The 60,948-nt window shown below is 39.6% G+C and overlaps 1 protein-coding gene across 2 annotated transcripts; it reads left to right on the top strand.

Annotated features, from left to right (window-relative positions):
* The first annotated feature begins 247 nt into the window (after nt 1-247).
* Nucleotides 248-36,771, top strand: rab18a (RAB18A, member RAS oncogene family). Of its 2 annotated transcripts, XM_041184176.1 has the most exons (8): nt 248-401; nt 6,856-6,911; nt 11,238-11,299; nt 29,648-29,720; nt 29,920-30,038; nt 32,920-32,986; nt 33,433-33,652; nt 34,374-36,771. In XM_041184176.1, exons 1-7 carry the CDS (start codon nt 334-336, stop codon nt 33,606-33,608), a joined length of 621 nt encoding a protein of 206 aa, XP_041040110.1. In that variant the 5' UTR covers nt 248-333; the 3' UTR covers nt 33,609-33,652; nt 34,374-36,771. The 2 variants fall into 2 exon arrangements, with proteins under 2 accessions (XP_041040110.1, XP_041040109.1); XM_041184175.1 differs by having other exon boundaries at nt 33,433-36,771.
* Nucleotides 36,772-60,948: the final 24,177 nt, after the last annotated feature.

Below are 60,948 nucleotides of genomic sequence, written 5' to 3'. Positions count from 1 at the left end.
ATGGGATGAGCGGCACGTAACCAACCATCGGTGTGTGGACTGGTAGGTATATATATATATGTATATATATTTATATGGACTGGTAGGTGTATGTCGATCAGGGTTGTGGATGAGAACCATATGATTGGTTAGAATATGTGTCAATCATTGTTCAGTAACGCTACGTCATGTTACATAAGGGGCGTGCCCCCCCCCTCCCGTTGTGGACGGGGGAAGTGTGGATCGTGTCGTAAATTGTGAGGTTTTGTTTGTCTGGAGGGGGGTATCGTAAATTAAGGGGCGGGGGAGATCAGTTTGGAGGCGGGTTTTGCGACGCGGGGCAGTGTGAGCGCCATGGAGGAGGACATCCTGACCACCCTGAAGATCTTAATAATCGGTGAGAGCGGCGTCGGCAAGTCCAGGTGAGGCAGCACCGAGTTCCTGCTGGCTCCGGGCGGGCAGGTCCTGGACTTTGCTTCCTGAGGCCGCACTGGATGTTTATCTCTATCTGGATGTAGGCCCCGGCCCTCCTGACGCAGCACCACAGCATCCTGTATTGGCCCATGGGTTTGAAAATGTCACCGCTTCTGTTGTTTCTCTTTGAACAACAGTAATGGCAACGGTACAGTTTTTGCAGTGCAGAGACCGGCTTATTTCGCTCACAATGCAGAGCGATGACAGTGCTCATATCTCCAAAACTCTATTAAATCCAACCCTAATAATTCTAACCCCTTAATCTTTATTTTATTCCAATCTTAAATCCCAAAATTATTCTCTAACCCTAACAGTGCTGACAATTTCTATACCTTCAAACCTGTACATTTAACTCCTTAACAACCCTCATCTTAATCTACCCAACCCTAACAGCACTAACAGCCCCTATATCTCCAAACCCCTACACTTAACTCGTGTCCAAATCTAGCTACGTAAACAGCAGCGCTAATAACCCTAACCCCTAATCCTAATCTGCCCTAATCCTAAATCCATCTGTTTCAGATGAAGTTACATTGTTTCATAGTTTGCCATTGTGAGATTTGAACCCTTGATCTTGAGGTTACAAGCCCAGTACCATAACCACTTGGCTATTTAGGCCAAACTCTAATCCTAAATCGATATTGGCGGCTGAACTGGCGAGGAGTGATGGTTACCTGATGACACTAAACTGGGGGTGGCTGTGTGGGGAGCTGCTTCAACGAATGACACTGCACTGACTTCAGGGGGTGGGGTTATCCAGTAATCAAGAGTAAAGTTTATTATAGTCTTATTTTGAACTGTCCTAGTGAACTATTTGGGTTTTTATTCCTACATTGAGCATGTGGTAGGATTACCATGCTTTGAATGTTTATAGAGATGTGCTTAAGAATTTTGATGTGGATTTTATTTGTTTAATTGTTGCCTTTCAGGTCACTGAATTGTAATTTAATGCAGATGCTTCACCCCATTGATGTACAATCACAAAAACTATTGTACTGATAATTAAATCTCTTATATGATATATAAAATAAAAAAAGAAAATGCTGGCAAAATTCAGGTCTGGAACCATCTGTGGAGAGAGAAAGAATGTTAACGTTTCGAGTACTTATGACTCTGAGTCTGAAGAGTCATACGAACTCGAAATGTTAAATGTTAACTCTGTTTCTCTGTCCACAGATGCTGCCAGACCTGCTGAGTTTTACCATCGTTTTGTTTTTATTTCAGATTTCCAGCATCCACAGTTTTTACCTTTCATTCTGCAGAGCACAAACAATAACAGACCTGGCATTTCAAATATGCAGTTGAAAGAAAAAAACATTTTATTTGTAAGGATATTTTACACTCTTTGCCTGTCAATTCGGATGTTTAATTCCTCAATTGGAATCACTTGAGCCATAAAGGCCCCATTTTATAGAGGCACAAACAATAACTGCCAAATGATAATCAAGGGCATCTCCTCATGTCCTTTGCATATGTTTGTGTTGCTGCCTGCTCATGTCAGGTGATAATTTCTCTTTACACAAAAAGTTACTGTGTACCAATTCTTTTGAGCTGTTGAACGTATATTCTATCGCAGAACATAATTTTGTACATCCCTAATTTTGGTCTGGTGCTGTTTGCTGCTTACACTAGCTAACTTGAAGATTTTGCCAATCACATGGATCTACTGCTATTTTTGGACTTAGTGACTTGTGAAGTAACATTATGGAAGAAGAAAATAAAATTTTCTAAATGCAGTTTTTAGTTTAAAGATCCCATTATATAAAAAAAATCTGAAGTGTGCATTGGTCCACTGGAGAATGAAACTGTGGAATTGATAATGGAAACGATGAAATGAACAAGTATTTTGTATCTGTTTTCATAGTAGAAGCCACAAATAAATCTCAAGATTAATAGAAAAGCAGGGGGCAAAAGGGAGCAATCACGACCACTGGAGAAAACGTACTAGGAAAACTAATGGGACTAAAAACTAACAGGTCCCCTGGACAGATGGCCTGCATCCTAGGGTCTTAAAATAATTAGTTGCAGAGATAATGGATGCATTGGTTGTAATCTTCCAAAATTCCCTGGATTCCAGAAAGGTCCTAGCAGGCTGGAAAATCACAAATGTAACACCACTATTGAAGAAAGGAGGGAGAAAGAAAGCAGGAACCTATAGGCCATTTAGCCTAATGGCTTAATATCTGTCATTGGGAAAATGTTAGAATCAATTATTAAGGAGGTAGTAGCAGGATATTCAGAAAATCATAATGCAATCTGGCAGAGTCAACAGTTTTATGAAGGCGAAATCATGTTTTACAAGTTTGTTAGTTCTTTGAGATGTAACATGCAGGGTGGATAAAGGGGAGCCAAAAGGCATTCAGTAAGGTGCCACATAAAAGATTACTGCACAAGATAGCTCATGGTGTTGGGGTTTAAAGATTAGCATAGGTAGAGAATTAGCTAACAAACACGAAACAAAGTTGGGATAAATTGATTATTTTCAGGTTGGCAAACTGTAATGGAGTGCTCCAGGGATCAGTGCTGGGCCCTCAACTGTTTACAATCTATATTAATGATTTAGCTGAAGGGACAGACTGTTTTCTAGCCAAATTTGCTGCTGATTATATAGGTAGAAAAGCAAGTTGTGAGGAGGATACAAAGAGTCTGCAAAGGGATATGGATTAAATGAGTAGGCAAGCATTTGGCAGATGGAGTATACTGTGGGAGAATGTGAGGTTATCGACTTTGGCAGAAAGAATAAACGGTAGAATATTATTTAAATAGACTGCAGCATGCTACAGTGCAGAGGAATTGGAGTATCCTTATACGTGAATCACAAAAAGTTAGCAGGCAGACAGCAAGTAATTAGGAAGGCAAATTGAATGCTGGCCTCTACTGCAGAGGAGATGGAGTATGAAAGTAAGGAAGTCTTGCTACAGCTGTACAGCATATTGGTGAGAATGCACCTAGAATACTGTGTGCAGTTTTGGTCTCCTTACTTAAGATTGGATATACTTCCATTAGTAGCATTTCAGAGAAGGTTCATTAGATGGATTCCTGGGATGAAGGGGTTATTTTATGAAGAAAGTTTGAACAGGTTGGGCCTTTGTTTATTGGAGTTTAAAAGAATGAGAGATGAGTTTATTGAAACATAAGATTCTGAGGGGGCTTGACCGGGTAGATCTTGACAGAATGTTTCCGCTCATGGGGGAAGCTAGAACTAGGAGGTACTGTTTAAAAGTAGGCCTCTCATTTAAGACTGGGATTAGGGGAATGTTTTTCACTTCAACATTTAGCCTTTAGAATTCTCTTCCCTAGTGAGCAATGGGGCTGAGTCATCAAATATATTCAAGGCTGAGTTAGACAGATTTTTGATCTACAAGGGAGTTGAGAGTTATGGGGGACAGGTAGGAACGTGGATTTAAGGCCACAATCGGATCAACCATGATCTTATTGAATGGCAGAACAGGCTCGATTTGCCAAATGGCCTATTCCACCTCTTTCTTAGGATATTATTGATAATGTGTCATGCTAGGGTTGCAAAACTAGGGTCAAGGGAGGCAGTGGTGAAATGGAGTTGGATTTTTTTTTAGTGGATGTTTTTGTTCCACATATATTAAAGGTTTAATGCAACAATAACACAAATGAATGAAAATGGCCACAAAAGATAAATAATTGCCCTCGGTCTGTATGAAAGTCAGATCAAAGAATGCCCTCCAAAAATGTCTCTTAGGGCCTGAAATGCTGAGATCTAAAATATTAGGAATTAACCATTGGAAAGTTGTTGCCACAGAAGAGCTCATTTGCTCTCCCAGGGAATCAGTTGTTGGTATTTTCCATCTCTGCTGCTCCAACATCGATATGTGCACATGTAAGGATCATTTACACAGGCCTGAGGGATGATCCTGAAATAAGGCATTGAATTAACTCCACCTGGAATAGTGTGGTCACTGTATTACAGAGGGCATTCTAGTTTTGGAGGATTCAACAGACACCAAGCTGGACTGCTATTAATGATTAAGCATGTATGATAGGAGGAGAGACTTAAGGAAGTTGGGAATGGCTACACTGCCGAGGGTTCAATGGTCTGTGTGATGTAGATGTCCTAACATTGCAAATTGTTGGGATGTGGTGGGGTAGGTGTAAGGAAACATGAGCCAAGTCCAGAAAAGAGAAGGTAGAAACGTTAAATGTAACAGTAATATAAAACCTTTAGAAGTTCATCAATTTGCATCAATCATTTTTATCTTCAGAATCTTGGGAGGTTGAAATTTTTCTAGTTAAATTACTTTTATTAAATTCCTTTCCAATATTTTTAATGAGGCTTGAATCTGCACTTGGGGACATAAGCTATTTAGTCTTGTGAGCCTGTTCTGCCTTTCAGTGAGATCATGGCTGATCTGTGACCTAATTCGCTGTGCCCGCATTTGCCTCATAACCCTTAAATCTTTAGTTAACAAAACAACCTGCTGCTCTGACTTAAAATTATATAGGATCAACTTCTACCACTTCCTAACTTGCTGCAAGGTCCTGCTGTAATTTTCAGACTAAGCCCCAGTCTTAGTCTTCACAATCTCCACCCTATCTGTTCCTCTTAATATCTTGAAACCTTCAATCAAATCACTTTTTAACCTTCTAAATTCCAGGGAATACAACCTGAATTTGCATAATATTGGAGTGCAGGTATCATTCTGGTAACTCTATGCTGCACTCCCTCCTATGCCAATCTGTGGCATCCAGAACTGCTAGCAGTACTCCTAGTATTTGTATAGCTGAAGCATAGCTTTTACCCTCTAGTTTTTTAGATATAAAGGCCATTAGTCTTTGGATTATTTCTTGTACATGTTCATGATATTTTAATGATCTATGTACCTGGAATCTCCAAGCCTTTATGGAGCTCCAAACTTAATTGGGTAGTTTAATACCTTTATTTATGCACGTATTTATGACTTAAGTTACAAGAACAAGTATGTGCAAAAGTCACATCATTGGTTAGGCTACCATTTGTAATACATTGTCAATCCTTTTTCAGTGCTGCTTACTAAACTGTATGTACCACCCACGTATTGTCAGATGGAAGATACCTTGTTTTACATAAGAAATAGGAACAGGAGTAAACCATAAGGCCCCTTGGGCCTGCTCCAGCATTCAACATGATAATAGCTGATCTTCTACCTCAACTCCACTCTCCTGTTTTCTCCCCATATTCTCTGAGAAAGCAAAAAATCTGTCCATCTTGATCTTGAATATACTTAATGATGGAGTATCCACAACTCTCTGGGGTAGAGAATTCCAAAGATTGCCAACTCTTTGAGCGAAAATATTTCTCATCAATGATCATCATCTTATCCTGAGACTTTGCCCCTGTGTTCATGATTCCCCAGCTGGGGGAACAGCCTCTGTGTCTAGAATGTGAGGAGGAACAGCACCTTCTCTTCTGGTTAGGCACTTTACAGCCTTCTGGATTCAACACAGTTCAACAACTTCAAACCATTTGATCTGTCTTCCATTTTTATTTTTTTTTCTCCCCAAGTGCCAATCTGTATCTTGTTGTCATGTTTTTGCTTTCTGGCAGCACTGACCTTTGTTCTGCTATTAACACCTACTCTGCTCCAATTTTTTGTTTCTTCACTATTATTACTGCTCCTTTTGCCTTTGGTTCCATGACAGCTTTGCCATTTAATCTCCCGCACCACTCTAACCTGTCCCTAACCTCTTTTCCTTCACCTCCCCCTCCCCTCTTTTTCAACAGCATAAAACCCAGTCACATTCCTGCCTCTCTTCAGTTCTGAAGAAGATTCATATTGGACTTGAAATGTTAACTTTCTTTCTCCACAGATGCTGCCAGACCTGCAGAGTTTTCCAGCACTTTGTTTATTTCAGATGTTCAGCATTGGAGTATTTTGCTTTTATTAACCTCTGTGTCCATGCTGTGAAACCCCTTCAGAATGTTGTATATGTTTTAATGAGATCACTTCTTATTCTTTTAAACTCCAGGGAATATAGGCCCAATTTACTCAGCCTCTCATCACAGCAAAACTCTTTCGTCCTGCGAGCCAATCTAGTGAACCTGCAAATATATCCTTCCTTAAATATGGAAACCAAAACTATACAGAGTTCTCAGTTTGTTTTCACCAAAGCGCTATACAATTGTAGCAAGACTTCCTTATTCCTTATTCTTATTCTTGTACTCCAGTCTTCTTACAATAAATGTCATAACAGTACCATGATATTATTGTTTTCATTAAACTAAGAAAGAAAATCTTCATATTAAATCATAGCAATTATATTAATGAAATTACTCATTTTACTGACCATTTTTGCTGAAATGAGCTTCCAATAGTTGACCTTGCCTTTGAATCCTTTGTAAAATCTTTTGAGCTTTGTTCCATGACTTGACATTTCTCTTAATATTTTCAGTTTGCTACTACGGTTTACAGATGATACCTTTGACCCAGAGCTTGCTGCAACAATTGGTAAGTTTCTCCTGTTGGAGATTAACAATATTAGATTGTCTTTGTGAACAATATTATTGAAATCCTTGTGCTCCCAAAATGTATTTGAGCTCACGGAGAAAGCCCTTTAATGAAGTTGCCCACATAAATAAGTTTTTAGTAAAACTTCAATGAAGTTATCTTATATGAAGGTGACTGCTGCTGAGGTTTTGCCATTTTATTGTATAATTATTTCTAATTGCTTAGTGTTCCTTTGTACTGATCTAGCTGCAGTCAGTGCTGGAGAAATGGAATACCTCTCCACTTTTGGCACACTGTATTAGTTTTGTGCTTTCCCAGCTACTAAATAGGTTGAGTGCAGAATAAAGCTCCAACTATTTGCTAGACTGAGGGAAAAAAAACCCTACCACGTGCATTTCCAGAACCAGCTGTCTTTAGAACTTTGCTGGCACTGATGGAAAATATTATTCAATGTATGGTTAGTTTGGCCATGTGGACAAATGTCCACTAAAACCTGTGTCAACTTGTCAAAATTATCGTGGAATCATAAGCACAGAAGGAGACCATTCAGAACATTGTGCCTGTGCAGGCATGAGCTATTTAATTAGTCTTGCTCCCTCCCTCTTTCCCCATATCCTTGCAAATGTTTCCTTATCAAGATTTATCCAATTCCCTTTTGAAAGTTACTGTTGAATCTGCTTCCACCACCCTTTCACACACTCGATTCCAGATCATAGAAATCTGTTGTCTGTTGGTTCTTTTGCCAATTCAGCTCCTTTATTATTTGGTCAAAATCCAGAAATTTTCCTGTCTAATGCCACTGTGGAAAGACCATTGCAACAAGGAATCCTGTGCTTCAAGGAGAAGACCTACCACCATGTTAGGACAATTAACATGAGTGATATAGGGGGCATGGGCCAGCATTGCTTACATCCACAGAATGCATCAATCTTGCTAGGCTCTCTTATTGTGAATGCTGAACTTTGAAAGATAATTATGTTTTAAAATATCACCTTTTAAATGAAGGTGAAACACAACATTCTGAAGTCTTGACAAGCCCCTCAGCTCGAAGACTTGCCCATGTCATCTGATTACCATGGAGAGAGAAACTCAAACAGAAACCCATTGAAGTGTCAAGTGACACTGTTTAAAGATGTTAAAACTATCTCACAGAAAAAGGACAACTGATGTGTAAAGCGTGGAGAGACAAAAAATCTGCTGAGGAGCAGAGGGAACTGTTTTGTATTAACAACCAAACAGGATGTTTGTGAGAGTTTGCTTTCTGTTCAGAAGAAAGGAAACAGAACAGACAGCTCTTGAAGGTTCAAGTAACGGAGTGTCACCACGGTGTGCCATGCAGGTGGCAATCTGATAAGAAAAACTCATTTGAGTAGAGCGATTGTCAAAGGACACTGGATGTTTCAATCTGGCATGGTGGGAAGAAGTGAACCTGCTGAAGAGCTGGGAGTGATTTTTGGGACAGTTCCTTTATTGCTGTACATCTGCCAGAAACATGGCACCCACTGAAAGGGTTTTGTAAGACATGTCTTTGTTGTGAAAGTACCTTTTCATGATGAATTAGTTGCCTGTTAATTAATGTTTGATCTATAATGATTTTAGTTCGTTACAGTAAAAAGTGAAATGTTTCCCTATGGTTCTTCCCATCAGTCACAGGGAAATCCATCTCTTTTTAAAAGTTATCTCTCTTTATGGGGATCCTAACACTCTTTGTAAATTCCTAATCATTGCTTAAAATTACCTCCATGCCCTTGTGTCAGCAAACTTCAACAATGTCCTCTAGGTTTTATGTTTCATATCTCATCCATCTCTTTTGAATCTGATCTTTAGCGTATTATCCTACTGCCTGACTGTTTTTTCCTCTACCATCAAATTCCTGCACTCTAGTTCAGTTTTTAAATACTTCTTGTTACATCTCTCACCATCTTCAAAACCTACCATTATATCTCCACTCACCCTCTCCCATCTGCTCCCAACTTTCACTTGGCATGCATTTTCCACCCTTCCCCCTCCATTCTGTCAAGCTCATGTTGTGAAACACTTTTAAATGCATGTTACTACAGCATAGAGTCGCATCACTCCTGCTTTGAAAATGAGTTATTGAATTGCCTTGAAACTAACAGTACAGCCGCACACTAAGACTGGTAAATGAAGCAACAAACCTCAAGCACAACTGATCCCGTGCCAACCCCATCCTTTCATGGCTGGAACTTTGACCCACACTGAAGGAATTAATTTCTCTCTGGCTTCAGGAGTCATAAGTGAAAAAAGTCTGCAATCTCATCCCACTTCAGAGTATGCGTGAGTCCATAGTACTTGTGGTTTATTTTTGAATAACACTGTCAATCTCATTCAGACAATAAAGATTGCTGATAGGGTAAGCAAAAAAATTACAGCAGTACAATTTGGATGCTATTCTAATTTTGTGGTTCAAGTGCTTTGTTAAGTAGAGTCTTTTTTTAAACAGCCCAATTTAGATAAAGATTTAATGTTGAAAAATTCCATGATGTTCCATTTTCAGCTTCTGGCTTCCCAGATGTCTCGAGCACAGCAAAATAGCAATATGTTTCCAAATAAGCTTCATGTCCGGAGCACTGGTCCATCAGATCATTCTGGCCTGATAATTCTATGTAGTACCTACCTTTCATTTGAGCTAATCCTCCCCCTGCCGGAAACTGGGCCAACTCTCGCTTGAAGAAATTCAGTGCATTGGGGCCCGCGACAGCCTGCTCCAGAGGTCCACTATTCTGTGCGAAAAGATCCATCTCCTGGCATCTCGAACTGTGCCAACTGTTGCAAGGACATTGGCATCTACAATGAAGCACAGGCGGTCAGATTCAGTGATAGTAACAGCCAATACCTGGCTGCACTGCTTTGCAGATATGCTATAGTGCTCGTGAGAATGCTGCTATGGAAAAACAGAAGACAACCAATACCACCACTTCAGCAGCTGTCAAACAAGGGCTGCTGCGTCACCAAACTTTTGGCTGCACTTTGGCTTTCCTCTGTTTATTTTTTCCTGTTGCATCTTGGCCCCTTCTGCTATGACAAAGATTGCTCATGGGGTGAGCTACTTTTTTCATTGTTCCAAAACTTTTCATAGTTTGTTCCATTAATTTGAAATTCTTATTTAATTGTTCCTATCTCTAAACTTCAAGCACAATTTTTGCTCCCATTACTAGTATCCATTTGGCACTTATTATCATAGGCCTAGGGTGCAGATTTAACAAAATGGTCTCAGGAAATTGGGTGCAGGTAGCGCATTCTTTTATATCTACTTCCAATCATTTGGATGTAAACTGCTTCAACCTGAAAAATGTAGGCTGCAGGTACTTATTCCATATTGAGAAATGTGAGACAACTAAACTCTAAATGTGAGAGTACATGAAAGCAGAGAAATTATAAGTGATTTATTTGTGGAAGTGGATAATTAAAATAATTTACAAAATGCACAAGAGAATTTTCTCAGCAACTTCTTCCTAAATATCTATATTGGGAAGACAGAAGCCAACGTCTTCGATCCCTGCTGCAAATTCCATTCCCTAGCCACTAACTTCACCCCTTTCCCTGCCTGTTTCATCTCTGTAATATCATCAGACCCCAATCCTCCCTTGGCTCAACTGCTAAGGCCCCCATCCACCCCTTTGTTACTTCTAGACTTGATTATTCCAGTGCTACTGCCCGTGTCCAAACCAGGTTTTATTTACCTATCATCCATATGCTTGCTAACCTGCAGTGGCTCCCAGTTGAGCAATTCCTCAACTTTGAAATTTTCTCCCTTATTTTAATTCGCTTCATGCCTCGCTTCTCCCTATCCTGTAACTCCCTCCAGACCTACAACCCTCAGATCTTTGCCTCAAATTCTGGGCTCTTGTGCATCCTCAATTTTAATAATTCCAACATTGGTGTCATGCCTTCAGCTGCTGAGACTGTAGCCTCTGGAATTCTCTCCCTAAATTTCTCAGCCTTTCTACCACTTTCTCCTTTACTCGTTTAAGACACTCCTCAACCTAAACTCTGGAAATTTACTTAACCAATGGAAATTTGTAGGACTATGGGGAAGGAGTAGGGGAATGGTACTAATTGGTATCTCTTTCGGGCAATTATGATGGTCTGAATGGCCTCCTGAGCTGTAAGCTGCCAGGATTCTATTCAGTTCAGTTTGTTCAGTATTTTTATATGCTTGGGCTGGAAAGATGGGAAAATAATTCAGAAGAGACGGTGATTGATCATGAATCCAATTGGCCATCTAAATTGGGCGGTTGTTTCAGAATTCCTCCTGAAGGTTTGCAGATTAAGAATTTATACACATATGTTTTTTCTTTGCAGGTGTTGATTTTAAAGTGAAAACGATTGCAGTTGATGGAAATAAAGCAAAACTTGCAATATGGGTGAGTAAAAGAATTGAATAAGAGATGTCTTCTGATTGCACAGTTTGAATACAGATTGACATCTAAAGGAGGAATCATAGGGCTGGATAAAATGATGCTATTGAATTTGTATGAACTTGTGTATGAAGGCATGACTGCGAATTCGTCATTAATACCCACAGTATGCCCTATGAATGCCAGAACTCCTGGTTTCAGGAGTTAACTCAGTAAATATACTAGGTAACTTTTTTTCCTTCATTCAGGCTGCTCGATCCTTTAACAACCCTTTTGATGTTCAATCATGACTTCTGTAGTCTCTTTTTATAATGGTCCTATTTCGTTCATTTTTATATACTTTGTATGGATCAAACTTTGATCCGTGGCTCCATCTGCCCCCTCGCAATGATGTAAGAGGTAAAATGACACTATTTCAAGGAGAATTGGGGGGTTATTCGTGGTGCCCAGACTACTATGTAACCTTCAATCAGGATTACACAAAAAGATTATCTGGCCATTGTCACGTTGCTGTTTGAAAGAGTTTGCTGTGCACAAGTTGACTGCCACAAGTCTGTCTTTCTTTAAGTTCTGGTTAACTTCCTATGAGGAAATTGACCTCAGCTCTGTTCAGTTCTGGCTGGCCCGTTAGTATAGCTGAGTTCCATCCTGGGACTGGTCTCAATGCAGTAACCTGAATGCTTCCCCCCTATTGTGTCTCCAGACACCTTTCATTTGCTTCTCCAATCTGGTTGTTCCTGTATTAACTATTGTGTGGTGTCATTAGTAATCCCGAGATTACTAACATTGAGATCCTGTTTTTTGGTCTTTGCCCTAACCCTGGAATTGCTTTTACAGGAGCCTGAATTCTGTTTTGCCCTACACCATTGAATCTGACATGGCTTTCACCTGGTTTCCTCTCTCTCTTGCCCTCTACACTTTTACTTTCACTTACATCCCTTATCTTCATACATCTGAGGCAACATGCTCTTTTGGATTTATGTTGGCAGTTACAGAAGTACTCCCTTTGCTATTATATGTCTCACTTCCATTTTATTCCTCTACTGTCTTTCACTGGCCAATTTTCCGTGGAGCCAGGAATTTGCTTTGATCTAAATATGAAACAATTGTTTTATATACTGTTAAGCTTATTTGTCAAAATTTTACATAGTATTTACAGCACATAAATAGGCCACTTGGCCCAACAGGCATTCGTTGGTGTTTATGCGCCACCCTCACCCCCCTTCATCTAACCCATATCAACATATCCTTTTATTCATTTTCCTTTGTTTATCTAACTTTCCTAAATTGTAACATAATAAAAGCTGAATACTGTGGATGCTGCAAATCTGAAATAAAAATAGGAAGTGCTGGAAAAACTCAGCAGATCTGGCAGGATCTGTGGAGAGAGAAACGAGAGTTAATGTTTTGAGTCCAATTTGACTCTTTGGAGTTTTTCCAACAATTTCTGTTTTTCTATCCCTTAAATACAACTATGGCAAGCGCCTCAACTACTCCATGTGGCAGAGACTTCCACATTCTAACCACTCAAGGTGAAGAAGTTTCTCCTTAATCACCAGTAAATCCAGTAGTGATTTATCTTACATTAATGGCCCCTAGTTCTTGTCTCCCCACAAGTGGAATCATCATCTCTACACCTAAGCTGTCAAACCCTTTCATAGTCTTAAAAATCTTCTACCAAGACATCCCTCAGTCTTCTACTTTCAAGAGAAAGGAGCTCCAGCCTGTTGAAACTTTCCCAATAGGTATAATCTCTTAGTTTTAGCATCATTCTAGTAAATACTATTTGCACCTTTACCACTGTTTCCATATAATTTTTATAATGTGGAGACCAGAACTGTTCACATGTATGGTTTAACCAAGGTTTCTATACAAGTTTAATGTAACTTCTTTGCTTTTCAGTTCTATGCCTCTGAAATGAACCCGAGCCCTTTGCTTTCTTAATGACTTGATTCACCTGCATCACTTTTTGGTGTAACTGGACCCCTCGGATTCTTCTGTTCCGCAAACCCATTTAAGCACTTGGGGAATTAAGCCATTATGGTATTCAGCATTCCCTTACTTCTGCTTTTGTTTCAATGGATGATCTGTTTTTAATATTTAAACCCCCTATTTTGTATGTACCTGTTGGGTGACCACCTGTTGGACCATATATTTCCAAAGCCCTTCTCCCAATTATGTGAGGCAGTGTCTTCTGAAATTTGTCATATTTAGTAACTTGTCCGGTCACTTGTAAACTTTAATGGAGAGCAGTCCAAACAATTGTGATGTACTCTTGAGGGCCATGCTAAACTTTAGACAAAACAAAATCAAGCCGCTGCACCAGCTGTTTATTGGTGCCGAAACCACACTCAAGTGCACTCAAAATATATAAAACTTAAAATGTGTTTCGGCCCATTACCCTTAACTTAATTTCGGTGCCTTGTGCAAGTGCTTTCAACTCCATGCTTGAAAGAAAACGATTGCCCAGTAATTTGAATTAAAGAAAGCATTTATGAATATTTTCAATTCAAATTAATTACAGTTGTGTGCTAGTCACTGACTAAGACAAGTGTAAGAATTTGAAAATAACTGTAATAGACTGTAGGAGAGAGGCACTCTGATGGATATGCAGAGTAAGGATTGCACAGACACAGGGCAGAATTTTGTGTTCTGCTGCGTGGTGAGGATGGGCGGTGGGGACCGTGCCACCTTCCTCCCTCTACCCCAATCAAGACCATGGCAAGAAGGTCCCTGATTGCCCCCCCCCCCCCGGCTTCCAGTTGAGGCCCTTGAGGCAATTAATGCCCACAAGGGCTCCAAGCCGTCACCTCTGGTATTAATTAATTCAGCAGCGGGTGGGCTGTTCACCATGCAGGGAGCAATGCAAGCAAACCTTGGTGGTTCTGGGGGCAGCGGATGTTCTTTGTTCAAAGGTACAGTGCCTAATCGAGGGACCTGGCATCAGGAAGGGGGTGAGAGAGCCCCCCCACCCCCCCACTCTTACTGTCGACACCTCCCTTCACCATCTTGGCAACTCCCACTTTTCTGACCATCACTCATCTGTGCCTGGGTCCCCTCTCAATTCGAAGGATTGGGCAGATGTGGTACTAGCAGCAGCCACAGCTTCCCCAGTGTTTAGAGGGGCTGCCTGCATTGCTTGGCGGGTGGGACTTCTGCCCCTGGGGTCCTTGATCTTAGGGAAGGCCCACTGCTGGCTTGTCAAGTGCCTGAGTGGCACAAGGTGCGGTGAATCTTCCCAAAAAGAGGCAAAATGGGGGTTTAATCAACTCTCAAGCTGGCAGCAGAGACCCCCGTCACTGCCACAAGATTCCGCCCATAATGACTAACCAGAAATAACTTCCAATTAAGAAAACATATGGACTGCAACGGTTCAAGAAAGCAGCTCACTGCAACCTTCTCAAGGGCAATTAGGGATGGCCAGTGATGCCCACATCCCATAAATGAACAAAAGAAAATGTTGCTACACTGCATACCGTAAATGCTACAATTGCCTGAATTTTTGCGGCCCATTACCCTTAACTTAATTTCGGTGCCTTGTGCAAGTGCTTTCAACTCCATGCTTGAAAGAAAACGATTGCCCAGTAATTTGAATTAAAGAAAGCATTTATGAATATTCTCAATTCAAATTAATTACAGTTGTGTGCTTTGCACACAAAGACCTAGTGATTTCTGTGGAAATGGGCATTTCCACTTTTTCCCCATAGCAGTTTGAATCTGGCACCAAATCTTGGTGTGCAGCAGCAGTGATGTCAGCAGGTAGGCAGCCAATCAAATTTGAAGCATTCACACAAAGCAAGCCAGGAAACTAAAAGCACTTAAAATCTTCAATTTTTCTTTTAATTTTAAGATAGAAAAATAAATGTGACTTAAAGTTTTCTTTTTTGAAGGTGTGTGGAATTTTTAATCATGGTTTGACATTCCATAAATATAAAATCAGCTTTTCAGGGCCAGTAATTATAAAGTTGGTTTGCCGTTTAAAAATCCAGTTACGCTTCAATCAACTTACTAACTTTTTCCAGGGTTTTTCAGAACTATACTAATAAAGTTAGAGTTGAAGCTCTCGTTGATTCAAGATTGTACGGAAGATAGCAGTGTTTGTTAGTCTCTACACCACCCCCCATGGAGGAGCGTAGACTTGCTGATAGCAACTTCAGGATTTGTTTGAGCAACCATCTAAACTGCAGGGACTTGAATTTTCTGACTGTTGTGTCTCTGATCCTTCAGCATTCTTCCAACGCTAATTCTTTAGTGTGTGTCTGCCATTTTCTTTTACAACATTCTTCACATTCCTAACAAATAATTAGAATTAGAATTAATCATTAGGAATGAACCTGGGGATTACCTACATGAAAACTGCATTTAACATGATTATAAAAGGGGAGATCCTGACTGACCAACCTTCTTGAATTTGATGGTGCCCCTATTGCTACGCCACTTAAGGTCAAATATTACTAGTCCTGCTATTTTGGATCACCACTTACAAGTACCTCAGCCAGTTCAGGAGCAAATACTTACCATAAACCATGGGAAATATTTCTGGATCTGGGGCTTTCCCTGTCTGCTTTAAGTCCAGTAAAAAAGGAGTATTCTTTCAAATTACTTAAAAATAATAATTTATGACTATTGCAACACCTGATATAGATTAACCTAGATCAAAATTGAATTACTAAAATTCCAGAGAGATTGCCTTGGATTCAGTAGTAGCTTGATCATCCTAACAGTGCATCAGGGAAAGTAGCCCAACTAGGATTTTTTTACATAATACATGTGCCAGAAAGTATTTGCCTTGTCTATGTGCTCGTAATAATTAATATTGTGAACTGATTGGATACCCTGTATGGTAAGGAGAGCATCCACTTCATCTGAGTCTGTAATTCAGTAATATGAACTCTTGATGACTCCAGCTGTTTTAGTCTTTTCCTCCAGAGTTTTTTAGGAGGCCAAGGCTTTCAATTTCTTTCTGGAGATGTAATATTGCCTCTAATAACTATCTTGGCTACATCTCATAGGAGAGTTGGCTAAAGTCCCTTCTTGTGGTTATTCTCCAAGAACATGGCAATTTGATTTGTAACGTGAAACAAGAATCTGGTCATCCAACAGGGAGCTGTTGAAGCATGACTTAAGCTCTCTGGCAGAACACCTATAGAAAGGGTAAAGGGCACAGTATTCTGATCAGACAATTGACCCAGTTTCACATCTTGGATTACGACAATCTGGGAAAAGTGGATGGACTGGGAGTGGGAGTGGTTGATTCGGAAGCACGGGTAAGGACTGACTCAAAAATAAAGATTGTCAGATTATACATATAAGTACAAAGCTTGCATCTGGCCAGCTATGTTAAAGGTCTTGTGCCTTTTGCAAAGGGCACATTATACTGATTAGTAAATTATCTACTGAAAGATTGAAGTTGTAATTAAAATCTCTTGCAGGTACAGGGGCTAATGCCAGAAAGGAAAAAAAATCTCTGCTAAAAGTTTAATGTTTGAGCATAAGTACTAGCTGCATGATTGATTGTTTAGTTTTTCTGGGCAGATTGCATAAGCCTTTTTCAGGCAATGCCCTCCCAGGGGAATTACCCCTTATGAACTATAAGTGGTAACTCTACATGTATTTAAAATTGATAAATAATAGCATAGGCAAGATTTAAAATAACCCATCAGTTGCTATTAGAAACTGAAGTTAACTGCAGACACTTAATGGTTTTGCCCAGTTTGAAATATTTCTGGAGCATTTGGAATTGTGATTAAATGTTGGCAATGTATGGAGATTTTGAAAATTAACTTTTATTAGTAGTAGGAATGTCAATAACAGCAACTTGCTACTTTTCATGGAGACAATGCCACTTTCTTTAGAACTTATTCACAAAAGCGGGCACAATCCCCAGCTCCATGGATCTGTATCGGATATTGGTTGCACCTCTTCCAACTTGCTCACTGGATTTAAGCTCGCCAGAAAATTGTGGTGTAAATTCAGGGAGCACGATGGTTTAACATATGGCACTCATTGCCAATATCACCATTGCCATGGATTCTGGGTCCTTGTTTTCAACACTTGCATGGATATGCCTAAATCTGTTCTGAGATTTTGATAAAAAGAGGTGTTTTCAATTTCATTGATCAACAGAAGTTAGGATGCCATTGTTTGACATGACACTATTAATTTTTCCTCTCTGAAGAAATATTTTGCCTGTGCGTACAACATGGAAAAAATCATCATTCCAAAGATTTATTTTGTTGGATATAACTATCACTAAATGTGTAGCTGAATGCATGATTGGTTTTCCTCTTTTTATGCCAATTTTCCCCTTCCCTTATGTTCTCTGAAGGTATTGACTATTTAACATATCGTTCCACTAATACCTCACCCTTAAGCCAGGTTCAACGTAGTTCAGTCGTGAACTTTACATGTTAAACTGTAGAATTTTAATGCTCAATGTGGTCTGTTATGAAGCCTGAAATCACTTCTGTATGTAAACTTGAAATTCTAAGCTTAATCAACCGAAACAGCAATTTTCTATAATTCATGAAGTCTTTTTGGCACAAATTGTAACTTTTTCTTGTCTTGAACTTTTGCTGATGTCTTTATTGAGTTAGACAAGCCCATACAAAATCATTTGTGTTCAGCAGTAAAAATTCACATCTGTAAATGCTGTATGCCATGAATGCAAAAAAAAAAGGTGGTTGTTGATCTATCTGCTGCAAAATATATTCTTGAAATAGCAAGATGTGGAAATCATTTATACCATTACGGTACAGTTCAGGTTGAGTGTACATAGCATGAATAGTAATATTTCATTATCTAACATCAATAACTGCTCAGCTGAGTATTGAAATTAAAAGCCTCTCAAATTGTCATGCATAATTTTATGTTGGACTCTTTAATGGCATCTAAAGAGCTGCATCAGTTATGGTAATAAATAATAGGCAGGATTTTTTTGTTTGGCGGGTGTCCGCAATCAATTGGTCTGGGAGCGGCCGTTGACTGCAGTTGGGCCCCAATCATGATTTCATGCTGGCTGGCCAATTAACAGCCAGCCATTGTGAAAGGCGTGCTGAAATGCTCAGCACTGCTGGGGTGGGAGTGTGAGGAGGGCAAGCGCTAAAGTTGGTGTGGGGGACCGCGGAATGAAAGCTCCATGAAGACAGAGAGCTGCCTCAGGGAGCTGAAGAATCCAAAAGCAATAAAAAAAATGTTTTAAAATGCTGGAAAAAAAAAACGTCCGCATCTCAGAATCAGTCCCCTTATTTTTTTTTATTCATTCACAGGATGTGGGCTTCGCTGGCTGGGCCAGCGTTTATTGCCCTTCACCAGTTGCCTTTTGAGAAGGTGGCGGTGAGCTTCTGCACATATGGATGATGAATTCTGTCCAAACATTTTTATTTTTTTTCTCATTAATACCGGAAACCTCATCCCTCCCTTGGATGAGGCTTCTTCAAAAAGGCAAATGCCGCCTGGATGATTCGCCCACCCGCCAACTGTAACGTTGGACGGGCAACGAAAAATCTCCATCATTTACAGTATTAATGGCCTTAATAGGCCTCTTAATTGTCGGCTGGCGTTCCCGCCAACCGAAATATCACGGAAGTGCGCGATGACATCAGGCCGCTTGCCTGACGTCATCACACATTATTTCATGCTCAAGTGGGTCGGGTGCACGCTTGCACGCCAAGCGAAAAATTGTGCCCGTTGACTCTGAAAACTAGTTATTTCAGTGTTTTACAATATTGCGAATTATTTCTGTGGCTTCACATTGCAGCATCTGAAATGTATTTTTAAAAAAAAAGTCTTGGGGTGAATAAGCAATTCTAGACACTGTCTGATATAAAAGCCGTTGAATAAAAATTGATAAGTGGAAGTAATTTTTGAAATTTAATGTGTCCGAGTTATAATTTTTTAAACTCAGTTATAAAGATTAAACATTATATGTATGTGTGATATTTAAATATTGAACAAGCTTAATATCTGGCAGGATATTGGAACTTAACATGAACAGGAAAAAACAATTACACTGAAATGATGTTCTGTTTGTTTTTGACAGCTTGATTAGAATTTGCTTTTAATTATGAACGTCATGTAATAAAATTATCATGTCAGGAAGTTACTCCAAGCTGGATGTTGACTTTGCTCATGAGTTCTGTTGCTTACATCTCCTGAATCTTAATGTTTTCCTTGTCCAGTTTCTTGTTTTTGTTCATGCTTTAAAACTTGGATCGCGTTTCTGTCATGTATGGACCCCCCCACACAATCTAACCTTGGTGTTCTAAGGCCTGTTGCTGCCATTCTGTGCCTTATTGGCGATTGCAAGGATGATAATACTTCATGATGGCTAATAATTCTGTTTATTGAGTGACAGTTTAATTGATCTTGTGCTTCATCTTGGTATTTGATTTTGGTAGATATTGATGCACCTCTGGTGCCTATTTTACCTGCTCTTGGCCTTTTCCATCTCTTGCTTGGAGCACATCGCCAAAGTTGGCAAAATCAACAACCATGGCAAGGTAATAATACAAAACAGAATATATTAAAAAACTTTTGGATTTGGCTACTGCATGTGAAAGAACAGGGAGCTCTGCAGCAATTCCTGGTCCTCCTCTTGTTCTAAAAATAATACGTGTGAAGGAGTATGCAGTCAGTGTAGTACTTCTTTTGAAGCCAGTCACTGTTGCAATGTAGGAAAACGCAGCAGCCAATTTACACAAGGTCCATCAAACAGCAGTGTGACAGTGACCAGAAAATCAGATGTTTTTCAAGTGATATTATTATATTCAGAATCACAGGGATTTGAGGGATAAATGTTGAGGAACACTGGGAGAACACCCCTGCCCTTCTTTAAATAGCACAATGGAATCTCTTATATCCATCTGAGAGGGAAGACTGAGCTTCTGTTTAACATCTCATTCAAATAGTGTAGCACACTCAGTACTGCACTGAGATATCAGACTACAGTAATTTATGCGAGCAAGTTATTCAAACAAAAGTGTGTGGCTTTGTTTTTACAGAGAGGTAAAGTTCAAAAAGACTTTGTCAGGCCATGGTTGTTTACGGTTTTTGATGCCCAATTATAGGAAGGATACCACAAAAAAAAATGGGTAGGTCTGAGCCAAAGATGATACAGAAGGGGACTTGTATCTGTGCAGAGAGTTTCTTTTGTTTTCTATACAGCTGATGAGATTAAGTGGGTAACCGTTCCAGTGTTTCCAACATTATGAATGGTTCTGATTAGGATTTGAAGGTTGAAGCAAAATAAATAATTTAAAATCAATAGTTGCTTGCTCACTGATGTTTGATTTGGGATTCATCCATGAGCTAAATTCCAGAGACGAAGGAAGAGAAGTCTGTCTTTGGCATCAAGACATTTAACCAAGTGTGGCATCAAGGAGCCCTAGTAAAACTGAAGTCAATGAGGATCTGGGAAAGACTCAAGTGGCTGGAATCTTACCCAGCACACAGGAAGATGGTTGCTGAAGGCCAATCATTTCAATCCCCAGACCACGCTACAGGAGTGCCTCAAGGCAGTGTCCTAGGCCCAACCATCTTCAGCTGCTTCCTCTGTGACCTTCCCTCCATCATAAGGTCAGAAGTGGAGTGGTTCACTGACGATTGCAGTTTAACCTAATTTGTAATTCATCAGATAATGAAGCAGTTCATGCCCATATACTGTAAGATTTGGACAATGTCCAGACTTGGACTGAAAAGTGAAATGTAACATTTATGCCACCAGACAATGATGTCCAAAAAGGGAGACTTGGACACTTCTTGACATTCAATATCAGTACCAATTGCTAAGTCTCCCACCTTCAACATCCTGGGGAGTCACTATTGACCAGAAATTCAACTGGACCAACTACATAAATGCTATAGCTATTAAATTGGGTCAGGGACTAAATATTCTGCAATAATTTGGCTCATCACCTGACCCTCCAAAACCTCTGTCCACCTACAAGGTGCAAATCAGGAGTGTGATAGTACATTCTCCACTTCTCTGGATGGGCAGCTGAAACAAAGTTCAAAGAGTTCATCATCCAGGTCAAAGCAGGTCACTTAATAGGCACCCGGTCCATTAGCTTAAATATCCACACTGTCCACCAATGGCTGTGGTTGTGGCATCTGCAGGATGCACCGTAGCCAAGGCATCTCCACCGGCACCTCCTGAACCTAGGACCAACATCACCTAGAAGGACAAGGCAAAAGGTGCATGAGAATCAGTGTGCTTGCACACAAGCAGGGGAGAAACCTCATCCTGAGTGAGACACAGCCAGAGTGAGTGTGGGTTTTGGCAATTTGGTGAACAGTGGGAAATTGGTGCAGAGGGGAAGAGGTGCTCTTTGCATATTTTCTTTGCTATCCAACCTCTTAAATCTTCAGAGAATGGTCTTACCCTGCTGCAGCAATAGAGGCTACAAGGGAGAGAAATGACTGGTAAGTAGTAGGTAAGGTAGGGTAAGTATTTGCTACTTTTATGGCTTATATTTTAAGGTCTTTTGTGGTTTATAGTTTGTATGTTCTGTAGTAATGAGGATTAGGAAAGAAGGGCCCCAGAGTAATTGATTTAAAAGGTTTAATTTAAAGGGATAAGTCATGGCAGGAGAGCTCAAAGCCATGGTGTGCTGCTCGTGCTCCATGTGGGAAGCCGGGAACATTTCCAGTGCCCAGGACCAGCATGTGTGCAGGAAGTGTGTCCAGCTGCAGCTCCTGGAAGCTCGGGTTTCAGAGCTGGAGTGGCAGCTGGGGACACAGGAGCATTCGTGAGTCTGAGAGCATTGTGGATAGCACGTTTAGAGAGGTGGTCACACTGCAGCTGAAGGGACTTGAGAAAGGAAGGGAATGGGTGACTACCAAGCAGTCCCAGAGAAACAGGCAGGTAGTTCATGAGTCCCCTGGGGTCCTGCTCGCAAATTGGTATTCCATTTTGGAGGTTGATGAGGGCGCTGGTTCCTCCAGGGATTGCAGACAGAGCCAAGCTTCTGGCACCACAAGCAGCCTGTCTGTACAGAAGGGGAGGAAGAGCAATAGTAATAGGTGATTCTATAGTCATGGGAATAGATAGGCGCTACTGTGGCCATCGATGTGACTCCAGGATGGTGTGTTGCCTCCCTGGTGCCAGGGTCCGGGATGTCACTGAACAACTGCAGGGCATCCTGAAGGGGGAAGGTGATAAGGCAGAGGTCATGGTATATATTGGTACCAATGACATAGGTAGAAAGAGGGATGAGGTCTTGCATTAAGAATTCAGGGAGTTAGGCAGTAGACTGAAAAGCAGCACCTTTCAGGTTGTAATCTCTGGATTACTCCCAGTGCTACATTCTAGCGAGCACAGAAATAGGAGAATAGCGCAGATGAATATGTGGCTTAAGATTTGGTGCAGGAGGGAAGGTTTTAGAATCCTGGATCACTGGGACCATTTCTGGGGAAGATGGGACCTGTACAAGTGAGGCAATCTACATCTGAACCAGAGCGGGACTAACCTTCTTGCCGGCAGGTTTGCTAGTGGTGTTGGGAGGAATTTAAACTAATTCGGCAGGGGGAGGGGACACAATGTTAGCAGAATAGGGACACGTCATAATACAGTAAAACAATCAAGTCAGAGGGAGTACAGCTGCATTAAGTTTCAAGGGAGTAAGGCAAAGCTGGATGGCCTCTAATGCCAGGAGTATTACAGGTAAAATGGATGAGTTAAGGATGAGGATTGATATGTGGAATTGTGATATAGTAGCCATCGCCGAGACGTGGTTGAGGGAGGGGCAGGATTGGCAGCTCAACATTCCGGGATATAGAATCTTCAGGCGAGACAGGAGAGAGTGTAAAAGAGGAGGAGGCATTGCATTATTAGTTAAGGAGTCAGTTACTGCAGTTAAGGAGAGATGATACCTTGGAGGGGGCATTGAATGAAGCTTTGTGGGTAGAGCTTTGGAGTAAAAAAGGGGCAGCCACATTATTAGGTGATTGTTATAGACCCCCCAGATAGACAGTGGGAAATTGAGGAGCAAAAATGAGCACAGTTTGCGGAGGTGTGTAAAAACAATAACAATCGGGTAATTATATTAGGTGATTTCAACTTTCCCAACATTAATTGGGATAGACATAGTGTTAAGGGCTTGGATGGAGTGGGTTTCTTGAAATGTGTACAGGAGAACTTTTTAGGTCAATACTTAGAGGGCCCAACAAGGGACGGCACAGTGCTGGACCTAATTCTGGGGAATGAAGCCGGACAGGTGGCTGAGATGTTGGTGGGCGAGCATTTTAATGATAGCGACCACAACGTGGTACAATTTAAGCTTGTTATGGACAAAGAAATCAATAAGTTGCAAAAAAATGTTTTGGATTGGGGGAGAACAGATTTTAGTAAAATAAGGCAGGATCTGGCCAAGGTAGACAGGGAACAGCTACTTGTGGGGAAATCTACAGAAGAGCAATGGGGGGGGGGGGGCGTTCAAAAAGGAAATAGGGAGGGTACACACTCAATATGTTCCCTCTAGGGTGATGGGAAGAAGTAACAAGCCCAGAGAACCATGGATGACTAGAGATATTCAGGTTATGATGAGAAGGAAGATACAAGGGGAGCAAATCAGCGGAGGCATTAGTGGAGTACAGAAAGTGCAGGGTGGAACTTAAGAAAGCAATTAGGAGAGCAAAGAGGGGATATGAGAAAAATCTGGCTGCTGAAAGGGAAAATCCCAAGATATTCTATAAGTATATCAATGGGCAGAGGATAACCAGGGAAAGAGAAGGGACCAAGGGGGCAATCTATGGGTGGAGCCAGAGGACATCAGTAGAGTGTTGAACGAATACTTCACATCCGTCTTCACCCAAGAGAATGAGGATGAATGCATGGAACTCGGGGAGCGAGACTGTGAGGTTCTTGAGCAAATTGATATAGGGAGTGACAAGGTATTGGGGGTGTTGGCAGGCTTAAAAGTGGACAAAGCTTTCGGTCAGGATGATTTGTGTCCCAGACTGCTAAGGGAGGCAAGGAAGGACGTCGCAGGGGCTCTGACCCAAATTTTTAATTCCTCTCTGGCCACAGGGTGGTGCCAGAGGACTGGAGAACAGCTAATGTGGTTCCGCTATTTAAGCAGGGTTGTAGAGATAAACCAGGGAACTACAAACCAGTGAGTCTCACGTTAGTGGTAGGGAAACTGTTGGAGAAAATTCTGAAGGAGACAATCTATCTCCACTTGGAGAGGCAAGGTTTGATCAGGGATAGTCAACATGGCTTTGTCAGACAGAGGTCATGCCTAACAAATTTGATTGATTTTTTGAGGAGGTGACCAGGTGTGTAGATGAGGGTACTGCAGTTGATGTAGTTTATATGGATTTCAGCAAAGCCTTTGACAAGGGAGACTTATAAAGAGGGCAAATGCACATGGGATACAGGGTAATTTGATAAGGTGGATTGAAAATTGGCTTTGTTGTAGGAGGCAGGGTGATGACAGAAGGCTGCTTTACTGATTGGCTTCCAATGTCCAGTGGTGTACCACAGTGATCTGCTGGGTCCCTTATTATTCGTAATTTATATAAACAACATAGATGACTTTGTTGGGGGTAGGATTAATAAGTTTGCGGATGACACATGATTGGCCGGGTGGTTAACAGTGAGTTGAGTGTCTTGGGCTACAGGAAGATATAGATGGGATAGTCAAATGGGCAGATAAGTGTCAGATGGAATTTAACCCTGAAAAGTGTGGGGTGATACACTTTGGAAGGAGTAATTTGACAAGGAAGTATTCAATGAATGGCATGTCACTAGGAAGTTCTGAGGAACAAAGGGACCTTGGCGTGTGTATCCATAGATCTCTGAAGGCAGAGGGGTATGTTAGTGGGGTGGTGAAAAAGGCATATGAGACACTTGCCTTTATCAATCGAGGCATAGATTACAAAAGTAGGGAGGTCATGTTGGAGTTGTATAGAACCTTGGTGAGGCCACAGCTGGAGTACTATGTGCAGTTCTGGTCACCACATTATGGGAAGGATATGATTGCAGAGGAGATTCATCAGGATGTGGCCTGGGATGAAACATTTAAGTTATGAAGAGAGGTTGGATAGATTTGAGTTGTTTTCGTTGGAGCAGAGAAGACTGAGGGGCGACCTGATCAAGGTGTACAAGATTGAGGGGCAAGGACAGGGTGGAAAGGGAGCAGCTGTTCCCCTTAGTTGAAGTGTTCCCCTGGGTCAGTCACGAGGGGACACAAGTTCAAAGTGATGGGCAGGAGGTTTAGGGGGGAAATGTGAAGAAAAACTTTTTTACCCAGAGGGTCGTGACTATCTGGAATGCGCTGCCTGGGAGGATGGTGGAGGCGGGTTGCCTCACATCCTTTAAAAAGTACCTGGATGAGCACTTGGCACGTCATAACATTCAAAGCTATGGGTCAAGTGCTGGTAAATGGGATTAGGTAGATAGGTCAGGTGTTTCTCACGTGTCGGTGCTCACTCGATGGGCCAAAGGGCCTCTTCTGCACTGAGCGATTCTGAGAACGCTACATATTTCACCTTGAGATTATGTTGCGATTCTTCAGTTGCTGGAAATTCTTACCTTACAGCATTGTGGAAGTATCTTGACCACACTAACTGCAGCTTTTCAAAAAAAAGTTAATCAATACCACCTCATGAGCATCTGGGGAATTGGGGGGTGGGGCAATAAATGATGGACTTGTCAGTGATGCCTACATACTGAAATTTTTTGCTTAAAGAGAAATATTAAGTAGCATGAGAAGCAAAAACAAGAATATGTTTAGACAAGGTGGCTCAGGTAGCAAAAAACACTAGAACAGACTTAATAGGCCTGTTTTATGACAGGACTACTTCAAGTCCTGTGACTTATGAAAGTCACATAAAAGTCTTTTATGTATCATGGCTAAGCACTAAATAAATTGCTTTGATCCTTAAATAATATTATTCTTCGGGAATGCCTACTCTTGAAGCAGATTGGGCTGCAGGCCCTAAATGGTATTCACTCTAGTGCTAATAATAAATTTGGGGTGGGGGTTGTGGGGAGCTACGTCATGCCAGTTGGTGGCTCACATATTTATCAACTCTTTAAAATTTGTGATTGTTACAGTCAATTTGGATTTAAACTATTAGGACCTGATGGTTTGTCTACCTTGAGTTTGAGTGGCTTTATTTTTATCCATTTTCTGTGAATAATTCTACTGGCTCTCATGCTACCAAAATTGTAATTATCATTATATCTGCGAAACTGAGGCAAAGTATTTATTTCACTGCCATTCCATCAGTCGACAGTGTAGCTGGTTTGTTAATTTCTTAGTAGCCCAACACATTAACATGTGTATAAAAAAATATATTTTTACTGCCCTTCTTTGTTTATTAAGAGCAGGAAAAGACCAACTGTGACAAACAATATGGAATGTTTTGCATCCTAGAGAACTTTTTGAATTTTGTAATATAATTTTACTTCTGCAATGAACAGCAAAGTTTTTTTTCTGTTTTTCCACCCAAGCAGAACTTAGTTCATTCTGAAGATGGTGCGGTGAAAGGGAGTTTGGTAAAGAACATAAGTGTGGGAATGAGGCAAAATCTTTCAGTACAAAGTGGCTACATTTTTATTTTGCCTTGTCTACTGCAGTCACCTCAAATGAAGTTTTCAGAATGTGAACCCCAATTAAATCCTTTCTTTGCCCTTGGTGATTTTAAAACATGTACTGAGCTGGGAACCTGTTGACATTGGTAATTAGATCCAATGGACTACTGATTACCATCTGTACCGGTTTACTGTGCCAAGTGAGTGATATCTGAGCAGGGAAAATTTAGTGCAAACCCAGCATTCGACTCTGTGCTAGGGTGCCTCCTGATTAGGATTCAGTACAGACCCGGAAACAGGCCTGCTGAAGCTTCAGTGCAGGTGTTCACTGATGCCAAAAGGGCTTTCAACTGCTTGTAAAACCTAAAATGGTAGGTCTCTATAAGAATGCGGTAAAACAAACCTATAATACAAAAAACTTCTTGCCAGGTAAGAGATTTGCATTACCTGAGATTAAGGTGCTACTATATATTGGAGAAATTTCCCAAAATTTTTAATCATCCAAATAAACTACTAGATTTATTTGTTTTAACTAAAAAGTTCATCTTAGTCAACATAAGTTTAGGGAGACGATTGAAACAGTTAACTTGTGCCAAAAGCCATGCTTGTTAAATCTTCAGATAACAGAATTCTGGCTTTTGAACTGTTGTTAATAATATACGCTTGGATAGATTTGAAAGTGATCAAGCAAACCACATATATTATAAAAGAAACAGTAATCTTTCACTGCCATGGAGTTGCCATATTGGGTGGTGTTTGCCCTTCTGCTTGCACAAGTATTCATGTCTTCTATGAATATTGCAAATTCTGGATAGAGTTGCTGATTTCAACTTGAAGGTTGAGGGCTGCTTAGAATTAAGGGCATATGTATTAGCTTAGCTGTAATGATTTCCCTGCTACTAAGAATGTCATATTGTTTATAAATCTTTTCATGCTCTGGAACCAGTTATGTTACATATGGATCACTATCAGGACTCTGCTGTGCCCAGAATTGAAGGAGTTCAGAAAAACCTGTCCCACCCATCCTCTTAGTTTAATTGCTTCTGTATCCTTCAAGTAAAATTCTTGGACCAGCGCAACTTCACATTTCATTCTAGATGATTTAGACAAACTTTTGGATTGTTCACTGTGCAATTAATCTCCTTAACATTCCATGAGATCATTTTTAAAAAATTTGTCATCTTACCAATGTAACTCATTTTATAAGATCATTCTGGCACTACAATCTGGCATGTTTAGAATTATGCTACTGGCTACTTGGGTGCGTTTAATCTTCAGGAATAGTTTAAGAATTCTGAAGCTTGAGAAGTTTGTTATCCAAAGAATCCAAAGACTTTGGCTACTGTTATTTTTAGCCACAGGGGGGCGCTTACAGCCAAATTATGGGATTTGTTCCTCTGGTATTTGGCAAGCTGAAATCCTCATGCTATCATAGCCATATCAAGTGGAATTTGCTGGGCTTTACAACACTGGATATTATCTATGATAAATGAGATGCTCTTCGCAGTTGGTGAGGCATACACAATTTGTTTAGCATAGGCACACTTAAGTGCTTAATCAAATGTTACTTGCCAGGACTTTCCACATTATATCTGGTATCATTTTTTATCCATTTTAGACCATGCCATTGAATGCAGAAAAAATTCCCATTTCAACACTACCCTGAAATGGTTTTGCAAAACCAATGTATTAACTTTCTAGGTTTTTTTAGGTTCTGTTATCAGTAGTATGCTGTTTAAAAATAAAATGCATCTGGTTGGCACAGTAGCATTCGAAATTGGCATTCCCCTCTTGAAAATTTTAAAATTTATGGGGTGAAACAGACTTGCTGGTTATTTTTTTATTATTCTTTCATGGGATGTGGCTGTCAGTGGCTGGGCCAGTATTTATTGTCCCTCTATAACTGCCCTTGAGAAGGTGGTGGTGAGCCGCCACCTTGAACCGCTGCAGACCCTGTGGCATAGGTACACCTACAGTGCTGTTAGGGAGGGAGTTCCAGGATTTTGATCCAGTGGCAGCGAAGGAATGGCAATATATTTCCAAGTCAGGATGGTGTGTGGCTTGGAGGGAAACTTGCAGGTGGTGGATTTCCCATGTGCCTGCTGCCTTTGTCCTTCTTGGTGGTAGAGGCCACAGGTTTGGAAGATGCTGTTGAAGGAGCTTTGATGAGTTTCTACAGTGCGTCTTGTGTATACTGCTGCACTGTGCATCTGCGGTGGAGGGAGTGAATGTTGAAGATGATGACTAGGGAGCAGTTGTTCAAGCATGGCAAATAATGTATTCAAAACAATATCACAAAACTTATTTTGGTTTATTGTTTTTATATAAAATATAAAATGAAGTGAGCAAGACTGATTTTCTGTCTCAGATAAATTTCCCTGTAGTTAATAATTCTAACTACCAGAAGTGTGCTGTTCAACACTTTGATCTGCCTACAGTCTTAATTTGGATCTGCAATTTTAAAAATGTATGATTTCAAACATCAAGTATTTATTTCTGACTTCATTTCTAGTTTACTGGTGACAACTGTTATTTCATGTAAATTCAGTTTCGTGGGTGAAAGATGAAGATTAGATGTTTCTCTTTTACAGAAAATAGGGTGGTGAACACCTAAAATCAATTTGTTTCACCCTTGCTGAAAAATCCAGCTGTAAACTTCACTAATTTTTAATCTGCTTCAGCCAAATACTAATACAGTAAACTAACCATGAAAGATGACAAGACAGCTAGACAAGTACTCACTTTCTCACTTTTCTCTTTCCTCTATCCCCACACCCCACTGCCTGTCAATAAATTTCATTATTCTTTGATTTCAGGATACTGCTGGCCAGGAACGGTTCAGGACCTTGACCCCCAGTTACTATCGAGGGGCACAAGGTGTCATACTAGGTAAAATTAGTTTACAACTTCTAAAGTCTGATTGCATGCAGTACTGCTTTACAATTTCTTAGCAAAATAATCTTTCTACCCATAAAGCAACTTTATTCATCAGGTACCAAAAACGTTGCAGTCCTGTTAACATCTATTTTAATGCTGCTTTGTCTCCAAGCTACCTGCATTTATAAATTTGGAAGTGCTTCTTTTTCAGTGTATGATGTGACCAGAAGAGAGACCTTTGTAAAATTAGAAAATTGGCTGAATGAGCTGGAGACATATTGCACAAGAAATGATATCGTGAAAATGTTAGTTGGAAACAAAATTGATAAAGTAAGTGATGCAATTTAGATGTCTGCTGAATTATCTTTGTTTTTAATCTAATATACCACATAATGTTGACCCTCTCCAAAATATCACTTATTTGTAAGCTTTTTTTGAAATACCCTTTCCAGTGGTAAAGTTGGGACTGCCTGTTCTCAGCCCTTAATATCTTCAGGCACTTTAGTAGCAATAGCAGTAGAGTACTTATATTTAAATTGGGTTAGAAATAATTTTAATTATCAGTTGTTTCAGCACGCCTATCCATATCATGTTTTTACCAGTATGCTGCAAGGCTAAGCCAGTAGATGGAGCAATGTACAGCATTCAATGTAGAGAAGAAGAAAATTAGAAAGTAAGACATTTTGTCTTTGCAAGTTGGAATTGGCTGTCAGAAGATTTTCCATAGCCCAGACTAACCTGGTAGCTGGGTGATGGACTGCAGTTGAGGACTTTTTATGTATTTGTGTACATACAGCATTTTAAAGTTTCTTTCCAATGATGCTGAATCAGACCCTATGTAATAGTTACTTGTACTACTGGTCAGTTTGTCATGAGGTAAATGAATCTGTGAAAACCAGGATGGCAGTACCTTGCTATTATATAATATGTTTTTGAACTCTACACCGATTTAAAAATATTTTGTGTTGCCTTAATAGTTTTAAAAATATTACTACTTTCACAATACAAGTAAGCAGAAATATGACAAATTCATTTAAACAAATAGGCAAGGCAAGAGCTTTATTGACAACCTCATAATAACAAGAAACAGCGCAAATCCCAATTTTCCCAATGGCAAGTTTACGAAAACTGCATTGTAACACATCCTGCACCATGAAAGAAATCTTCAGGATGATCAGGACACAATGCAAAAAATATGAAATGAACCAAACTTTAATCATATCCCAGTATTAGCATCTGAATGGAAATGCTATAAGAGGATGAGCAGACATTGTACTTCAAAAGGAAAATAAACAGGAACAGTCAGGAATTCGCTTCCATTTCTTGCCAATCCTGTTAATAGTTGTTACGCACTAGGACACCAGCATAATTACCGTGTTACCATGGTTTTACTAATCTTGTATCTTGCTAGTCCTTTGTGACACATCCATGTTGTCTTTCAAGGTTATTGGTTGCACCCTGATCGCATTGTTTTCCTATCAGATTCTTTGTTTCAACTGCCTGCTAATGAATTGTCTTAATTACATTGAAGTTCATTTTTAAATGCAACATATTGGTTTCCGTCTTTGATGAAAATTAGTGTAATTGAATCACCAAAAAGACAATATTGCTTCATTTTCGTTATTCTATCAGATGATAAAACCATTGTAATGTTCTTTACTCCAGCATTCACATCAGCTTAATTTTAAACTTAACCCTAAAATCTCTTCATTATTGAAAAAATGCTCATTGGTACTCTGAAATATGCTACTGTTGGTTCATATAAACTATGAATTGAGTTGCTCCCATAAAATTCTAGATGGCAGTTTAATGTTGTCTCTAATTTGAAAAGCCTAATAGATGCTTCTCTAGTCTTGAAATAAAATTTAAAACACTAGAAATACACAGCAACAGCATCGACAGGAAAGATCGGCTAACATTTTGAATAACAACTCTTTGTTTCCAATGTTTTCTGCTCTTGTACCAGCATTTCATTTTTATTTAATTTAGTAGATCTGTACCTGTATAATTTTTCTTACAGGCTACTACAATAGGTGCACAGGTTTATAAAAGAACTTTTTGTGTTGATAGCCCAAAGGTTTCCATCTGACTACTTCATAGCTGAAAGGCTAATCCATTGATTTTGTTATTGTGGTGCATCTTTCAACACAGTAGTGATCTCGGGGATCTTTACAATGACATTTTTCAAAGAAAATGTGTTATTGCTACCGTTTTGAAACAGTAGGGGTGTCAGTGTTTTCAAGATCAACATAAAAACCATAAGATTAGAAAGATAAATGCTTCTGCTTGAGATCTTCCATGCAAACTCTTGTGATTACTCTTCAGACACATGCCCATCAGAAGGTTTTGAGAAGTGTGACTTGCCTCAGATTCAGTAGAATATTGCTTCACAATATATGAACCATGCATAACAATCATTGACACTTCAGTTTCTTCCAGTGAGAATCTTCAGGATTATTTTGCGCTTTAACCTTTTTCCAAGCTTGTCCTAGCACACTGAATTAGGCACATGTCTTGAAATTACACTTTTAGAATATCAGCTTAGTATGTATGAAATTCCTTTGAAATATTTTGCGATGCTAACCCATTGACTCATCAAAATAGCAAAGGACGTTTGTATGAGTGCATGCAGTGTTTGTATGCTAACATCCACTGAGGCTGATTTCAAGTCCTGTCTTTCTAAACCAGTATCCCAGTGGCATCTCCCGAAAGTGTTCATTCTCTCTGGAGTAATGAGGAGCACCTGAGGATAACAAGAAATTTGTACTCAATGTGATCAGGTGATCCTTCCCTAATGCAATGTATGCGTAAAAGTTCTCATTCTGGGCTATGCTGTTGGTTATCCTATAGCCATTGGTAATCATTATGAATAATGGTCAATATTTCTGATCATTGTATTGCCCAGAGTGAGAATTGTTCAGCTGTGGCCCATTAAAAATGCTGTACTCAGGACCCTAACTATGACTACATGCAAAATTAGATTGCACCTCCTACACCTGCTTTAAGACCCTCCTTTGGGCTCAGTATCCCTGTTGAGATGTTATAAACTTACAAATACCTATGTCACCCTGACACGAATTAGAAAGTTATTTCAGCACAACCAAATTTAGTTAACCCCCCCCCCCCACCCCCCCATCCCTAAGCCCATTGATGAAAAATGAATGTTTTAGCAAAGATATTTATGAAGCTGATGCTTTTGGTTTTATTGAAGGAAAACCGTGAAGTAGATCGGAATGAAGGGCTGAAGTTTGCAAGAAAACATTCTATGTTATTTATAGGTAAGTGGACAAAAGTAACTCCTGAATTTCTTTTTTGAATTGGGGGGAAAAGAGGAAAAGAAATAATTTGACAACCATGCCAGAAAAAAAAAAAATTAATGCTGAAAATCAACTAAAAATGCAAATCTGCTAGAAATGTGCAGCAGGCCAGTTGGTATCTGATGAGGTGGATTTAGTTGACTCTTCATTGTTGGGGCGTTGCTAGACCTGTTGTATATTTCCACCTATGTTGCATTATTGTTTTGTGTATGATGTATTTATTTCGGTTAAGTAGCATATCACCTGTTGAATATAGTTAGTTATTTTTACTTGCAATTCATCAGTTACAGCACATTATTGTGCATTTACGCTTGTAGTTTTCTTCACATTTTAAAAATGTTAGTTACTGAACACTTCAAAAGCACAGCAAGTGTGCTCTAAATCTTTGTAAAATGTTTATTTTGCAGAATCAAGTGCAAAAACACGTGATGGTGTGCAGTGTGCATTTGAAGAACTCGTTGAAAAAATTATTCAGACACCTGGCTTGTGGGAAAGTGAGAGTCAGAATAGTAGACTTAGGTTATCTGACTCACCTGATGCCAACAGTGGAGGTTCCTGTGGTGGATATTGCTCCATGCTGTAAACTGTAAGACTTTGGAGTCATTTCTTGCCAATTTTAAACAATTGGTGAGCTATTTGTATAAATTCTAAGAGTTGACATTGCAGTTTGCACACTTTGTTCAAATCATGTAAAACAATCCCCAATAACTTGCCCAAGGCCAGATTAGTTGTAGACATGCAGAACCTTGCAATCCAGGGTCAATGTTCATAAAACATTTTGCTTGTAATGTCAAACCTTCTTGTAATTTGAAACAGTTACATATCAAAACTCTCTGCAACAGTTTTCATCAGTGAGGGTCAGGGTTCGTGTGTACATGTTCATATGGTCTTGTTTCATCTAGTAACAAACCACCCATTGTGGACTTGAGATATTTTCTTCCTTTGCTTTGTTCATATTTTTTCACACTTCAGTGCCGAACCTCCCATTACTGTCTTTCCCCAACCCCCAAACTCAGAAATATTTCATATGGTTTGCAAATTTTGGAGTATATGTGGTATGTGTTGGGAACACTTGATGTTAAAATGCTTCAATATAACTGAATTTTCACTACTGTTAGTCTAGCTGAATAAACATCATATAAATGCAGTAAGCTTGTATCAGATGTTAACATAATATGCTTTCATTCATAAACTAGTGTTCAAAATTGTTCTAGTGAAATCTTGCTGAGATTTTTTTACAGCAGTTGAATTTTTTTAAACTATCACTTCCCAGTTATGCTAAGCAGATGTACCCCAATACACAGACACAAATTGTAACTCTTAAGATGAAACTGTATGATTTTTACAGCCTCCAAGCTATAACACGACGAAGATCAGAACTATTATAAGGCCCTATCTGCGATAACCAAAAGATGCAAAATTTGGAAAGATTTCTTGGAAATATTTATGAATCTAACCTTTTCAGTTAACTAAATGCTGAACAGCACTTGTACTTTTAACCTTAAACTTCAATGTATGTGAATGTCCATTCAGTTTTTTTGTACATTTAAGACTGCATTATTAAGAAGGCACATTATGGAAGACACTTTGTAAGTATTGTACAAAGAAACTACAATCTTTTCTTTAAAATGGTGATTCCAAAATCATTAAACATTTTTAAGAAATGCAGATTGAAGGTTGGTTAGTAATTGTAGAGTGTTTGTCAGTTGTTAAAGGTGAATCAAAAAAAACTGAAGTATACATTCGTCTGTGTCACTGTAGCTCACTTCCAGTGTTTGTATATTGCACTGTACATTTGCTGAAACTGAAAAAAGATCTGAATTTGAAGTGGATTGTCATAAAGTGAGATATATGTAAATAATCCATGTGCTATTCAATTTCACTATGTTATGTCTTATCTGTCTGGTGTCTTTTTGCTATAGTTCTTAGAATAATAATCCAAACATTTATTGATGATAAAATGCTAAATCTTTGAATTGGCAGGTTGAAAAATAATATCTAGAAATAAGTTTAGGTAATTCAGTTATTAGGTAGCACTCTTGATTATTCGTAAACTCCATGCCAGCCTTATACACTTGCAAGTTTCCTGTTTAAACCACCACTATTGAAATTTTATTCCTCTAAAAGTATATCAATTTTTATGGTTTAAACTAGATTTCAGAGCACACAACTGTAGAGAAGATAACATTGAAATCATGCCTTTTAAGTTGCATTTAGAAAATACATAATGTTGCATGCTTCAATATTTTATTTGAACTCTGGTGTCAATTATTTATACACAGAACACATTTTTCAATTTGTTTACTGTGGCCTGCTTTGTAGAATACGATAAAAGTATGAAATAAAATTAGGTTTGATTGCAAAAAAATAAACATATGGCATGCTGCAGTAAATGTGCATTTTTGAACTTCTTGACTTGAGTTGTTGCCAAGGGACAAAGCAACAAATTTACAAAAATAGAATGGAACAGATTACTTAATTTGGACCTTTTATAAATATAAATCTTCTGAGTAATCACAAATTTAGATATTGTTCCAACTTGAGAATACGTGACAGTTTTGTAGGTAATTATTACTTGTAAAAGATATTTGATTTTAATGAATTCATGTACCCAGCATGTCCAGCAAAATATAACTGTTTATTACAGCTTGCAATCATAGTGTTTACCTAGTCCTATGTTTCATCTGAGTTTTTTTAAAATAACTGCTAAATGGCTTCAAACTATGAACAGTTTTGTAACTTAATTCTTTTTCATTAGATTGAATGCTTTCTGGCACTTACTCTAATTGTGATGTTACCTGTTTGTTTCTAGGAACAGCATAAACATGATTTGCATATATATAGAATCAAGTGTAGCAGCTGACTTATTCTACTGAATGTTTCTTATCCTGATATGCACTTACTGTACTTATTTATTATTGAGGAGTCTGTAGTATTCCTTAAAAAGAAAAGTGCCAAACCTCTGTTTAATGATCAGGCTCATCAGATAGCTCAGGCAGCTTTAAGTGCTGAGCTTTATTGACCTGGAAGGTCTCAAGTTCAATTGCTAGTGTTGAGTGAGCTGACCAGGATGGCAGTATGAGTGCTATAATCCCAGCACCCCATTTTCGAGGAAAGGAAAATCACTCCCATGATCCAAATCCAGCAGCTTCCCCTAGACGTGTGTTGATTCAGTGCACAGACTCGACTGATGCTCCCACGTCTAAATGTCCTTCTGATATTCACTGTCTGGGCTCCCATATGAACAGTGGTCACCAATGGTCAGTAATTGAGATACCGGAGCTAACCGATATGGTACCTTCCTCAACAAGGCATCCTCAACTTCAGGACGGGAGAAGGAGATGGGAGAAAACTGCTGAAAAGGAAAAGTAGTAATGCAATATCCTGCAACAATGTAAGACGTCTGCCAGTTCAGTCAAGGGTAAAGAGTTAAATTATTTGTCCAATTATAACTGCAGTTATTTGTTAGTGGTATGATGACAATCTAAAGATTGGGGCTTCAGAAGTAGAAATGTCAGCCAAATAGATTTATTTACGGTTATTGTATTGCTAAAAGATAGTCTGAGAATGATTTGATGGGGTAACCTTTTACTATTTTACAATTATGATAGCATAAGGTATTGCATTAGAATATATATACTGTATATAAATACTATGTATGATTTCAAGTTCCAAGAAATTCATTAACATTTTGTAAATATTGCTTCTCTTTGAATATAATGGATAAACCAATGAATTGCATCAAATTGTCTTTTTAAGGATTGTGTTGATTTATTTTAAAACACGCGAGTTACTCTGAAGTTATGCTGGTTGAAGTATTTTGTATGTCTCCAGAGTAGAAGACACAAAAAGCCTCCCAAGTATAGTAGAAAAGCAGGATGAAAGGGAGTGAGAAACTAAATCACTAGAGAAAAAGTGCTAGGAAAACTAATGGGACTAAAGGCTGGAGGTAGTAGCAGAATATTTAGAAAATCACAATCCAATAAGGCAAAGTCAAACATGGTTTTGTGAACGAGAAATTGTACTTGACAAATTTGAGGATTTAGCGATCAGGGTGCATAAAGGGAAACCAGTAGATGTGGGCTTCAATTTTCAAAAGGCATTCTATAAGGTGCCACATAAAGGTTAATGCACAAGATAAGAGCTTGGGGGTGATCCATTAACATAGTTAGATAACTGGCTAGGAAGTGGTTAGGATAAATGGGTCATTTTCAGGTTGGCAAACTAAATAGCGGAGTGTTGCAGGGATCAGAGCCTCAACTATTTATGATCGATAGTAACTTAGATGAAGGGGCTAACTGTATTTTCGCCAAATTTGCAGATGATATGAAGATGGGTAGGAAAGCAAGGTGAGAGGAGGATACAAAGGGGTTTAGATTGGTTAATTGAGTGGGAAATAAATTGGCAGATGGAGTATAGTTGAAAAATATGAGGTTATCCACCCTGGACAATAATTAACCTGGATTAAAAGTCTAATGATCACCATGAAACCATAATTGATTGTTGTAAAAACCCATCTGGTTCACTAATTTCCTTTTAGAAAAGGAAATCTGCTGTCCTTACCTGACCTGGCCTGGCCTATATGTGACTCCTGACCCACAGTAATCTGGTTGGTTCTCAAATGCCCTCTGAACAAGTGCAATTAGGGGTGAGCAATAAATGCTACCCCAACCAGCAATGCCTACATCCCACGAATGAATAATATAAAATGTCAGGGTAGGTGCTGGGATGATTTTTCCACTCAGAAAATCTAGAATGAGGGGGCCCCTTAGAAATAAGGGGTCTCCCATTTAAGGCACAGATTAAGAGGAATTTCTTCTCTAAGAGTGATTAGTCTGTAGAATTCTCTTCCACAGGGAGCAATGGAAACTGGGTCATTAAATAGTTTTGAGGTTGAGTTAGACAGATTTTTGATTGGCAATGGTTATGGGGGTTAGGCAGGAAAGTGCTGTTAAGGCCACAACCAGATCAGCCATGATATTGAAAGGCAGAGCAGGTTCAAATGGCCGAATGACCTATTTTTTTTAATGACCTTATGAACTGATTGATTAGTCACTAGTTTCCTGTCCACCACCTACTCTGATTGTTCTTGAATTCTAAGCAAAACACATGCATTAATGCATCTTGCAATATCTCAAGTATAGCACTCTGAGAATGGATAGCAGTCATTTGTAGCCAAAGTGATTAACTACAATGCTTGAGACACAAAATGGTGTTGCATTTACTTATGGTGACAGTTTCACAATAAAAGGGTTTTGATTATTCTGGACATTAAATTTGGGAGGCAATTCAATGACCAGAGCAAATTGTGAAAGAAATTGATATCCCACTGGTTTCTGCCATCAACAGAAGTAGCCTATTTCCATCATTCTCGAAAAAGATGCTAGGAGCACTGCACTGAGTGTGAATTATAGAAGTGAATAGTTTACAAACACAGGGCAACTGTTCCTAAACTTGGTCGGTAGTCAGAAGAATTCAGCTTAAAAAATTGATTTTTTTTGTTTATGGTATGTGCATATCAATGGCAAGGCCAGTATTTATTGCCAATCCCTAATTGGGAAGGTAATGATCTAGACATGAATATAGGAGGTATGGTCAATAAGTTGGCAGATGACATGAAAATTGGTGGTGTGGTAAATAGCGGGGAGGAAAGCCTTAGACTGTAGGATGACATAGACAGGCTAGTCAGATGAGCAGACCAGTGGCAAATGGAATTTAATCCTGAGAAGTGTGAGGTAATGCATTTTTGGAGGACTAACAAGGCAAGGTAATACACGATGAATGGTAGGACCCTAGGAAGTACAGAGGATCAGAGGGACCTTGGTGTGCAAGTCCATAGATCTTCGAAGGCAGCAGGACAGGTAGATAAAGTGGTTAAAAAGGCATTTGGGATACTTACCTTTATTAGTCGAGGCATTGAATAAAAGAGCAGGGAGGTTATGTTGGGAGTTGTGTAAGGCATTAGGCCATGTCTGGAGTACTGTGTGTGGTTCTGGTTGCCACACTAGGAAGGATGTGATTGCACTGGAGAAGGTGCAGAGGAGATTCACAAGGATGTTGCCTGGGCTGGAGTGTTTCAGCTATGAAGAGAGACTAGATAGCCTGGGGTTGTTTTCCTTAGAGCAGGGAAGTCTGAGGTGGGTGGGGGGGGGTTGCTGATTGAGGTGTACAAAGTCATGAGGGGCATAGATAGGAAGAAACGTTTCCCCTTAGTGGAGGGGTCAGTAACCAGGGGGCATAGATTTAAGGTAAGAGGCAGGAGGTTTAGAGGGGATTTTGAGGAAAGAAATTTTCACCCAGAGGATGAGGAGATATCTGGAACTCATTACCTGAAAGGGTGGTAGAGGCGGGAACCCTCACATTTAAGAAGTATTTAGACGAACACTTGAAACACCATAATATACAAGGCTACGGGCCAAGTGCTGGAAAATGGGATTAGCATAGAAAGGGGCTTGATGGCTGAGACAGACATGATGGGCTGAAGGGCCTCTTTTCGTGCTGTAAAACTCTTATGATGAACCGCCTTCTTGTAAACAGTTGAGTAGCTTGCTAGACCAAAAGACTGTTAAAGAGTCAAGCACATTGCTCCGAATCTGGAGCCATGTATAGGCCAAACTGGGTAAGGACGGTAGATTCTTTGCCTTAAGGACATTAGTGAACCAGATGGGTTTTTATGGTAATCCAAAAGTTGTAGGTCACCATTACTGATGCTAGCTTTATTTTCCAGGTTTATTTAATTAACAGAATTTGCATTCAGCAAATGCTGTGGTGGGATTTGAACTCGTGTCTCCAGCTTATTAGTCTAGCAACATAAACAATATGCTACAGTATACATAATATCATCTGTAATGAGTCTGTCTACCTAGCGCACACTGCACAAAAGAAGTACTTCAGTAATTAAGTGACTATGTGGTACACATGCAGTTTATGCTTGGTTGTGTAAGGTGTGTTCTGCATTAATTGTCTGATCACAACTTTTTAAATAGTGTTGTGAGGAGCTGCTATAACAGTTTGCATTTATATTACGCATTTAATGTAGGCAAACATCTCAAAGCACTTCAGAGTAGAGGCAAAGACTAACACCCAGCAAAAGGAGGAGTGTTTAGGATGGGTGACTCAAAGCTTGGATAAAGAGGTAGAATAAAAGCAAAATACTGCAAAAGCCGGAAATCTGAAATAAAAACAGAAAATGCTGGAAATACTCAACAGGAACGGCAGCATCTGCGCAGAGAGAAACCGTTAAAGTTTTGAGTTCACATGACTCCGTATGGTGACACTGGCCAGGGGCAGGGATAGAATTAGTAGCAAGTTTGTGATGGGCTAAAAATGATAGCTGTGGTGACCTATAACTTTTGGATTATCATAAAAACTCATCTGGTTCACTAATGTCCCAATGTTTAATTGGAGGAAATTTTGACTCATTCAGGGCTACATATTGGGTAAGTTGTTTGACAACAGAGGCAGTGGATGGGTTGAGAAGGGTGGTATTGAGATTGAGCTGGGTGTTATCACTGTATACATGGAATCTGCATAGTATCTTCAGATGTTGCTGAGGGGCATAAGGAGGCATATTGAGAATAATTCCTGGGGGAGTCCAGAGGCAACTGCTAGGGTGAGGAGAGCTGTGGGAAAGAAAACATGTTTGGGAGGTATCAACACTTTCAAGGACTAAAATTGAAAGCTCAAGTGGTTAATTTTGACAAATGGGATGAGGATGCCAAATTTGAAAGGGAGGCAGCAGTATCTGAGAAGAGGGATCCATTTATAATGTCAATAACTTAGGTACCAGGATGATAAGTTGGGTGATCAGCAGTTTAATCAAAATAGAGTTGAGAGAACATGAGGTTGAATCTTATGGATGTGCTCAGAAAAGGCAGGAGGAGAGATAGGAAAGCGACTAGAGAAAGATGCATGTTCAGGCAAGGGTAAGAGTAATCCTTGGGGGAAGCTTGGTTTAATCGGCAGCATTAAGGGAGGGTAGTGGCAGCTAACTTGATGGTCTCAATCTTCAAGACAAATGAGTTTTTCCTATTTGTTGAAGGGGAGAGGGATTTAAAGACAGTTGGTAGTGATGAACAGAAGCGAGAACTACCTTCATATTCCAGGATGATCCTGGAGTAATTAGGAGTTTTGTTAAAGGCTCGATAAGGTCTAGTCAGATTTGGTGATGAATTGCTAAATCATTTGTAAGCTACAGACATCCAAATCTGTTCCTCTTGGTACAGCCACCATCTTCACTCTCCTAAATCCAAGGAGAGAGTAAAGGCTTCACGGGGACTGATGGCATCAAAACCGAACATGAGGGTGTGATTGAGTAGATCAACAGATGTAGAAATATCACAGTGAATAAAGGGCTAAAAGCTAGATGGCTGAAAGTTTAAAAAATATTAAGCCGCTTGGGGGAGATTCTTTTTTTACAAGAGGTGGTGAAGAAGGCAGTGGGGTAAAAAGGTGGATGAGTAATGAGGGATACGAGGAACTGTTTAAAGATGGCTTAGTCTGGGCATCGAGAGGCCATTTGAGATGTCAAAGTTGATGGGCTGGCCACAGGTAGAATTTCCATAAAAGCATTTTCACCATTAGTGTTTTGTAAAAAAAAAGGAAAAATGATTCAGCATAACTGAATTTTTACAGTTACTCTATTATTTCAATAACTAAAACGTTGTATTAGCACTGTGGAAAAACTCTTACACGATTTTTGCATTGTATAGATGAAGTCATAAATATTCCAAGAAGTCAGATACTTTTGTGTACAATATTCTTATTGAAGTCTACTTTTTATAACCACATCCTGATGTGGAATGGAATGAGCAGGAAGACAGAAGAAAAGAAGTTACACAACAATTCTCACACAATGGAAACCGTTTTGCCTGTAAAATTTCAAGGCCTCTGGCAAATAAAAAGATTTAAAATTTTCCTTCGAAATGTCACACATCAATTCACAAATTATTCCAGTCTTGAGCTTGAAGTGAGCAGAAACTATATTAAATATTTCATGTGTAACCTATATAACCAAATAGTATAAAGAACAAAGGCTCCTGCCCCAATCAGCAGTGGCAAAATATTGTAACATTTTACTAGATTTGTCTGCCAGTTTTTTTTAAGGTCCGCTCGCTCTAAAATAAGTTTCATTTTCCTTATAAAATTATTAGTAATTTATATCAGTAAAAATTGTCACGACACAGAAATTTTACTGATTATTATTACAGGCACTGAGTAATTATATTTATTTTGCATTTCAGTCTCCAGAACACATTTTTTTAAAAAGTATACTGTTACCCATTCCTTAGCAACATTCTCAAAAAGACCAAATACTGGGCACTCTTGGCATGGTGAAGAATATCAAAGAAACTATTTGTTAAATTGCCACATGTTGCTCTGGCAAGGTATCATATGTGTTTCAATTTCGGCTGAAGTTTATTCGTTTCAACTAAATCAAAGAAAACTGCTTTGTGTTAAGGCTAATATGGTTAGATGAGGGCTGCAGTTTCTATCAAACAGCCCATTGTGGTAAGCCCCATAAAGCATAGCCAGTTTTAAATCAACTGCTCTCTAACTTGCCCCCCTTGATCCCTTCCTTACAACATCTCAGTAGATGGAAGTGAACTGAAACAGATCTATTATGGATGTTTTCCCATTGTCAGTTGCTGAGAGCAAACAATCAGATAATTTTCAAAAGTTTAAAGGATTTTAAATGGCTTATGCGATCTATGGGCCAAAATGGAATATCTAATGGAGCAATTCAGTATCTTAGGGTGGAATTTTCCACTAACAGGATTTTACGGTCCCGCCAAAGGCAATGGACTTTTGAACACCGAGACAGGGCAATAAAATTCCACCCTTAGAAACTAATCGTTCAGACCTTCATGCGACTGTCGCATTTAGTTTCTATCAAAATCCTTCATGGTCAAGGAATATAACAAATCAACAAAAACTTAATGGATTTGGTTGTCCAGGATATTTTTTTTTACGTTATAACAAAGGCAACTTTTAAAATAAACACTTTCATTACTTTATCACTACACTCTTTAATTTTGCATCTGAAATTCTTTCCAAAACCCCTCTTTCATGCGATGCATATAGATTGAAACTAACTTACAATTTAAAAATCCTCACACTGAATCATTTACTTTGTGATTATGGAGCGTATTTTCTATAGCCTGAACTTTTTGAATACAGTGGCAATTTGAATAACCTCTATTCAGAATGTTTCCTGCTTTTGGAAACTAGGGTGTTAATCTCACTTTTATTCTGTTTTAAGGTCAAAAAATAGAAATACATATTGCTTGAGTTTTCAGCAGGGTCAATTTGTTCGATATAGTCTACTTAGCATGAGCAAAAGAAACCAATCTGCGCTCACTTGTAGTAATCCTCAATTGATTTAACAGTCACTGTTAATGCCCAAGGGTGTTAATCCATCTTTGGAGAATAGGAAGCTGCAGGAAGTTGAACAGAACAGCAAATTGCTTGGGTTTAACTCACTGGTATACCTATTTTCATATCTTTAAAATTGATTTAAAGAACAAGGGTATTTGTGAAACAAGGGAACAAAAACATTTTTGCTCAATCAAGATCCAAATTTTATGAAGGGAGAAAATTAAACTGCAACTTTTCTTTTTAAATGTGCATTTCAAACATTTGCATAGTTTGTATTGCAAACTATATTTAAATTGATTTCTTGGTTAGTTCTGGCCTTTTTTGTTTTTGTAAACTTGCAATGATTCACTTAAACTGTCAGCTGAAATCTAAAGATTGCTCAGAGTTTGATTCTTAAATAATTAGCAAATCCACGTTTTATGAGAATGAAATAAACAGCTGAGCAACATATTTAGATTTTAAATATATGAGCTGTAAGCTATTGAACAGAGCTCAATTGGCAGAACACAGTTCAGATGATTGCAGCAGATAACTGTCAACATGTATTTTTTCTGAAAGTTCAGTATCAAAGTACTAACAACCGTGAAGCAGAAAGGATATTCAAAAGCAATTTTATTTCAAATTTCACTCCCATTTGGATGGAAATTGGTGCTGGGTACAAAAGGAAACAACAGGAAGTTTCAGCTTGTACCTTGGTTTCCACCTGTTTTAATTTCTGTCTCCACTGTTGCTACCACTAAAGAGAAGCAGATAACGGCTCCCATGTTTCCAGTAATTCTAGTAGCAGTACAATGTTTTTGCACATAATTGAGAATATTTTTCAGCTCCTCAACTATTTATTATGTTTCCCCTTTCCAGGCTGTTGGCCATTACACAATCTCCTTCAACAAGGAAGGCATTAAGTTTGGTCTATGAATATTTGTAAGTCTGCCTCCAATGATGCTGTAACCTGCCCTTTGATGTTGAAACAAGGTTATAGATCATGGTATTATATGGGCAAGACATGAAGACAAAAGCAGAAGTAAGAATATATGCACTGTAAGTAATAACAGATTGACAATTAAAAATAAGAGTCACTATTTGAACCAGAAGTGATCTGCTTGAATGGATAAAAAAATGATGGTATACGGTCTTGATACAGTCACCTTCACACACATTATAAGCACTTCCATCTCACCTCAAACTCTAACTCAAAAACCATACTTGTTTTCTTGCTCATTCCCATTCAAACTCATTGCCGGTACTACTTGTACTTCTTTGAGACATTTGATTGAATTTTCAGCTGTGGCTCTGTTGTTACTTGTTCCAGATTTAGTTCAGAATCAGAAGTATTCTTATAGGAAGAACAATTGACTCTATGATGTTTTCCTTCTGTCTATTACAGCATTTAGCGTTACCTGGGCATTTGTTTGAGCAATGGGTGACAGCTACAAGATCATCTGTCAAGTTCAGCATCAGTGAACCTGATTCAATCAGGTCGAGTCAAACAATGGCAAATTTTCTAGCACCCACTGGAGTAAAATGGAATGCTTTGAGTACTCTACCAAGTGAGCCAACTGAGAATGAACAAAACTCACCAAATCCATGCATTTTGATTTAAATGATCACTTAGGGATTCAAATCATGGTCTTCCAGTCAAGCTGGAGGCAACTTAATGCTTGTTGAACTACCATGAACGTTTGAGTCATTCCTCATGTAAATTCCAGGTTGAAAGAACAAACCTTGTTAGATTAATGACTATAGCAATTTAATTGAAACTCTCGATGCTAAGAACAGGAGATAATTGAAGTATACCTTAAATAATTTATAATCAAATTGAATTGCGGCATATGAAATTGAGTTTTAATGAGGTTTTACTATTGTTAACGTTTCAAGATAATTTTTAAGAATGAAAAATGCCATTAATGATATATTTTTAAAACCTTTAGTTTAAATTATGGAAATAAAACATGCTCCAGATTGCATACCAGAAACTTTCACGAGAGAACCATTGAAATGTGCTGCAATGAGCCAAAAAAAGCATAGTATTCCACTGGAATCTGTTTCACACCCTGCTGTTTTCTATGGAAAAATTGGTGGCAAAATCACATAATGTTATCCAGAGAAAGATTACTGTTTACCCTTCTCGCAGAGTGATTAAGCTCTAACTTATATTCTGTGTGCAGTAAAATGTGAAAAAGATGCTTCCTGAATAGCTTCGTCCTGCTTCACTGCATAAAGTTCACCATGTAGTAGTTAGTTTTCTACTTGACTCTTTATCCTTTGTAAATGCAGTTCCTAGCGCATATTTGCATTTTGTAGAGAGTGGTTTTAATCCATAAGCTAAATTGGTTTATATTTATCATTGTACAGAAGGCCTGAGACTACATATTATGAATATGATGAGTGCTATACTAACAAGCATCTAAATAGTGGTAGGAATCAGATTCTTCAGTAAATGTTTAGCGTTATGGGCTAATTAGAGAATTTTTATCCACACACAATGGTTTTAGTTTTACATTGATGCAAATCACCCAGTGTTATTTTGGTATGAAGTCATCAAAATTTAATTTAAGTAAGATCACCTGAAGGAGCAAAACTTGCCATGGAGTACCTCCCAGCAGCTGCACGAGAAATATTTTATATATTTTAATATTTTAATGTTGGTGATCTGACTGCCATGTTGCCTATTTATTCACATTAAAGCAGATCAATTTAGCTGCTTTTACGCAGATCTTTGTACGTATGCATTATTGTACCCACTCATAGCATGATGTGGCACCAGCGGTGTAACTTAGGTCTTGTTGTTGATTCTAAACATGTCCTGGTATCAAACAGACACTCAAAGCATGACTCTGCCCTGCCTTATATAAGTTGAAGTGTTGTGTACTTTACACAGTTATGCAATATAATCATTGGAATGTGCCCATGATTTTTATTTGAACTTTCTCTGAATGTCAGAGTTGTACATTTGTGTTCTCAATGTTTATGTATAAAAATAAGTTGTGCTGTCTAACAGAAGTGCCCTGTATGTTTGGATGAGGTCAACAGCTCTCTCAAATATTTTGTTCATAAATCTCACACATAGTAATGGACTAAGGCTGACAATTACGTATGTTGTGTCCTGGCTTGCGGGTACTGAGCACACATTTACTGTAACATAAAGTAAGATTTATTACCCTAGTTTATAAACTTGGCACGGTGTCTAATAAACTATAATCCATGAGGATCTTGATCTTGACATGAGGTATTCACAGATTTTTGCTGAGACATTTGTTCCATCTGTTTAAAAAAAAACAAGCATATATTTTCTTTAAAGGGTTTTTTCATATATTTTGCAGTTGTAGAAACCAGAGGTTGCAGCTAATGTTTGTTTATATACCAGAACTTAAATCTTAAAGTTAAACTATTATCAATATGGAAAAGAAAACTACAGGAGACTATGCAGTGTCGCTAAATCTTGCTACAAGCAATAAGTCTGGATGGGGAAAGAGACAGTTTATTTATAAACAGGCTTTCATACTTATATGCTGGATACCTGTGAGTAACTGGGTGACAAGCAACAATTAAGACCTTTTACAGGTTTCCCTATATTAAGTTTTCATATAAATGGATTTGACTATATTTAGTATTACCAGTGGAGTTGCAGTTTTCTTGAATACATTCCAGTAAGGTTCGAATACAAGCTTGAATTCATTAAATGTCTTGACTTATGATGTCTGTTAGTAAATAAGATGGTTTATTAGGTCTCAGGTCAGTCTTTGATGTCTTGATCAAAGGTAATATTTATTCTGCTAAATCCAAACATGAGGAATAAACCTCTGTTGCAAATAGTCTGCACCTTACCTCTGACTTCCTGTCTTTCTTGAAGAGGGTGGAGTGGGGGTGTTGGTTCTTTCATCTCCATTCTATTGCTACTTTGGTAACCAATGCATTTGTTCATATCTCTATTTTGGTAGATTTGAGTGGATTGTTTTTGCTATCTGCAAAACTAATTTCAAGCTTTAAGTTGTTCGAAAAATTGGGCACAGTGATTCAACCCTGTATCTCAAAGTGGCTCTCATTTTTAAAATGGCCATCCACCACACAAAGTTGTCCATGATCCCAGGTGCCCTATAAATCTACAGCAGTGGTTGCCATGTTTCTCAAAGTGAGATCATCTAGCCTGTCATTTCAATTAAAAGTGAATTAAAACCCTGTCATGTCAGCCAGTTATTCCTGCTGCCCTAATTAGGACTATAGTCTCTTTTAAAGTCGGACCCCTACTTCGACACTTTGTTGATGTGCAATGTGAAAGGACAGTTTTGTAACTAATTGCATCACCCAGTTCCCTCCATGTTAGTGCTCCTTCAACGGCAATATTTTTGCCAAAATCATTTCCAACTTCATATATTTGAAATTCCCCTTTAGCTGCAGAAAACATAGCAAGAAGCACAATTCTAATATACCCATGGAAATGATGGAAAGATTGATTTAGAAAACAGTTTTGTAAAATAGTTCTTCTCTACAATTATTTAAAAAATGTAAATGGAGCTCTTTATTGCAAAATAAATACCTTCCTTTCAGCAAGATTGTTAACATCAGATTTCTTGCTAGAATGTAAGCATAGATTTTGTACTCAATTTCTTTCTCTCCAGTTTTCTCCCTTCAGCTGCTAGAGTTAAGGTTTCCCAGGTAGTCATCGTGCTCTTGCAAGTGGCCTTTACCTGACCGAGACTATATTTGTTTTATGGGCGGAATTTTTCCCTCATCGAGCGGGTGCATGCCCGACCTGAATAGGAGTAAAATAGTGCGCGACGACGTCGGGTAAGTGTCCTGACATCATCGTGTACTCTTGCGATATTTTGCTTGGTGGCCGCTCGCGAGAGGTGGCAGCATGCTCACCAACAATTAAGGGGCCTATTAATCAATTAATTAAATGGAATTTTTCACTGCCTGTCCAACCATTCGGGCGGGCAAATAGGCCAGGCACCTTTGCATTTTCAATGAAACCTCATCCACGGACATGGTGAGGTTTCGACCATGATTTAAAAAATAACTTTTAAATCTCATTTTTAACATGTCCTTGCTCATGTGACAGAGTCACCTGAAGGGGCATGGTTTCCTTATTTTTCAGCTCTTCAATTGTAATGTTAAAATTCTTCAGCTCCCTGAGGCAGCTCTGTGCCTCCAGGAAGCTTTCACTGAGCGCACCCAGCACATGTGCACACTTCAGCACTTGCTCTCCTCCCGCCCCCACCCAGGCAGCGCTGAGCGTTGCAACCGGGGCCCGATCACAGGCACGGTTGGTTTCACGGCCGTTCCTGAGCCTGCCTGACAAGGTAAAAATCCTGCCCTATGTCTTTATGCTCTTATAAAGTTGAGAATGTCAACCTGAAATAATCCCTGGTCAAGTACCATTTGGACAAATGCAGCATCTGATCTAAACCAATAATAGTAAATTTTAGGCTGTTCTCAATTAAACTGCCTAGACAGCTTGCCCAGCCTTCTGCAATGTCAGTGATAGGAGAGTTTCGAGACAGTAGCAATGTGAACCTTAACACCTATGGAATTTAAACCACCAAATGAGGCTTTTAACACCAATCATGCACAATTTTATCAGGGAATCCAGATATCCTGATCTCAAACATTGAGCCTTGATTTGCGAAAGGAAGAAATTTGCTACTTATAGGATGGTAATTTTGGTGATGCAACTAAGGAAAATGTTCACCCTCAACATGGGTGTGTTTTCTCTATGGCACATGCCGCCAAACATTCGTGGGAAAAAATCATAGTGATAACTTTCTTCATCCATTACAGAACCTGAAAGGAAGTGTGGAAGTGCTTCATAATGTGTAATCACCACAAATTACCAGAGAAAACTGGTTCTCAAACATCAAGAATGGCAGGTCACTGAGGAACGCAGATAGCAATGTGAAGTTATTGAATCGTAGAATGATATAGCACATAAGGAGGCCATTCAGCCAGTCGTGCCTGTGTCAGCTCTTTGGGAGAGCTATTCCATTAATCCCACACTCCTCTCTACCCGAAGGTCTCTATAGTCCTATAAATTATTTTTCTTTAATTATTTATGCAATTCCCTTTGCAATGTTACTATTGAATCTAGTTCCACTTTTCAGACAGTGCATTCCAGATTCCCAATAACTCACTATGCAAAAAAGTTTCCTTATGTCACCTCTGCTTCTTTTGTCAATCACCTTAAACCTGTGTCCTCTGATTACTGGCCTTTATGCCATTGGAAACAGTTTCTCCTTAAATACTCCATCGAAATCAGTCATGATTTTGAACATCTGTATTAAATCTCTTCTTCACATCCTTTACACTAAGGTGAACAACCTCATCTCCTCCAGGCTTTCCACATAACTGAAATCTGTTATCCCCGGTACCATTCTAGTAAATCTCTCCAAGGACTTGGCATCCTTCTATTGAACACACTGCTCCAGCTGATAACCAGTGATATATAAAGGCTTATCATAACTACTTTGTTTTTGTATTCTATTTCTCCACTGCAAAGACATAGATCAGATTTTCAAAGCAAGGTGCGGACCCCAACACAGATTAATTCCGGGCCCCAATCCCTGCCTCTACAGTATCACTCATGCGACTCCAATTGACCAGGAGATGAGCCCGATACCCAATTAAAGCCACTGAACACCTCCAGGAACTAGGAGCTGTCTGCCTGTTGCCAGTGGCAAAGTTAAGTGGCAGCCATGTTAGGCCGAAGAGAACAGGCAGCCCTTCAGAAGGCCAGCAGCGTCAACAGGGCTGGAAGAGGCCATAAAGTAAAAATGAAGCCCCAGTGCTCATACCAGTGTAAGTAAGCCTGGAACAACAGGTAAAAACAAGGACAGATAAAGTTTAATTGTTCGTGCGGCAAACCTAACTGCCATGCACTAACATGCATTAGATTGTTTACGTTCACAGAAATGAAGTTTAAAAATTCAATTCTGCACTGGACAAGCCCCTTAACAAGCTCCTTAAGGAGCCAATAATTAGCAGCAAGCAGGTTTCCCGTTCCTTCGCTGCCAACATCACCCCCCCCCCAACCCCACCCCAACCCTTTGAAAATTACAAACTATCCCACAGAAATCAGGATCCCAAGACATAATTCCTGACCACACTGGGTCTTGGAAGGCTCTGACTCTGGCCCATAGAGTCTTATGAAACTGAAGGGGGCTATTCAGCCTATCAATAGAACCAAGTGTGTTATATATTTTTGTTACAGCCTTCTCAACTTCTCCTACAAAAAATTGTGTACATACACCCCAGCCTCTCTGTCCTTGTATGCCTTCTGCTTTAAAACTGTACTATTTAGTTCATATTGCCTTTCCTCATTCATCCTACCAAAATTTATCACTTCTAACTTCTGAGTTAAACTTCATCTGCAATGCGTTTGCCCATTTTATGAGTCTACCCATGTCCTCCTGAAGTCTGTTACAATTGTCTTCAATACTTACAGTGTTTCCTAGTGTTGTATAATCTGCAAACTTGTGTCCTGTATATCCAAGTCCAAATCATTAATATATATCAAAATGATCAGTGATCCTGAAAGTGATCCTCTGGGGAACACCACTGTATATTTCCCTCCAGGCTGAAAAACATTCACTGCTACTCTCTGCTTTCTGCCCTTAGACAATTTTGCATTCTTGCTGCTTTGTTTTTAATTCATTCACGGGATGTGGGCATCGCTGGCAAGGCCAGCATTTATTACCCATCCCTAATTGCCTTTGAGAAGGTGGTGGTGAGCTGCCTCCTTGAACCATTGCAGTCCCCACCCCCAGTGCTATTAAGGAGGGAGTCCAGGATTTTGACCCAGTGACAGTGAAGGAACGTCAATATATTTCCAGGTCAGGATGGCGAGTGTCTTGGAGGGGTATTTCCAGGTGGTGGTGTTCCCATCTATCTGCTGCCTTCTAGATGGTAGTGGTCGTGGTTTTGGAATGTGATGTCTAAGGAGCCTTGGTGGATTCCTGCAGTGCATGTTGTAGATGGTACATACTGCTGCCACTGTTTGTCTGTGGTGGAGGGAGTGAATGTTTGTGGAAGGGGTGACAGTCAAGTGAGCTGCTTTGTCCTGGATGGTATCAAGTTTCTTGAGTGCCGTTGGAGCTGCACTCAGCCAGGCAAGTGGAGAGTATTCCATCACACTCCTGTCTTGTGCCTTATAGGTGGTGAACAGGCTTTGGGGGATCAGAAGGTGAGTTAGTCGCTGCAGGATTCCTAGCTTCTGCCCTGCTCTTGTAGCCACAGTATTTATATGCCTAGTACAGTTCAGTTTTTGGTCAATAGTAACCCCAGGGTGTTGATAGTGAGGGATCCAATGATGGTAATACCATTGAAAGCCAAGGTGTGATGGTTAGATTCTCTCTTGTTGGAGATGGTCATTGCCCGGCACTTGTGTGGCACAAATCGCTTGTCACTTTTCAGCCCAAGCCTGGATATTGTCCAGGTCTTGCTGCATTTGGACATGGACTGCTTCAGTATCTGAGGAGTCGCAAATGGTGCTGAACATTGTGCAATCATCAGTGAACATCCCCACTTCTAAGGTCTTATGATGGAAGGAAGGTCATTGATGAAGTAAGTGAAGATAGTTGGGCCTAGGAGACTACTCTGAGAAACTCCTGCAGTGATGTCCTGGAACTGAAATGATTGACCTCCAACAACCTCAGCCATCTTCCTTTGAGCTAGGTATGACTCCAACCAGAGGAGAGTTTCCCCCTGATTCCCATTGACTCCAGGTTTGCTAGGGCTCCTTGATGCCACACTCAGTCAAATGCGGCCTTGATGTCAAGGGCAGTCACTCTCGCCTCACCTCTGGAGCTCAGCTCTTTTGTCCATGTTTGAACCAAGGCTGTGATGAGGTCAGAAGCTGAGTGACTCTGGCAAAACCCAAGCTGAGCATCAAGCAGCAGGTTATTGCTAAGCAAATGCTGCTTGATAATACTGTTGGTGACCTCTTCCATCACTTTACTGATGATCGAGAGTAGATTGATGGTGCGGTAATTGGCCAGGTTGATTTTGTCCTGCTTTTTGTGTATGGGACATACTTGGGCAATTTTTCACATTGCTGAGTAGATGGCAGTGTTGCAGCTGTACTGGAACAGCTTGGCTAGGGGTACAGCAACTTCTAGAGCACAAGTCTTCATTACTATTGCCAGAATATTGTCAGGCCTCATAGGCTTTGCAGTATCCAGTGCCTTCAGCTGTTTCTTGATATCATGTGGAGTGAATCAAAGACTGGCATCTGCGATGCTGGGGACCTCCAGAGGAGGCCGAGATGGATCATCCACTCGGCACTTCTGGCTGAAGGTTGTTGCGAATGCTTCAGCCTTATCTTTTGTACTGATGTGCTGGGCTCCCCCATCATTGAGAATGGGGATATGTGTGGTGCCTTCTCTTCCAGTGAGTTGTTTAATTGTCCACCACCATTCATGACTAGATGTGGCAGGACTGCAGAGTTTAGATTTGATCCGTTGGTTGTGGAATCGCTTAGCTCTGTCTATCATTTGCTGCCTATTCTGTTTGGCTTGCAGGTAGTCCTGTGTTGTAGTTGCACCAGATATGCCTAGTGCTGCTCCTGGCATGCCCTCCTGCACTCTTCATTGAATCAGGGTTGATCCCATGGCTTGGTGACAGTGGTAAAGTGGGGGATTTGCCAGGCCATGAGGTTACAGATTGTGGCTAGCATAGTTCTGCTGCTGATGGCCCACTGCACCTCATGGATGCCCAGTCTTGAGTTGTTAGATCTGTTTGAAATCTATTCCATTTAGCACGGTATTAGTGCCACACAACCCAAGGGAGGGTATCCTCAGTGTGAAGATGGGGCTTTGTCTCCACAAGGACTGTGCAGTGGTCACTCCTACCAATGCAGATGCATCTGCAACAGGCAGGTTGGTGAGGATGAGGTCAAGTATGTTTTTACCTCTTGTTTGTTCCCTCACCACCTGTCACAGACCCAGTCTAACAGCTATGTCCTTTAGGACTCAGCCAGCTCAGTCTGTAGTGATGCTACTGAGCCACTCTTGGTGATGGGACATTGAAGTCCTCCAGCCAGAGTAAATTCTGCACACTTGCCACTGGCAGTGCTTCCTCCAAGTGGTGTTAAAATGTGGAGGAGCACTGCTTCATCAGCTGAGGGGAGCAGGAGCCGTAAGTGGTAATCAGCAGGTTTCCTTGCCCATGTTTGACCTGATGCAATGAGACTTCTTGGAGGCCAAGAGTCAATGTTGAGGACTCCCAAGGCAACTCCCAACTGTATACCACTGTGCTGCCATCTCTGCTGTATCTGTCCTGTTGGTGGGACAGGACATACCCAGGGATGGTGATGGTGGTGTCTGGGACAATGTCTGTAAGGTATGATTCCGTGAGTATGATTACATCAGGCTGTTGCTTGACTAGTCTGTGAGACAGCTCTCCCAATTTTGGCACTAGCCCCCTGGTGTTAGTAAGGAGGACTTTGCAGGGTCGACATGGCTGAGTTTGCCATTGCCATTTCCTGTGCCCAGGTCCCTCGGATCCCAGGGGCTTTAATTTCATGAACATACGAATTAGGAGCAGGTGTAGGTCACTGAGCCCTTTGGGCTTTCTCTGCCATTCAATAAGATCATGGATGATATGATTGTGAACTCAATCCCACATTCCTGCCTACCCCGATAATCTTTCACCCCCTTGTTAATCAAGAATCTATCTAGCTCTTCCTTAAAAACATTCAAAGACTCTGCTTCCACCACCTTTTGAGGAAGAGTGTTCCAAAAACTCACTACTCTTTGAGAGAAAATAATCCTCCTCATCTCTGACTTAAATGAATGACTTCTTATTTTTACAGTGACCCCTAGTTCTAGATTCTTCCACAAGAGGAAACATCCTCTCCACATCCACCCTGTCAGACCCCTCAAGATCTTAAAGGTTTCAATCAAGTTGTCTGCTATTCTTCTAAACTCCAATGGATACAAGCCTAACCTCTCCAACCTTTCCTCATAAGACAACCCATCCTGGTATTAGTCCAGTAAACCTTCTCTGAACTGCTTCTAACATATTTACATCTTTCCTTAAATAAGGAGACCAGTACTGTACACAATACTCCAGAATTGGTCTCACTAATGCCCTGTACAACTGAAGCATAACCTCCCTACATTTGTAATCAATTCCCCTCACAATAAATGATAACATTCTATTAGCTTTCCTAATTACCTGCTGTACCTGCATACTAACCTTTTGTGATTCATGCACTAGGACACCCAGATCCCTCTGAATCTCAGAGCTCTGCAATCACTCACCATTTAGATAATAAGCTTCTTTTTTATTCTTCCTGCCAAAATGAACAATTTCACATTTGCCCATGTTATACTCCATTTGTCAGATCTTTGCCCATTCACTTAACCTTTCTGTGTCACTTTGTAGCACTCTTATGTCCTCTCCACAATTTACTTTCCTACTTATCTTTGAAACAGAAACATTGTAAGGGTCATTTTAACCCAGAGATCATGAATTAGGAAGCAATTGTTTCCTTTCTATACAAATTTATCTATTACATTTACTTATGAAGTGTAGCCAGTACATAATAGTTTAAAAGCATAGCAATCCCAACTGATTTTTAGTCACAATTAAATATGTGGAAAGCTATTGAGCAGTTTTGGGGGACATTATGACATTTACAAAGACAAGGCAAGGGACTCTCTATTCACAAACATTAACTTCACAAGATGCCTTGGCGGAGAAAACCTGCTCACAGTGGTTAGGTGGATCAAAGTACATTTCTAATAACTGAATCCTGTTTGTTGACAAGAACATGCCTAGTTTCCTTCTTGAAACCTGCTTAAATTTCTTGGTCCAGCATCCATGCCAGTAGTCTGTTCCACATGCTTGTCACCCTTTTATTGTTCAGTGAGAGTGAAATGGATGATCTACTGAAGGGGACTAATGTGCATACATTCTTTATTTTTGTAGTATTGTGTGAACAAAAGTTTATACTGATTTTTACCAACCAATTTATTGGTCTACGTGTCTGCCTTCTGTGGAATAATACATTTTACAAATACAACTGAATATTGTTTTGCCTAATGTAACTTGGTTCATCTGCAGTGAAATCAAAAAAGTGCACTTGAATGACAAACAGAGATTCAATCCAGATCAAAAAGGAGTTGCATTGTTATGATGTTGTGTTCTGCTACTGTGTTGGTAGATATAGGGCAGTGGGAGTTGACTTCCATAAGAAGCAGCTGATTAGACCACTAAAGGAAACTGCTGATAGCACTGCAGCCAAGCAGTTATCAGCAGCAGACCTGAATTTGTAACAATTACAATTAGTTTCTGTTGTATGATGTGCCAGCATGCCATTGTAATGTAAAGGTGCACTGCACAGCAAGGATTAATGTAGGATTGAAGAATAGCACCACCACGGTATGATGGTAATAAACTGAGAGAGCAGTCTGGAGAGAGCACTCTGGAACCAGCCTGCATGGATATAACAGCACCATGTATGACAATATCCTGGGACCTGTAAATAGTTAAAGATTATCAATAAAGGGTTCATGTTTAAATGTACAACTCTGCAGAATCTCATCAATGAGACACAACAGATCACACCGTATTACAACATAGTGGCTGCAGTGGGATACGGTGCTTTCAGCATAGTACACCACAGTTGGTAGTGATGGTTGCTTCTGCAAGATATTACATCAGAGAGAGCACCATAATCTGACATGGTGATCCAAGGTAATATAAAAGGTGGAAGCTAAATGCATGAACCCTGAACAGCATTCCAAGGAAGATAAACTAAAAGCAGCTGGGGCCTAACCAGAGAGACTTGCACCTAAGAAAAAAACTTGAAGAAAGATTTGAAGAAGCTTCGCTACAGACTTAGAAGTTGAGGAATCCAACAGAGTGTGTGGAAGCCCATTGCAGGAAATCCGAATGACACAGAGTAAAAAAGAATAGACCCTGGTCAGATCACAGAGATGAGTGAGCAGCACTACAGAAAACTGCAAGAACCTACGTGACACAGTTCACGAGATGGTGAGCAAGCAAAAATACAAAAAAGTAGCTGTACTTACACTACAGAATAGGTGGCAGTCCCAGGGCTCAGCATATCCATAGAACAGCTAACAGAAAAACTGCAAGTTTTAAAAAAACAGTGAAGCAAAGCTAGCAGAGTAAAGAGGAAAACCTGCAGAGCACAGTTAAAAGTTTAAAAAAGAGATCTGCAGGGTTTAAGAAAGAAGAGCTGTACCTTTAAGTTAAAAAAGGACCCCAATCAGCCCATGGGTCCACCAAATCTCCCAAAGCATGGAACATCCAATATCAAAAGGACCTGTAGAGATAAAAGAAAAGAAGAAAGAATCATATAGAAAAGAAATGGTCCTACCTTGTTTTAAAAAGTTTAGAAAAAGAAGGCTGGGAGCCCGCCAAAACCAGAAAAAGCATGGGAAATGCACAGCACAGAAAGTCGACAGCTGCTGGCAGTCCAAAAAGAAGAAAATGGTTACTTCACTGGCAGCTCTTAAAGCGGTAATGACACTTAAAGCAGGAACTACAAGAACTGAAAACAGCCATGGACAGAAAATTGGAAGAGACCCAGAGGGCAACTGCTGAGGGAAATAATAGGCCCAGAGAGAGGGAAACTCCCAATAAAGTGACAAGATCAACAAAAGACCCAAGAGCGAGGGCAACAAAAGACCCCAGAGAGAGAGCAACAAAAGATCTCAGAGAGAGGGTGGGAGAAAACCCCAGAGAGAGGGAGCCAAATGATCCCAGAGTGTGTAGTTATAGATTTAAGTGTCATCACTGCTTTAAGAGCTGTCAATAAAGAAATTGTTTTATTCTTTTTGACTGCCTGCAGCTGTCTACTTTCTGTGCTATGAGTTTCTCATGGGCTGCCTTTTTCAGTGCAGAGTAAACAGATGGCTATGCATGAAGAAAAGAAGCAAAATGTGAAAAAAGTAAATGAAGCTGTTCTACAGGAAAATATTTACATCAGAACTGAACTGGAAGATTTAAAGCACAAGATTCAAGCTGAGTATATATCTTTGAAAATACATGATAAACTGAAGTCTTCAATGAGCAATGCCATTTGAGATCCGAACAAACAAATTTCAGACAAGGCACAAAGATGCCAGGAGGAAATAACAATCCTCAATTCCACAATTGGCAAATCAAAGCAAGAGTTGGGAAAACTCAACCAGATGGCCAGCCAGCCAAACAGCAGGCAGAAAAGGCACACAAAGAAGTTGCAAGCCTGGAAGAATCAATATGTAGCCATGGAAAAACTTGAGGACCTACAGAGGACATTGAATATTACTTCAAAAAAAGCTGCATTGGAATTATCAGTAGCAATGAAACATTGCACTGAAGCCCAGGCTGAATTGACAAGAGGTCAACAAGAAAATAAACAATTGAAAGAACAACTGATTTGTCCTTCAAGATCAAATGTAAAAGGGATGCCTGACCATTCAGCAACAGGAAGAAATGAAGACTGTCTTGAACAGCAGAATGGAAGCACAGCAGAAGTGACTCTAGGAGACTTAGTTGAATTACAGGAAAGCTCAAATGAAGCAAGCGAGCTTCACAAAGAAAAGGAAAACTTGTTGAAAGATCTCCACATGTTATAAGAATCCCCCAGGAGAAAGTTTATTCTTCTGGAAAATTACGATGTGGAGCAAAATGAATTTAATATCACTCTGAACAAACTGAAGAACCAGTTGACAGAGAAGAATCAGCAATGTTCAATATTCCAGGAGGAAGCCGAAAGCTACAAGAAACAAACTGAAGATCTGAAGAAGCAGTTGATTCGAAAAGAGGAGGCATTGAAAGAAAAAGCTGTAGAACTTTCCAAACTGCAAGCGAATAATGAAGCCAAGAGTAGCACAATTACAGAACTGAAACAAGTTGAGACTTCACCAGAGACAGACCTGGCCAACAGTGAAACCAAAATGAAAAACAAGGACAAAGTTCTACTGCAGACAGAGAAAGATAAGATAGAAATCAGATCGGAAAATGTAAATCCAACACTGAAGGGTCAGAAACTAGAAGAACAAAGAGCACTGGATGTCTCAGACGTGCTGAGAACCATTGAGCTGAATGAAAAGATCCAGAATCTTGTACAATGATTTGAAAATAAAACAGAAAACAAATGTTTGGCTGAGATTATGAAACAAGTGGAAGTGAAGGTTCCATTTTTGAAGCGTGTACCTCCAGCAAGAACATGGCGGGCACCATGGAAAAGGAAAATTTGAGACCACTCTCGAAATGAATAGAGTGCACATTCCCTTCAGAAGGAACAGAACAAACCCACGGTGTCTGAAAAAGCAGACGAGTTGTTAATAAAGAGAAACACAACTTGAAGGAGCACAAAAAGTGAATCAAATAGATAGCCAAGTGCCAGAAACACAGAGTACTACTACCATCCCTCCAATCGTGACAGACTGAAATGTGTAAGAACTGTCAAGCCACAAGACTATGTGAATTTATGAAGTCAGAGACTTGAGATGGGGGAGCAGGGATAGCAAGTAAAGATTGCATTGCAATACTCCATTGAAAGGGAGGAAAGTTTTCTTTGGAGAAGAAAGGGGGATGGCATTTGATGTTGTATGTGCCAGCATGCCATTGTAATATGAAGGTGCTCAGCACAGCAATGGTTAACGTGGGTTTGGAGAATAGCACCACCCACAGTATGATGTGTAAGGTCACATGGTAATAGCTGAGAGAACAGTCTAAAGAGAACACTCTGGAATCAGTCAGCATGGAGTTTACATCTCCATGCAAGGCAGTATCATGGGATCTGTAGTCAAAGATTAACAATAAAGGGTTCATGTTTAACTATATAGCTCTGCAGGATTTCATCAATGAGCCACAACAGATGACAACAGTTTCTAACAGCTGTAGAGACAACAGCAATTCTAATAGGGCTTTAATTCAGATTGAAAATTTAGAGGCAGATTTTGGGCATTTTTGTTATTTAATTCCATTTCACATGGAGCCCTTATAGTAATCATTAAAAAGGGAAGCTTTCATTGCTTGAATTGAAATTTGAGCCCATATAATGGAAATGAAAACACAGTGCCTTCATTCGCAAACTCATCCCAACTATCAGGATAGCAGCTCGCATGGCCATCCCCAAACAGTCTTTCATTTAAGCAATTATGAAAGATGAGGAGCCAAATGAAAAAGGAGCATTCAATAGCACAAGGGCTTACCTCACTAAAAGAGCCTGCATTTAGTCCACCTTTCATAACAAATTGCAAAATTGTTGCAAAGTGGCTGCTCAATTTTAAGTTATTAACGGGAGGTCTGTGTGTCCTATTTCTTTGACCCCAACCTAAATCTGGGTCCTGAAATTAGGCTGTGAGAAGCTATTAGAAAAGCACTTAACAAATTCATCAGTAATTTCTCTCCATTTTAGTGGCAGCATTAACCCATTTATTTGAAACCAATAATAGCTCTGCTAAAATAGCAGAGGAATTTGAGATGAGCACATTAAACAACCGTACCTAGTCTCCGATTCATCATCTCAGAGCCAAAATCTCACGTACTGTAAACAAATGATGTATCTAAATAAGAAGACTATAGCTTTACAGAATCAACCAACATCTCTTGCATTGTGAAGCATTCTCCCCATTACCAATGCCAAAGATGCCATATACTTCTGTCTAAATTCTTCAGTCTGTTCTACCATTTGGATCTTCCTGTTAGTGCCAAATAATTTCGGTGAGTATTTCTTTATACTTACCAAGTTGACAAAATAATTTGAGCAAAATAAATGAAAATAGCCAAGAGGCAACACAATTCTACTGCAGCGCTAAATACAAAACAATCAGTTATTAGTTCCCAGCACAATGGTAAACTGTTGAGTAACTGACTGCTCACAATACTTATTCTTAATAAATAAATGATTTCAAGGGAAAATATCAATTATCAAGCTCAGCTCTTTTGAATATTTTACTAAAATATTTTGTTTCAGTAAGGTTATAGATCCTGTTCACCTCAGAGCACTGCTCTACTGTTGAATTTGTGCCTTGGATTGGAAGACTCCAGTTGGATCTTACATGCTTAACAAACTGAGGATTAGAATTTTTTATATTTTATGAATGTAATAAATTTTCAGTAATCACTGGGTATGTCATCATAATAGTCAAGCACATTTCATTACTCAGTACTGCATTGCAGTGGTTCACACTAGGGAGATAGGCTTGACCCAGCACACCCTAGCACAATGGTGTCTGCTTTCACTGTGATTAGTGAATTTATGGGTGTAACTTAATGTGGAACATATGTATTATTCTTAGCACTAAAAAATCAAATTCCCTTGGCATACTAGCTATGCTAGGTGTAAGAAACAGCATATTTTCCATGCAGAAGTTAGGAATATAGGAACAGGAGTAGGCCATTCAATCCACCAAATCTGTTCCATCATTCAGTGAGATCATGGCTGCTCTGTATTTTAGCTCCATCCTCCCACCTTGGCTCCATATCTCATACTATTCCTAGCTAACAAAAATCTATCACTTCCAGATTTGAAATAATTAACTGAGCTAGCATCTACTGCTTTTTGTGGGAGGCAGTTTTGTACCTCC

This window comes from Carcharodon carcharias, chromosome 3, assembly GCF_017639515.1.
Source record: "Carcharodon carcharias isolate sCarCar2 chromosome 3, sCarCar2.pri, whole genome shotgun sequence".
In the NCBI taxonomy this organism is placed as follows: domain Eukaryota; kingdom Metazoa; phylum Chordata; class Chondrichthyes; order Lamniformes; family Lamnidae; genus Carcharodon; species Carcharodon carcharias.
Note: the sequence above shows the minus strand (reverse complement) of the source record. Positions and strands in the feature narration are given on the sequence as shown.

Excerpts from the sequence above, each read along its gene's own strand:
- rab18a (XM_041184176.1), top strand. The coding sequence starts at position 334 with ATGGAGGAGGACATCCTGACCACCCTGAAGATCTTAATAATCGGTGAG. Across the intron at positions 402-6,855 it reads AGCGGCGTCGGCAAGTCCAG|TTTGCTACTACGGTTTACAG; the intron begins GTGAGGCAGCAC and ends TAATATTTTCAG. Across the intron at positions 30,039-32,919 it reads TTGGAAACAAAATTGATAAA|GAAAACCGTGAAGTAGATCG; the intron begins GTAAGTGATGCA and ends GTTTTATTGAAG.